Raw genomic sequence first — 59,712 nt, forward strand, 5'->3', positions numbered from 1 at the left:
TTGCGTGTGCACATGCTCAAGCACACTTCGGCACGGGGTAACGGGACGCTTTGATTGAGACCTCTGTCCTGTATTGGTTGAAATTAGGGCTGCAACAACGAATCGATAAAATCGATAAAAAATCGATTACTAAATGCATTGGCAACGAATTTGGTCGTCGATTCGTTGAGTCGCGCGATTAATAAGTTACTCGTAGGCGCGGCACCGTGAACCAACCTGTCGGCCAGCCGCCGACAGGTTGGTTCACGGTTCATGCACGCCCACAGCGAGCTTTAGTGTGAGCGACCACAGCTTGTATTTTGGTCATATCTTAACACTGGACTGTAGGCCTACATAGAAGTGTTGTACCTACACTGTCTTTGGGTTAAAAAAACTCCTTCAACTCAGTATCCGTCTAGTCCTACCGAAAACTGTCAGCTGCTGCTGCTGCAGACGTTGTGCAGACGGGCTCGGAGTCGGCACCGAGTGCATCAACAGTCATTCAAAGCAGCGTTAGTAATCACACAACCGGACGGTGTAGAAAGTCCCGTCAGTTAAAAATAGTAATGCAGTTTTTAAATCCATTTTAAAATCGGCAGGATATAGAGCTAGTTAGCTTAAAAAAAAAAAAAAAGACCAATGGTCACAAACAGTGTAAAATGTGATGTGTTCAGGTCGGCTCAGTAATATGATTGATGCGTTCAAATGCAACAGAAAAAAATGAGATTTTGGTGAAAACTTGTTTTCCCAAATTCCCAGTAATATAAAATAGATAGTAAAGATAGAATTATGACCTGTTTAATGTCCTATCTTGAACTATCATCATCTTATCAGCAATTAAAGCAATATTACAAGTTCTATTTCAAGGAGTCTCGAAATTGCTATCAATAGATTTGACCGGTTAACCATGGACATCCCTTGTATGCATATAAAAGTATATCATACATTGTATGTTTTATTTGTGTTATCCCAGTTATGTTTTTTTAATTGTTTTATTATTTAATATTACTTTTAATAGTTCTGGGACGTTGGAGCAATAACCTGGTGTTTTTACACTTCAGTCTGCACTGTGAATTTGAAGTGATGTTCGGTTTTTGAATAAAGATGCAGCAATTAAAAATCCGATTTTTATCCGATTTTATCCGATTCATCGATTAATCGAAAAGATAATCGACAGATTAATCGATTATTCAAATAATCGTTAGTTGCAGCCCTAGTTGAAATTAGTGCTTTTTGTTTTTCTTTTCATTACGATTAAACGCTTTCCAATTTTGATTCGCTTTCTGTTTTTATTAATAATTGATGTCTGTGTTGAATAACTTATTACTAGGACAAAGATGATTGAAGATGATCCATTTTAAAAGGTCTCTGGTTAAATGTCTAGATCTCAGTGATGCTCAGTTTAGGCCGGTCGTCCCTCTAGAATGCAGCATTATTCTAACGGGACAAAGTCAGAAGATTCCTAGCATTGGTCCCCCTTCACTCCCTGTTTGCAGCGGCGGCTGGTAATCCAATTCGTGGGTGGGGTGCAGTAATGGACGGGGGTCCTCCCCAAGAAAATATAGAACTGGTTTCTGGGATGCCAACTAGCCAAAAATGTATTCTGATTCATACTGACTTGTAGGGCCTGGACAAGCTTACTATGCTTTCACTTTCATTCCACTAGCCATTGCTATTTGACTCATGGTTGTAATTCTGATATTGAGGCATATCATGATCAATGTCCTATAGGGTTTTACCCGAGTCTCAAGGTCTATTTCAAATACGACGCTGAAGTTGGCATCCGATTCGCAGCATCCGATTCGGCAGCTGGTCCACTTTAAATCGGTCCTGATTGAAAACCACTACACCTAGACTCTTCAAATCTGGACTAAATTTTCACAGTGAGGCTATACATTATATAAAACATAGTTACAGATTTGTGAAACCTTTACCCTATTTGTGAAAATGCAATAAAGGCACATTTTAATGCTTTTTAGGGGTCCAGACCGCATTAGAACGGGTCCTGATTGAAAACCACTACAGCTAGACTCTTCAAATCTGGACTAAATTATCACAGTGAGACTATACATCATGTAAAACATATTTTCAGATTTGTGAAACCTTTACCCTATTTGTGAAAATGCAATAAAGGTACATGTTATTGCTTTTTAGGGGTCCAGACCGCATTAGAACGGGTCCTGATTGAAAACCACTACAGCTAGACTCATCAAATCTGGACTAAATTATCACAGTGAGGCAGTGGCGGACTCAGACTGTTTGAAGGGCAGGGGCGAAAAAATAAAAAGGGCACATTCTGGACAACATGGGGCCCCACCAGCGGACACAGTGGCTTTTCTAACTTGATGGTGTTTTGTTCCCCCAACGGCGCCTTAAAGGCAGCGCTACCTGGAAGGTCCTATCCCCTAACCTTAGCAAGCGCTGCCTTGAAGGTCCCATTCGGGGCACTTGTTACATCTCCATGTAGCACTTAAAAGAATTGTTGGGCTCATAATTGAAACGGGGGGTCTGGGGTTCCTCCCCCAGAAAAAAAATTGCTTCAAAAACACATGTTTCCCCTTATTCTAGCGACTTAATAAACGCCAAAATGAGTTGTTCAAATCATTGTGCACTTTCACATTTTAGCCAAAGAAAGGAGGATGCATAACTGCTTTCATCTTTACTAACATTTAAGTAAAAATTAGACTGGAGAAACTTCAATTTGCCTCTACCATACAGTCTTTGACCGCTGACAGCCAGCTACGGAAACATTTAAGGAAGTTTTTTCTTCATGTTGAGGTGATAGCTGACCATTATCGTCTCTCTTGCATGAAATGACCTACACTTGAATGATCTTGAACGCTCAAAAAATGTATATACATTTTAAACGGATTATGCAAACTGAAAATATTAAGTTTTTCTAATTTGGCATCTAATTGCGCTTTTCCACTATGGGTACTAACATACTCTTAATCCGCTTTTTGCTTCGTTATCCAGTGGAGATTTAAGTACCACTCGATGTAGCTGTTTGTCATGGCGACGCCACATGAAAGCAACACCTCGCATTCTCCGTTCTTCAGCTACCAAAGAGAGGAACGTCTGCACCTCAATAGCTAACCACAACATGTTTTTTTCGGTTTGCCATATTCTTGCTCCAGAGGGCACATCATCATCATCAGGGGCAGCCTAGGGCACTCATTAATTTTTGTTCACGTGTAAATGGCACCCAATAAGGCACTTTCTCACCACCATAGAGGGCACTTTAGCACACTTTTTCAACCATGGGGGCACCAGACAGACAGAAGGGCACTAGAAGGGCACCAGACGGGCAGAAGAGCACTAGAAGGGCACTATAAGGACCAGACGAGCAGAAGGGCACTATCAGGGCACTAGAAGGGCACTGGAAGGGCACTGGAAGGGCACTGGAAGGGCACTAGAAGGACCAGACGGGCAGAAGGGCACTATCAGGGCTCTAGAAGGACCAGACGGGCAGAAGGGGACTATCAGGGCACTAGAAGGGCACCAGACGGGCAGAAGGACACTATCAGGGTACTAAAGGGGGCACTAAAAGGGCACCAGACGGGCAGAAGGGGACTATAAGGGCACCCATTAAGGCACGCCATTGAATTTTCTTGTTCTAGAGGGCACATCATCATCATTTATTGTATGAAGGAGCACCCTAGAGGGCACCTAATCATGTTTTGCACGTGAAAAGGGCAGCCAATAAGGAATTTCCTCTCGTTTTTGACACTCTTGAAGGGCACTTTAGCACGATTTTTCAACCATTGAGCCACGTGGGGGTGCGGTTGCCCCCCCTGCCCCCCCCCTGAGTCCGCCACTGCAGTGAGGCTATGCATTATGTAAAACATATTTTCAGATTTGTGAAACCTTTACCCTATTTGTGAAAATGCAATACAGGCTCATTTAGGGGTCCAGACCGTTATCATCTCACTGATAATGTAGTCCAGATTTGAAGAGTATACTGTAGGTGTAGTGGTTTTCAATCAGGACCGATTTGAAGATTCTAAGTGGTTTTCAATCCGAATCGGATGCTGCGAATCGGATGCCAACTTCAGCGTCGTATTTCAAATGCAGTTTGGGACCGTTCCTTATGTCGTATGGTCATGTACAGGGGTTGGGTTTGTGTCGGGTGGGTCTCTTCTTTTTCTGTTTACTAATTATTTTGGTGTGTGTGTGTGTCCGGTGTGTGTGTGTGTGTGTGTGTGTGTGTGTGTGTGTGTGTGTGTGTGTGTGTGTGTGTGTGTGTGTGTGTGTGTGTGTGTGTGTGTCCGCGCGTGTGTCCGCGCGCGCGCGCGTGTGTGTGTGTGTGTGTGTGTGTGTGTGTGTGTGTGTGTGTGTGTGTGTGTGTGTGTGTGTCCGCGTGTGTGTGTCCACGTGTGTGTGTCCACGTGTGTGTGTCCGGTGTGTGTGTCCGGTGTGTTTGTGTGTGTGTAGAAAGTTCCTAAACCAGAGAGAAACTTTGAACCAATGCAATAGGCTTAAAATGTACCACTATATCAAACCTAAAAAGAATCTTCAGAAAAAAATAATGAATTGTTATGAGCTGGAGCAGTGAATTTCTGTTTTTCTTTTCTTGTTTGATGGTTTCGGTTAATCTGATCAAATATTGTGTTATTGTTTGGTCCAAAAGCTTTGATTTCTTTTAACAAACGAGCTGAACATCATCATAATAATAAAAAACTGTATAATTTGAACTTAATTATTTATTGCTTAGGATTTTTTCTTGAATTTTTCTGTTTGTATTATTTTTAACCATGTTTAATAAAAAAAAAGGAAATTACGGCGAAAGGTTACCTCCCCTTTCTCGTATTTTGCCCGCCCACATTATTTGTCCCGACCGCCCATGAGAAAATGAGTTACGAACGTGTACACACAGTTCTTTGCTTGAGAGACACCGTGGCTTGCAAACGAGCGAATCATCGCAGTTGCTCAGTGTTTGGATGTACAAAACCTCGAAAAAGTAAGTTAACTAACGCCGTATCATTGTGTTGCTGTACTGTATATGGTTACCTTGTTAGCATTATAATGTTGCTTTAGCATTAGCGCTGCAGCTAACAGCCAAGCTACTGTCGCTAATGTTAAGGTAGATAGCATCAGTTATGTGTGTAAATACCATGGACCTATTAAAGAAAGGACAGCGGACTAATACATTCCGCCCATTCATAACTATAAATACACGAACTGTAACTCGAGTGTGCACCTCAGCAAGCAAGGGGCATCATACGAGAATGGGCACAATTCAACAAAGGGGGTACAGGCACTGATCTCTACTGCTTGGATACCAAGGGAATGCAATGTTTAACAATGTCTGCTCACCATACAACAAACGAATACAACTGTATTTCACCGGCCACTGGACCGCAGTAGTTTTAGCGTTTTACTGATGAGGAGATTGACCTGTTAAACTCATCCTAAATACATATGGTGCGTTCCTAAGAACCCGTGTTTTCGCACCCTTCTACCCTCTTGTACTCCCAGTTATAGCTGGTTATTTACGGGCAAAAAATGTGTACCTGGAACGCACTATTATAGGCATGTTTTCCCCTTCACACCTGATTTAAATCAAAGGGTTATTAGCAGATTTCTCTAGAGCTTGATGTCATGGTATTGGGTTGTTGAGATGAACTATAAAATATGAAAAAAAATCAATGATGTAATATCATTTCATGTAACTAATTTTAAGTATTAGGCTAATGTAATTCACTAAACATGCTTATCTTATATCTTCTTACAACTTGCTGCTGGACTATATACAATATAAAAAACTGAGTACTGATTTTACTTTGTTCTCTAATGCCGCTTTTCCACTGCATGGTACCAGCTCGACACGACTCGACTCAGCTCGCCTTTTTTGCGTTTCCACCGCGAAAACATGGTATCTGGTACCTGAAGTGGCTGCTTTTTCTAGTACCGCCTCGCTCTAGGTTCCAAGCGGCTGAGCCGATGCTAAAAGGTGACGTCGGCAGACGGCCGGCCACTGATTGGCCAGAGAGTGTGACGAAGTCACGAGAGCGACATGGCAACCATGCTGGTAACAGCCATAGCAGCGCCGCAGCCAACATATTCCACTTCTTCAACATGCCAGCTAATAATACGAACACGAATACCATCGCATCGATGTTCTCCATTGTTGTTATGTGGGTTCTGTCCATGTGTGGGTTACGTAGGTGTTGTTTGCGTCGCATACAAAAATACGTCACGGCCCTTTCGCGCAGCCGACCCCGCCCACGTCCAGGAGGTACTATTTGCGGTGGAAAAGGACCCGCGCTGCTACCGTGTCGAGTCGTGTCGAGTCGTGTCGTGTCGAGTCGAGCTACATGTGCGGTGGAAAAGCGGCATAAGCAGGCCAGCCCACCAAGTGCTTGCATTCAGCAGCTTCTCTCAAGGGATGTTGCCTGCCAGACAGAGCACCTGGAAACGCGTATTTGTAGGCACACAGCTATCCTTAAAGACTTTGCAGCCCCATTTTAAAAGTGAAGGTGTGTACTTTCCTCATGGAGTATTTTTGTTCTTTGATATAGTAGATTCTTGGCAGCATAGATTCTAGGCTGATGCTAGATTCTATCTGCGCTAAAAAGCCTGGTCCTCTTTGGAAAAGCATCATGACCAGCGCCCTGCTAAAACATGAGTCAAACTTGGGAGTTGCATTTCATAGATGGAATCAGTCAAGAGCCCAGAAGGGTTTCAAGCCCGATGCCACATGAGTTGGTTTATCATTCTCAAACATCAATGGATTCATAATGTATGAATGTTAGCTGATCAGGTTAGAGGGAAGGACACGTTGTTGCCTTTTAGTGTCCAAATAGAATTATTGCGCTTGCCTCGCTTGTCATGTTGTGATCAGATCACTTTGCGCTGGTGTTCGTCGAGTGTCCTTAACCTGGCCAACCACTTGAGCTTTGAGTCTAGGGAGGAGGGTGCTGGAGGAGACGTCCCTCTCCAAAACTGTGAATCTTTGTCAGCAGTACACATTTTAAACCCTCTGTGTCAATGTTGCATTGACACAGAGGGTTGCGTGCAGTTTCTTTCACGTGTACAAATACACAATGCCTCCCTTTATGCAAATAATGTATCAAAACAATTACTTTTCCTTTTTTTCTCCCTCTGCAGAAGACTACGATGCCTTTGGAGACCGTAGCACTCAGCGTGGCGCCACCTCAGAGATTCTGGGTGTGGACGCCCCTGGCTCCTCCCACTGGTCCAGTCACAGCGAGGAACTGGTGGTTAGCGAAATAAAGAATATTTTGGCATTTTTGCACTTGTAAATAGTTAATCACACTCAGATGTGAACTCATTCTTGCATTCGAGGTTCTTCAATCCACAAAATAAATACACAGGCAAGACATTGAAATTGCAGGACGTGCCAATCAGCGACCGAACCAGCTTGGCAGTGTAAAAACGTCTAATCTGTCAGTAGTGGGGATTGACAACTATTCTGTGAAAATGAAAGAATATGTCTTGTGTTTGTTTCCTTCTTAATGTGTAAAGCAGCAGACGCCAGACATCATTTCAATCAAGGTTGAAGAGGATATTGGTGGAGGCTTGCCCGCCGTAGGTTAGTAATACACATTGCTAGTGATGGGCAAATGAAGCTTTTATGAAGCATCCAACCAGTTGAGCCAAATGTTTCGAAAATGGGTTCATTACTCGAAGCTTCAGTGACAGTGACCTCTGCTGGCGAAGTTCGAGGCTGCAGTGGATTGAACGTATCCCTGCTTTGAAAACGATTTGACGGACAAACACACAAACCCAAATACTTAATAGCATGATCTTTTCACGAATAAAGATTGATCTAAATACAGATGTCTAAATTGTTCTTAAAGGGATATGCCTAGCCTTCTGTCCAGATAGGCTAACTGATGTAGGCTAGGATATAATTGAAACAGCATATAAAAACTTTCCACCCAGGAATGGGATGCGAACCCGGGTCCTCCACTCCACAGTCAGTGTGTTATCCCCTAGTCTACTCTAATCGATACCTTACGTTGATCTATTACATACATATCGTACTATGCACAACTCCCGTAAACGATTGTAGCATCGATTGTGTTTTCTTTTTTCATTAAATAATTAGGCGGTGACCAGCTGGCTTCGGACAAGGTTGGTTGGGTGTACTTGAGTAACTCTAGGGGGTGATTATGTGGGATGGGGTTAGACACTCAAAGATTTGTATTGAGGTAGGCTGCCTTATGGATTGAGTCGGTTTCTTTTTTTTTGCTCAAAGCTTCTCCACCGAGCCGCGGACCAGTCAAGTGATTCATTCAGGCAACGAACCAGTTGCTGCTTCGGACGCCACATGTCACGTGTTTTTTTTTGCTCTGAAGCAAGCTTCGAAGCAGTGCTTCTTGGGAGTTGGTTTGAAGCACGTATCGAAGCTTCAGTGTCACACTGCCATCACTACACATTGCATCTATGCAAAAAAACAACCATGATCAACTGAGAATGTACTTGATTCTACCTGCGCTAAAAAGCCTGGTCCTCTTCGGAAAAGCATCATGACCAGCGCCCTGCTAAAACACGAGTCAAACTTGGGAGTTGCATTTCAAAGATGGAATCAGTCAAGAGCCCAGAAGGGTTTCAAGACAGAGGAGCTGGTTTATCATTCTCAAACATCGCATGTCATGTGGTGCTCAGATCACTTTGCGCTGGTGTTCGTTGAGTGTCCTTAACCTGGCCGACCACTTGAGCTTTGAGTCTAGGGAGGAGGGTGCTGGAGGAGACGTCCCTCTCCAAAACTGTGAATCTTTGTCAGCAGTACACATTTTAAACCCTCTGTCAATGTTGCATACATTTAAAGAGTTTCTTTCACGTGTACAAATACACAATGCTTCCCTTTATGCAAATAATGTATCAAAACAATTAATTTTTCCTTTTTTTCTCTGTCTGCAGAAGACTGCGATGCCTTTGTAGACCGTGGCACTCAGTGTGGCGCCACCTCAGAGATTCTGGGTGTGGTCGCCCCTGGCTCCTCCCACTGGTCCAGTCGCTGCGAGGAATTGGTGGTTAGCAAAATAAAGATTATGTTGCCATTTTTGCACTTGTAAATAGTTAATCGCGTTTTAGCCTACACTCAGATGTGAACTCATTCTTGCATTCTTGAATCAAAAAAATGTATACGCAGGCAAGACATTGAAATTGCAGGGCTTGCCAAGCCACGACCGAACCAGCCTGGCAGTGTGAAAACGCCTATTCTGTCGGTAGTGGGGATTGACAACTATTCTGTGAAAATGAAAGAATATGTCTTGTGTTTGTTTCCTTCTTTATGTGGAAAGCAGCAGACCCCAGACACCATTTCAATCAAGGTTGAAGAGGATATTGGTGGAGGCTTGCCCGCCGTAGGTTAGTAATACACATTGCATCTATGCAAGAAAACAACCTTGATCAACTGAGAATGTACTCTATTATGCCTGCGCTAAAAAGCCTGGTCCTCTTTTGAAAAGCATCATGACAGGCGCCCTGCTAAAACACGAGTCAAACTTCGGAGTTGCATTTCAAAGATGGAATCAGTCAAGAGCCCAGATGGGTTTCAAGACAGATGCCACATGAGCTGGTTTATCATTCTCAAACATCACTAAATTCATGATGTATGAATGTTAGCTGATAAGCTTAGAGGGAAGGACACGTTGTTGCTTTTTAGTGTCAAAATATAATTATTGTGCTTGTCATGTTGTGCTCAGATCACTTTGCGCTGGTGTTCGTTGAGTGTCCTTAACCTGGCCAACCACTTGCGCTTTGAGTCTAGGGAGGAGGGTGCTGGAGGAGACGTCCCTCTCCAAAACTTTCAATCTTTGTCAGCAGTACACATTTTAAACCCCCTGTGTCAATGTTGCATGCATTTAAAAAGTTTCTTTCACGTGTAAAAATACACAATGCCTCCCTTTATGCAAATAATGTATCAAAACAATTACTTTTTTTTCTCCCTCTGCAGAAGATTGCGATGCCTTTGGAGACCGTAGCAATCAGCGCAACGCCACCTCAGAGATTCTGGGTGTGGACGCCCCTGGCTCCTCCCACATGTCCAGTCACAGCGAGGAGCTGAAGATTCTGAGCGTCTACGGAAAAGGGGAGGGCCCACTGGCGGTGGACGGCCATGAGACCCTCTTCACCGCGTCAGAAGTGGAGGCCCTGAACTCGCTGTCTGTGGACCACAGCGTGGCCAAGAGCCTGGAGCGCGGCGCGCGGCTGGTCTGCCTCGAGGAGCTGAGTGTGCAGGTTGGAAATCATCTTATCATTCACCATCCAAAAGAGAGGCTTCCTCTGTTACAATTCTAAAACAAACCCATTGAAAGCCCACACCTTTATGATTCAGTAAATGTTTTTACACCGCCAATTATGCCCGTCTTATGCACAATTTTTCCCCTGTGTGATCCGCACGTTTACACTGACCGAGGTAACTAACCCTCTCTGACCCTACCCATATTGGCGGTTTCATGTTGATGTAAATGCGATAAGACAGCTTTGCGGTTCTAGGGGCGAGGCTTGGGTAGAGGTGTTGCTGCATTGTCTCTACAACAGAGACGATGCAGCGATATCAACATGAATAGTTGTAACTGGAGAGAAGGGGAAATCCGCAAGCTGCTGACAATCATGGGAGAGAAGGTGAGGCAGTCGCATTTAAAGAAGACGAAAAATGGTTGATCTAAGAGAAAGTACCAGAAAAACTTTCCTTACAATGCTTCGTCAGCAAAGTGGTTGGCAAAATAAAGAATATGTTGGGATTATTGCACTTGTAAATAGTTAATTGCGTTTTAGCCTACACTCAGATGTGAACTCATTCTTGCATGCAAGGGTCTTGAATCAAAAAAATTATGTATATATTTTTTTGCAATTCATTGTAAAAAGACCTCCAGTGTGTAGCCCCGCCTTCTCCTGTTAACCAAGAAAGCCAGCTCCGAGACGAAGGGGGATTTTATCAGCTGACAGGGTAAAAACGCCTATTCTGTTGTTAGTGGGGATTGACAACTATTCTGTGAAAATGAAAGAATATGTCTTGTGTTTGTTTCCTTTATTTGGAAAGCAGCAGACACCAGACACCATTTCAATCAAGGTTGAAGAGGATATTGGTGGAGGCTTGCCCGCCGTAGGTTAGTAATACACATTGCATCTATGCAAGAAAACAACCTTGATCAACTGAGAATGTACTCTATTATGCCTGCGCTAAAAAAAAGCCTGGTCCTCTTTTGAAAAGCATCATGACAGGCGCCCTGCTAAAACACGAGTCAAACTTCGGAGTTGCATTTCAAAGATGGAATCAGTCAAGAGTCCAGAAGGGTTTCAAGACAGATGCCACATGAGCTGGTTTATCATTCTCAAACATCACTAAATTCATGATGTATGAATGTTAGCTGATAAGCTTAGAGGGAAGGACACGTTGTTGCTTTTTAGTGTCAAAATATAATTATTGTGCTTGTCATGTTGTGCTCAGATCACTTTGCGCTGGTGTTCGTTGAGTGTCCTTAACCTAGCCAACCACTTGCGCTTTGAGTCTAGGGAGGAGGGTGCTGGAGGAGACGTCCCTCTCCAAAACTTTCAATCTTTGTCAGCAGTACACATTTTAAACCCCCTGTGTCAATGTTGCATGCATTTAAAAAGTTTCTTTCACGTGTAAAAATACACAATGCCTCCCTTTATGCAAATAATGTATCAAAACAATTGCTTTTTTTTCTCCCTCTGCAGAAGATTGCGATGCCTTTGGAGACCGTAGCAATCAGCGCAACGCCACCTCAGAGATTCTGGGTGTGGACGCCCCTGGCTCCTCCCACATGTCCAGTCACAGCGAGGAGCTGAAGATTCTGAGCGTCTACGGAAAAGGGGAGGGCCCACTGGCGGTGGACGGCCATGACACCCTCTTCACCGCGTCAGAAGTGGAGGCCCTGAACTCGCTGTCTGTGGACCACAGCGCGGCCAAGAGCCTGGAGCGCGGCGCGCGGCTGGTCTGCCTCGAGGAGCTGAGTGTGCAGGTTGGAAATCATCTTATCATTCACCATCCAAAAGAGAGGCTTCCTCTGTTACAACTCTAAAACAAACCCATTGAAAGCCCACACCTTTATGATTCAGTAAATGTTTTTACACCGCCAATTATGCCCGTCTTATGCACAATTTTTCCCCTGTGTGATCCGCACGTTTACACTGACCGAGGTAACTAACCCTCTCTGACCCTACCCATATTGGCGGTTTCATGTTGATGTAAATGCGATAAGACAGCTTTGCGGTTCTAGGGGCGAGGCTTGGGTAGAGGTGTTGCTGCATTGTCTCTACAACAGAGACGATGCAGCGATATCAACATGAATAGTTGTAACTGGAGAGACGGCGAAATCCGCAAGCTGCTGACAATCATGGGAGAGAAGGTGAGGCAGTCGCATTTAAAGAAGACGAAAGATGGTCGATCTAAGAGAAAGTACCAGAAAAACTTTCCTTACAATGCTTCGTCAGCAAAGTGGTTGGCAAAATAAAGAATATGTTGGGATTATTGCACTTGTAAATAGTTAATCGCGTTTTAGCCTACACTCAGATGTGAACTCATTCTTGCATGCGAGGGTCTTGAATCAAAAAAATTATGTATATATTTTTTTGCAATTCATTGTAAAAAGACCTCCAGTGTGTAGCCCCGCCTTCTCCTGTTAACCAAGAAAGCCAGCTCCAAGACGAAGGGGGATTTTATCAGCTGGCAGGGTAAAAACGCCTAATCTGTTGTTAGTGGGGATTAACAACTATTCTGTGAAAATGAAAGAATGTCTTGTGTGTGTTTCCTTCTTTATGTGGAAAGCAGCAGACACCAGAAACCATTTCAATCAAGGTTGAAGAGGATATTGGTGGAGGCATGCCCGCCTTAGGTTAGTAATACACATTGCATCTATGCAAGAAAACAACCGTGATAAACTGAGAATGTACTCGATTCTGCCTTCTCAGTATGAGCCTTTAACCCTTGACCATCCAAAGGGGCGACAAGGAAAATGCATAATCAACAAATGGAAGTTGGATAGAATGTCAAAATATAATTCTTCCAACACACAAGTGTGTACAAAGTACATACTGTATACCTTTATGAAAATGATTTATTCAAAACATCACTTTCTCTCTTTCTCTGTTTTCCTCTCTGAAGAAGACAATGACATCAGAGACTGCAGCACGCAGCGTGGCGCCACCTCGGAGAGTCTGCGTGTGGACACCGCTGGCTCCTCCCACATGTCAAGTCACAGCGGGGAGCTGCGCAACCTGAGCGTCTACGGACATGGGGAGGGCCCACTGGCGGTGGACGGCCATGACACCCTCTTTGCCGCGTCAGAACTGGAGGTCTTGAGCTCGCTGTCCGCTGACCACAGCGTGGCCAAGAGCCTGAACTGCAGCGTGCGGCTCGTCCGCCTTGAGGAGCTGACTGGGCATCAGGGCGGCCGCAAGGGCCGGCCCGGTGTCTTGTGTGGAAAGGTTATTCCCAACAATGCCAATATGATCGTCCACATGAGGACTCACTCCGGGGAGAAGCCCTACCAGTGTGACCAATGCACGAAGCGCTTCACTGAGAAAGGCAAGCTGAAGAACCACATGAGGACTCACACCGGCGAGAAGCCCTACAGGTGTGACCAATGCACAAAGCGCTTCTGTAACAGCTCCACCCTGAAGATCCACTTGAGGACTCACACCGGCGAGAAGCCCTACGGGTGCGACCAATGCATCAAGCGCTACAGTCACAAAGGCAACCTGGACATCCACATGAGGATTCACTCTGGGGAGAAGCCCTACAGGTGTGACCAATGCGCAAAGCGCTACAGTCACAGCACCAACCTCAAGATCCACATGAGGACCCACACCGGCGAGAAGCCCTACCGGTGTGACCAATGCAAGAAGCGCTTCAGCGTAAGTGGACACCTGAAGAGCCACATGAGGACCCACACCGGCGAGAAGCCCTACAGGTGTGACCAATGCACGAAGCGCTTCGGCCAGAGCTCGTCCCTGAGGGGCCACATGAAGACTCACACGGGGGAAAAGCCCTACAGTTGCGACCATTGCACAAAGCGCTTCGCTCGGCATGGCAACCTGAACGTCCACATGAAGACTCACACCGGCGAGAAGCTTAATTTCTAACGTTTGTTTTATTTCTAACATTATGAGAATCAGGCCCTTTGTCCAAAATTCCGAACTACCCCTTTAAAGGGATGCTTTGACACCTGTATCCAGGTGCGGCTTTTTTTTTTCATCACGATTAAACGCATTCCAATTTTTGATTCGCCATGTTTTTATTTTTGAGATATGTCTGTGATGAAGAATAACTTAGTTCTAGGACACTTCTGACTGCAAAACATTTGATTTATTTTTAGAGCTTAATCATGGGAAGAAACAGGCAACAAAGTTACCAAGCATTTGTTCAATAAGTTAAATTGCAAATGCAAACTATCTTAACACCTTTCAATCAGAGGGGACGGGAGGTATCTCTAGGGCCAAGGAGAATGTATATAAATTACTTTAAATTGACTAATTATGTAAACAGGGTTCATATCATTTGTATACAATTGTATATTGAAGCTACGCTTGATATTTCCACAACTATGTCATTACCTCTAACTTTGTTATTAGAAAAAGCCTACAAAGTTCACTTGTGAAATAGACTCAGATTGAACCCCACATTATACATGATTGTGTTCATTCCACTTACCTTTCCATTCTGTGCGCTTAATGCTAACTAACTTGGATGGATTGTATCATAATAGGCGATAATGGTTGAAGATGATCCATTTTAAAAGGTCCCTGGTTAAATGTCTAGATCTCAGCGATGCTCAGTTTAGGCCGATCCTCCCTCTTGAAGGCAGCATTATTCTAACGGGACAAAGTCAGAAGATTCCTAGCATTGGTCCCCCTTCACTCCCTGTTTGCAGCGGCGGCTGGTGATCCAATTCGTGGGTGGGGTGCAGTAATGGACGGGGGTCCTCCCCAAGAAAATATAGAATAGGTTTCTGGGATGCCAACTAGCTAAAAATGCATTCTGATTCATAGCCTACATCCTGACTTGCAGGGACTGGACAAGCTTACACTGCTTTCACTTTCATTCCACTAGACATTGCTATTTGACTCATGGTTGTTATTCTGATATTGAGGCATATCCTGATCAATGTCCTATAGTGTTTTACCCGAGCCTCAAGGTCTATTTCAAATGCAGTTTGGGACCGTTGTATCATTTTTTTTTTTAATCCATGCCGAAAGACTTAATTAATATGTAATTTACTTGTTCCTTTTAAGTATAACATTGCATGAGGAGTCCAATTCCTCCACTGAAATGGGTAGAAAGTGCTTTTACGACTCTCTGCTAACTGTCTATCACTTCTCTCAGCATGTGGTCATGTTGGGCAATGCACGAATGCTGCTGAGGGAGGTAGCCTATTAGATTCATTGGCTGAATTGTCCAATCAGCTCCAAATTACCAAGATGAGTTGAAACACAAGACACAGTGTAGTGTCAAGTGTTTCTTTAATACACTTGGTAGGATAACAAACCTACCATGATTAATCGTTCCTTATGTCGTATGGTCATGCACAGGGGTTGGGTTTGTGTCGGGTGGGTCTCTTCTTTTTCTGTTTACTAATATGTGTGTGTCCGGTTTGTGTCTGTGTGTCCGGTGTGTGTGTGTCTGGTGTGTGTCCGGTGTGTCTGTGTGTCCGGTGTGTGTGTGTGTGTGTGTCCGGTGTGTGTAGAAAGTTCCTAAAACAGAGGGAAACTTTGAACCAATGCAATAGGCTTAAAATGTACCACTATATCAAAACTAAAAAGAATCTTCAGAAAAAAATAATGAATTGTTATGAGCTGGAGCAGTGAATTTCTGTTTTTCTTTTCTTGTTTGATGGTTTCGGTTAATCTGTTCAAATAGTGTTATTGTTTGGTCCAAAAGCTTTGATTTCTTTTAACAAACGAGCTGAACATCATAATTATAAAAAACGGTATCATTTGAACTTCATTATTTATTCCTTAGGATTTTTTCTTGCATTTATTCTGTTAGTATTATTTTTAACCATGTTTAATATAAAAAAAAAGGACATTACGGGGAATGGTTACCTCCCCTTTCTATTATTTTGCCCGCCCAGATTATTTGTTCCGACCGCCCATGAGAAAATGAGTTAAGAACGTGTACTGTACACAGTTCTCTCCTTGAGAGTCACCGTGGCTTGCAAACGAGCGAAGCATCGCAGTTGCTCAGTGTTTGGATGTACAAAACCTCGAAAAAGTAAGTTGACTAACGCCATATCATTGTGTTGCTGTACTGTATATGGCTACCTTGTTAGCATTATAATGTTGCTTTAGCATTAGCGCTACAGCTAACAGCCAAGTTACTGTCGCTAATGTAACGGTAGATAGCATCAGTTATGTGTGTAAATACCATAGACCTATTAAAGAAAGGACAGCGGACTATTACATGGCCGCCCATTCATAACTATAAATACACGCACTGTAACTCGAGTGTGCACCTCATCAGGCAAGGGGCATCATACGAGAATTGGCACAATTAAACAAAGGGGCTACAGGCAATGATCTCTACTGCTTGGATACCGAGAGAATGCAATGTTTAACAATGTCTGCTCACCATACAACAAACGAATACAACTGTATTCTACCGGCCACTGGACCGCAGTAGTTGTAGCGTTTTACTGATGAGGAGATTGACCTGTTAAACTCATCCTAAATACATATGGTGCGTTCCAAAGTCACCATCAAAATTCAATGTACGAAATTCAGTGTTAACATCCGGGGATCCAAGAAAGAGCAATCGATCCTAGATGCTAGATCGCGGTCAAACGAGTGGTCGCGTCATTCTCGTTAGATGCCTGACTCTCACGCGGGAAGGCAAAACAGATTTAGCCATGTCCAGAGTGGTAGATATAATATCTCTCTCTCGCTCTGGCCATGTCCAACGGCAACAGCAGCAGTAATGGTACGGAGCCCCGTACCATTACTGCGAGACATCGCAAACCAACTTCCGGGTCAGAGGAAAAAACTAACAACGATGGAGTTTGGGGGATTTATCAATGTTTATTTTGAGCTTGGCCTCAAATATTCGGACATCAAATCAATACTTGCCAGTAGGCACGCCTTCCACTTAAGTGAGAGACATCTGAAGACGATACTGCGGGATAGGGGACACTCTCGCCGCAAGGTGTACTCTGACCTGTCGGTCCTGGTGGATTTTATTAGCGACCAACTGCAGTACTCTGGGCCCCGTTTCCCGATATCGATGGATCTTCGCTCGTAAGATGGTGCGAAAGGTGGACCCTTCGAACCATCGATAATTTCTTTGGAGCGTTTCCCGAAACTCATCTTAACGTGAACGTGCATTCGCTGCACTCAAGAGGAACGTAGGATTGTACCTGTCCACTGACATGGTGCTGAAACGGGCTATGACGCAGGAATGTCGCAAGAAAATGGGGTTAAAAAGGGTTAAAATATCTCCCCATCAAGGCCAACCGCAGAGTAGCCTACGAAAAGAATAGATTGCAATAATATGAATGCTAAAGATATTAAAACACAATTTGTTAAGCCTAGGCCTGACATATATATCAGTCCTAATCCTGAGCGCACGATCGGGAGGTGGAAGTTGCGCTTTAGATGCCTTAACAAGTCCAGCGGAGGGCTCCAGTTTTCGCCGGCCAAGTCATGCGCTGTGATATGTGTGACAGCTATGTTGCACAAAATTGCAGCTAAGGCTGGGGTAGCTTGGGTTGAACCGTAGGACATTGAGGACGATGACGACGAGGAAGATCGGTGTGAGGACGGCCTCCCTCATAACTACGCGGCTGGTTTTCATGCACGTCGAAGAGTGATTGAGACTTTTTTTTAACCCCCTCCACCCTCCCACAAGTCACTAAACATTCCCGTCAACGTGGCCAATCCCCACCATATCCCAGCCGTTTGCCTGCTCCTTTGCATTTTTTTTAAAATATTTTTATAATTAACATTTTTATTTTTATATATTTTTTATTTTTCATTTTTTTTTACATTATTTTATGCTACGTTTTATGAGTAGCCTATGTCAGTCTGCACAAATCCCCCCAACTTTCTCTCACACATTTTAAGTGCCCTGCCTGCTCAAACATTTCCTGGACTGTCTCTCTCAAACTAAGAACATGGTGGCCCACATTAGGCTCAGACGCACGTGATACACCATTACCAATGTGTTATAATAAAACGCATTCAATACTAGGAATGTCCGCTGGCTACGCCACTGAGGCTATAGTAGGCTAACGAGGCTCTTAGCGTCCTACGAGTACCCTGGAGCACTCGTTAGCTACTCGTGAGCGTTTTTAAGAGGTTCGTTACCAAAGATGCTTTCGGGAAACGGTGTGAAAACTGTACGATGCTCGTACGACCCACTCTGCGATCCCCTTAGGCTAAAGATGCTTTCGGTAAACGGGGCCCTGGACAGCTTCACGGGTACCGATGGACAGTGTTGGGAAAGTTCACTTTCTACATGAACTAGTTCAAAGTTCAGTTCACAAATTTTAAAATGAACTAGTTCAGTTCAACGTTCATAATTCAACATTTTGAACTAAGTTCACAGTTCCAAAAAATGAACTAGTTCATAGTTCTTTTTTTCAATATGTTGCTGTGAGCTATTCGTTTTTTCCGGTATTTTGAACATTGAGCCCGCTTTTTGGTTTGTCTAGGATGAAAGAGTGGTTGAATCAAGTATCGTAGCGAAATACAGTTTCTATCGTGTTTTATTGCACATTGCAATACTTTCAACATAAAGTGTACATATTTATAATTGGAAATTCGTCCCAGCCTTTATACGACAGATACTATAGGGTCTAGGGATGGGCACGAGTAGTAAATTCCAAACTCGAGTGATCGAAGGAATTCCTCGAGGATCAATCGAGTACTCGTTAAATCAAATCTATTTTTAGAATGCAACGCATCTGCAGCAGGAATAGGCCTGATGATGAACGGCAATATTACCAACCAAACATGTAATGCTTATTCTCCATCAAAACAGTCAGAGTTATCAGAGTATTCATTATTTATTTTTGCAAACGTTCAAAACACATTTTCCTTAAAAAATAAATATGCGTCTCACAATTTAAATCACGCCGAACCAAGGCCTGCAACAGTTTAAAAAAAACGAAACAAGTAGCCTAACCATTGCAAATAATTTGAAGCTGCAAATAAAACGGCAGCAAATGGACTACGGAAATACTCAGCGTTGTGATCTTCTCTACACGCCCGGGATTACAGCTGCGTCTTGCGGCGGTGAAAATAGCCGACACACTTTCACTTTCACCGTTGCTGCGGGTCTGCTTTCCCGAACTCACCGTTGTGTTTCAGGAGCATATTGCCGCATAGTACTTTCTGGTAGCTCGATTTCGCTTGGCATATTTTACATTTCACCTTATGATCTTCTATTTCTTTAAAGTATTTCAATTCCTCGCTGCGGTTTGCTTTAACCGCCATCTCTTAACTTTTTGAATTCTGGCGTGCCTGCACACGGCACGGAACGCGCCATGGAAATGGATGCATTTAATTTTCTTTGCGCCCACGTCATGCGTTAGTGGCGCCGACAGAAAATTGATACATTTGCTTCAGAAAACTTTGTGTGTATATGCAAACTCGAGTTTGCCTGTCCACCAACCGAGTTCATTTGTAACGAGTAGTACTCGAGTAATCGATTCCTCACGCCCATCCCTAATAGGGTCTATAGCATATAACCGCATTTTCTGATTACAGTTTAATGTAACAGTAAACTGAACTCACCGCAACTTCAAATTAACCACACGGAGATGGCATGGCAACCGGTCAAACAACACGGCGTTCTGCGCGCGCATCCGCCGCGTTGATAAACAAATAACCCCCATATTGAACGAAGTTAAACTAAGCTAGCGTCCCGTTCACAGGCACCAGAATGAACGAGTTCACAGTAACGTTCATCAGGCAGCAATACAGTACGTTCAGTTCACGTTCGCCCAAAATATGAACGAGTTCATGAACTACCGTTCAATGAACGCGTTCGGGCACAACACTGCCGATGGATGTACGCTAAATGCAGGGAGCATGGACTGCGTGTGAGGAAAGAGGATGTGCGGTTGTTGTTGAAAGAGCTCGATCCCAGAGGAGTGTCACGAAGGGCGAGACGTCTCAGACGACGAAACAAACTACTAGTGTAGATAATAATAGATAGTGCATAATATACAACTAGTATTACTTTTCATACCCTGACATGTTTTGATTGTTAATGTTCCTGCAGTCTTCTTCTAAATGTCACATGATGTTGCTGTGGTGTCAAGACAGCTGATTTTATACAGGTTTCAGGTCATCCTACTTGAACCGGCAGGACGACCGCACCCCCTGCTGTATACAATCAGCTGTCTTGACACCACAGCAACATCATGTGACATTAAGAAGACTGCAGGCACTTTTCATGGTATGAAAAGTAATACTAGTCTGATTACAAGAATAATTAAGTAAATTGTTCTTGAACAAGTACAATTATTAATTCATTAAGTTTTTCATCTAGCTAATGTGGCCAGTGAAAAATATGGAATAAAAATATCAGGAAACAGCACCAAACTTGTTTGTCAATTTTTTGTTTATTCAGAGTTCCACATACGGGATAGCAATATAGTTACAGTAATAAAAAATCGTCCATTCTCAACAAAAACATGAATAGCGTGTGTTGTCGTTTTTTAACCCCTCTCTCAGTAATTGAAACCACAGGTTGTAAATGCACAGATAATTTCAAAATGCTTTTCTGTCGGTAACATGTCAATATTTGTACTGATTGGCCATCAGAAATTCAGAGTTCGATAGATACATACATTTTTTTGGTCCCATCATTTGAAACCCAATGATATTCTATCATGAAAGACTCAGTATAAGTATTCACATTTAGTTACTGAAGCCAGTTACCTTTTTTGTTAAATACAATTCAAACTGAAAAAAGTGATACATTTGTTAAAGTAAAGTTCTGAAATTGATACACATTTCATTTACTTTTTACAGGCTTTGTCTATAAAGCCCCCCCCTCATTTCTGTGTTTCTAAACTATCGTTTAAAGGAATATAACATTTGCCAAAAGCTAGAGATGTTGAGCTATGACTTTAAAGGAAACTTATAAAGGAAAAGGACAGCAAGGTGAATTACTTATGTGACCAAAGATTCCTGCCACTTCGAAGCTCAACACAAGACACAACTAAATACGTCTGACCTACACACATGCCCTGATGGCCTCTGAGGTGCATGTACAAATTCACTGCATGATATGGATCTGTTGCTAGAGTGAGATTGGACTCAGCCATAGAGATGTTGCATAGTTCATATAGATCTGGATAACACGGTTTGGTCTGGCGAAAGATAAATTAATTTTTGCACAGTTGAAAATCATAAGCTTCAATTGGGGAAAGGAAGTCTCTTGTCCCATAGAGTTCAGGTAATGCAAACATCACGTTCGGCCGACCGCTGGGGACGTTAAGGTTTTTCGATGGCCTGATGGTGTGTGTGTTACAGGCCTGTGCAGTGTCATCCAACTCATCCTGTTAAAAGCAAGAACATAAAAACAGTAAATACATTAAGGAAGAACTATAAATGCATATCCAGGGCTGTTCGCTTATTTTTTTTAAGTGGTAGCACTGCACAAAAATTCAGTAGCATAAAAATAAATTTTGTAGCAGTGTGACTTGCATCACCATAACCCTTGCATTTCACTCTAATTACCTTTGAGCATGTCATCTTGGTCCATTGGCCCATAGAACAATAATATTAATATCTATATCTCTATATTGTTTATCTATACACATAATTATCATAATAATGATAAACATTTTTAGAACATTTCCTTTTAATTAAAACCAAACTTTATACATTGAACACAGCCTATTCAATTAATTAGTATACATATTTCTACAATCTAGGATCAATTAAATAGGTTGTTGTGAATGTTTTTGGAGTAGTTCTTCCATGGCTTATTTCAAAATGTGTCTATATAGGCTACTGTTGACTGCTCTCAGCTCTCTGCAGCTGAAGGACAAGATGTGTCCAGCCAAAGTGGCGGGTGGACTCAATAACTTAAGACTACTTTACCCAGTTTGGCGAGTGTTAATTTTGAGCCCTCTAAGCAGTCACTGCTTAGAGGGCTCAAAATTTACACTTATGGTAGTAAATCTGTGCCATCAGATTTTGAAAATAAAAACCCATTGAATTCTAAGCACTGAATATTTATGCATTGAAATAACGTAACTCAAAATAAAATGTTTGTATTATCGGATATTTTGAATAATTATTAGCTATTGCATATATAAACCCACACATGAATAATCCCATTCACAAATATATACAACTTTTAACAATACTTGCTACACTTTTGTAGTTGATGTTATTTATTTAGTTTAATTGATTATTTATGTTTTTTCTTGAAGTGCTATTTTTTTTACATTACATACATTGCACATACTGCACCCCTGAAATCTTCAATATATACGTTATAAAACAATGTACATGGGGTGAGTAGAGGTGTAAAATAACGTGATTCTGCAGTGGGAGCATTATTTGATAGAGCCAATCGGTCTATCCAGTGGCGTTTCTACATTCGGGGCAGGTGGGGTGTGCCCCACCAGACCCACGAGATGGCGCTGTTGAGCAGAAGGCTCAATCCATTCCTACTTCGTGGCAAACTATATATATATTTTTATATGCAAAGTAGCGTACATATTTGTGTGAATAAACTTGACTCACAAGCATTATAGCCTTGTTTTTGAGTAATTTGATTCGTGTGTTCTACTGCCTGTGTGCTTGCTTGAATTAACGTTATGTCTATATTTCCGTTTCCTGTTTCCGGAGGGGCAAAGACCCACGCTGCCCCACCGTTACCATAGAAACACCAATGAGCGCGAACCACACCGGCCAAAGTTAACATTGAGGCTAGGGGCAATTTCAAATTTGCCCCTAGACGTTAACTGCGTAATCTACGTATTCTACGTAATGTAGACTGGGATAATGCGAAACCCGCGAGAAGTCTACCCCGAGACTAAGCAAAAAAAACATACAGTGAGAGTGAGATCAGGAGTTACAGGAGAATTACAGAAGAGTTCGCTATTGGTAGATTTTACACAATTTTGAAAGAGTTTTTTAATCAATGAATAACAATTTAATTAATGAATAACAATAGAAATAAAACGTTTGGGACCACACAGACCAGAGGACTTCATTCTGAACCAGCCTGGTGAGAAAACGAACCGAAATTTCAAGATGGAGTGGTTTGAAAGACATGGCTAACTGCGAGCACAACAAAAAGAGCACTGTTTTGCTTTCCATGCCTTCTTTTTGGAAATACCACTAACGCAGACTCAGTTTGGACCACTGTTGGCTTTAAAGACCTGAAGCATCTGGCGGAAAGAACGGTAAAGCATGAAAGTAGCAGGTAGGGATGGGCGTGAGGAATCGATTACTCGAGTACTCCTCGTTACAAATGAACTCGGTTGGTGGACAGGCAAACTCGAGTTTGCATATACACACACAAACAAAGTTTTCTGAAGCGAATGTATCAATTTTCTGTGCGGCGCCACTAACGCATGCCGTGGCGTGGGCACAAAGCAAATGAAATGTATCAAATTTCTGTGTGGCGCGTTCCGTGCCGTGTGCAGGCACGCCAAAAAAGCAGTTGAAGCAAAGCGCAGCGAAGAATTGAAATACTTTAAAGAAATAGCAGATCATAAGGTGAAATGTAAAATATGCCAAGCGAAATCGAGCTACCAGAGTATTACAAGTACTATGCGGCAACATATGCTCCTGAAACACAACGGTGAGTTCGGGAAAGCAGACCCGCAGCAACCAAGTGTGTCGGCTATTTTCACCGCCGCAAGATGCAGCTGTAATTCCGGCCGTGTAGAGAAGATCACAACGCTGAGTATTTCCATAGTCCATTTGCTGCCGTTTAATTTGCAGCTTTAAATAATTTGCAATGGTTAGGCTACTTGTTTCGTTTTTTGTTTTTTTTTAACTGTTACAGGCTTGGTTCGACGTGATTTAAATTGTGAGACGCATATTTATTTTTGTAAGGAAAATGTGTTTTGAATGTTTGCAAAAATAAATAACGAATACTCTGATAACTCTGACTGTTTTGATGGAGAATAAGCATTACATGTTGGTTGGTAATATTGCCGTTCATCATCAGGCCTATTCCTGCTGCAGATGCGTTGCATTCTAAAAATAGATTCGATTAAACGAGTACTCGATTGATCCGCGAGGAATTCCTTCGATCACTCGAGTTTGGAATTTACTACTCGTGCCCATCCCTAGTAGCAGGAGATGGAGCTGAAGGAGATCTTCTCACATACTGTGTAACGTGCGATGGTACAGTAGGTCAGGGTTAGCATGAAGGAGGCAACATGCGAGATTCTCCTCACGGTACTTTTAGTATACTATAAGCTTTTGACCATACAACGCCAGGTCTCCACGGCACTATATATTTAACACACAGGTGGAAAGTCCGGGATTCCTGCCTACAACAAATCAGTAACTAAATAACTCATGTTAAAAAGGGAGACTTCGATCGCATACTGCTGTTTATTCTAGCCGAGCGAAAGAGCACGCACTTCTTCACTCCACGTTATCTCGTATAACCAAACAAAAGAGGGAGGCGCTGTCACGTTAAAATTGTACCGGGGGCGAAAATTGTACCGGCCTACGTCATCGTTTGTTTACATCCTGACAACCTGACAACCTGCCCGGCAACAGACGACGCGATGCAGAAAACATGTTTCCAAACGACGAAATAACATAATACAGATAGCGGATCGCTATCTGTATTATGATAGATGGCGATAACACTTGTTTTTACTTTATATTTGTATTGTATTTAATTGTTTAATCGAAACAATAAAAAAATTTGCCCGCAAAACGGGCGATCGCGTCAAATCACGCGTCAAATCACGTAGGAAGGTTCTTGAACATTCTAGACTATGAAACCTGCTTAAAACACTCAGTTTACTAGCTAAATTCGATTAAACAATTCAATACAATACAAATATAAAGTAAAAACAAGTGTTATCTAGCGATCCGTTATCTGTATTATGTTTCAAGAACCCTCCTACGTCATTTGACGCGATCGCCCGTTTCGCGGGCAAAACATTTGTCATTTGACGCGATCGCCCGTTTCGTGGGCAAATTTTTTTTATTGTTTCGATTAAACAATTAAATACAATACAAATATAAAGTAAAAACAAGTGTTATCGCTATCTATCATAATACAGATAGCGATCCGCTATCTGTATTATGTTATTTCATCGTTTGGAAACATGTTTTCTGCATCGCGTCGTCTGTGGCCGGGCAGGTTGTCAGGATGTAAACAAACGATGACGTAGGCCGGTACAATTTTCGCCCCCGGTACAATTTTAACGTGACAGCGCCACCTAGTGGCGCTACATATTATACACCTGACTGTTAGAACTGTACCCCTGAAATCTTCAATAAAGACGTTATAAACCAGCATCAAAATATGCCCGTTGACTTGCACTAGCCTAGTCTCCAATGATAAAGAACACCAAGGCTAACTTGGGAATCAGGCCCTATGTCCAAAATTCCGAACTACCCCTATTTTTCAATTCGACGTCCTTCTTATGTACAAGTGTCCGTTAGTATTGTCCATTGCTGAATCTTACAGAAACACCCCATACGAATGGCATATATATATATAGAAAAATGTACTCGCCGAAGCACTATTACTGCTTCTGTTGCCGTTCGACACGGCTAAATCTGTTTTGCCTTCCCGCGTGAGAGAGTCAGGTATCCAACGACGCGCACACTCGTTTGACCGCGATCTAGCATCTAGGATCGATTGCTCTTTCTTGGGTCCCTGGATGTTAACACTGAATTTCGTACACTGAATTTTGATGGTGACTTTGGCGGACTGAATTTTTGGACGTTGAAAATATTAGAGTTGAATATTTTAACGTTGAATTTTTTTAACATTGAAAAATAAAGGTGAATATGATATATTGAAAATGTAAAGAGTTAAATTCAGAGGCAAAAAATTCAGTTATTTCAACGCATCAATATTCCGTGCTTATAATTCAATGTGTTTTTATATTCAAAACCCGATGGCACAGATTTACTTCCATATGTGTGTGAATGGCAGTGTGCCTATGTGTGTGTGAATGGCAGTGTGCCTATGTGTTTGTGTGAATGGCAGTGTGCCTGTGTTTGTGTGAATGGCAGTGTGCCTATGTGTGTGTGTGAATGGCAGTGTGCCTATGTGTGTGTGAGTGACGTCAGCGAGTGAGTGGACGAGCGAGGAGAGCGAGCGGTAGCGTGTGTGTCTAGTGAAGAAACAAACGAGTCCGGTAGAAAAAAGTACCCATCCTGTCAATAATCGGTGGCCGCTTCATTCCGACCTATAAGCAGACCAACTGCCGTTCTAAGCACACAAAACAATAGAGACAGGATCACACAGGCTATTTTTTCGCATTTGTCTCACTCTGGATAAATGTCATTCCTAACGCATATGAGGACTTTGCAGGCTGTGGAGAAATGCAATCCTCCGTAGCCACGGAGAGCTGTCATCACAGAGAGGCCATCTCGTCGCAGACTTACGGCATTGATAAGAGGGGGCGGTGTCAGCAGACTATTATTTAGACAGGTTATTAGCAAATTTCCATCTGACAATTTGACCGGAGAGTTAGAAAGGGCGTATCGCGTTTCTGCCTTCTCACACCGCGAGACAGGTTTCTGGCTTTGAGTGTCGTGATTCCGGTTTCGATATGCATATCGTTACAGCCCTAATAAACATACATTTAAATAGTTTATTTCATGTGTACAAATACACACTCCCTCCTTTTATGCAAACAGTGTATCAAAACAATTGCTTGGTCTTTTTTTCCTCCCTCTGCAGAAGACTGCGATGCCTTTGGAATCCGTAGCACGCAGCGCGGCGCCACCTCGGAGAGTCTGGGTGTGGACGCCCCTGGCTCCTCCCACATGTCCAGTCAGTGCGGGGAGCTGAAGATCCTGAGCGTCTACGGTAAAGGGGAGGGCCCACTGGCGGTGGACGGCCATGACACCCTCTTCACCGCGTCAGAAATGGAGGCCCTGAACTCGCTGTCTGCGGACCACAGCGTGGCCAAGAGCCTGAACTGCAGCGTACGCCTCGTCCGCCTTAAGGAGCTGACTGGGCATCAGGGCGGGCGCAAGGGCCGGCCCGGTGTTTTGTGTGGCATGGTTATTCCCAACAATGCCAATATGATCGTCCACATGAGGACTCACTCCGGGGAGAAGCCCTACAAGTGTGACCAATGCACAAAGTGCTTCAGTCGGACAAGCAACCTGAAGATCCACATGATGGCTCACTACGGTGAGAAGCCCTACAAGTGTGACCTATGCAAGAAGTGCTTCAGTCTGAAAGACCACCTGAAGCGCCACATGAGGACTCACTCCAGTGAGAAGCCCTACAAGTGTGACCAATGCAAGAAGTGCTTCAGTCTGAAATGCCACCTGAAGCGCCACATGATGACTCACTCTGGGTAGAAGCCCTGCAAGTGTGACCAATGCACGAAGCGCTACAGTCGGACAAGCAACCTGAAGATCCACCTGAGGACTCACTCCGGTGAGAAGCCCTACAAGTGTGACCAATGCACTAAGTGCTTCAGTCTGAAAGGGCCCCTGAAGATCCACATGAGGAGTCACTCCGGGGAGAAGCCCTACAAGTGTGACCAATGCACGATGCGCTTCAGTCTGAAAGGCACCCTGAAGATCCACATGAGGACTCACTCCGGTTAGAAGCCCTGCCTGTTGGTGCATTGTAACGGCAGCTAGAGCGACCCAAGCAATTTGTGTGCACATGCTCAAGCACACGGGCAATGGGGTGCTTTCACATAGGGTAACGGGGCGCTTTGATTGAGACCTCTGTCCGGAATTTGTCGAAATTACTGCTTGTAGTTTTTCTTTTCATCAGGGTTAAACACTTTCCAGCTTTTTGATTCGCTTTGTTTTGCTTTGTTTTCATTTTAGTAATTTATGTCTGTGTGATAAAGAACTTATTTCTCTGACTCTTCTAACGGCAAAATATTGGTAAATGCTCACATTGTTGGTAAATACAAAGGAAACATGTGAGGGGAGTATACCACGAACCTCGCTGAACATACCTAGGCTTCCTTGGGAAAACTTGGTTCGACAGAGACGCAACTCGCAGTCAGAGTTAAATGGTTCCACGACACTCACTTTAGATTCAATTAGTCAAACCAGGTTTTCCGCTTTTAGGTTCAATGCGCGTTCACATAAAAGGTGTGTTTATCACGTCATTTGACTCCCTCTTATGCAAAGTGAATCGAGTGTGCATGGTGTATTATTATGAATTCCTACGAGGAATTCAAAGTCCAAATCACAGCCAAGGGGAACACGGTTGCCCATAATATGGCTAGGGTAGCGTGCTGGCAAAAAATAGCCGTCCGTGTTAATTCGTAAGTGAAAAGCTTCTGCATATTGTCTAAAAATATCATTTATCATCATGCCTTTTACCCCATAGATGTGGTGCCAGCACGCTCCTACGAACATGGGGCCAAGTCAAAAATAAATATTAAAATAATATTTAATGTGGTAAGTTGTAAGCATCCATTTGAATAATTTCAGGTGAATCTAGCCTATGATTTGCAATGGCCTAGGCTCCAACCTTTAGTCACATGTTGATTACCTGCAGCAAATAAAAATAAAACCAATAATACGACTGGGAGGAGGACCGCTCCACCGCCCTTCACCACTTCGGAGGAGCTGGCTCTCGCCAATAACGAAGTTCGGCCGATGATGGTAGGAGTGGAAGGGGGGGCGTCCTCTGACCCCACTGCCTCGACTTCCAAGGCGTTTGTAATGAGTATGTATTCATGTATTGGCAATGGACTTCAATAATTGTCTTGCTAATCAAATGTGAAATGATTAAGTGTAAATTAATTGTCATTTTTAGTTGAAGGTACAAACATTAGTTTGGAGGAGCTGCCGACAATCACCAATCAGAGGTATATAACTACCAAAGCAAAGTGTCACCTATTCTTCTAAATGTTTAAATCCTGGACAGAATGTCCTATAATAGGTTTCCCTGATTCTTGCAGGAGACTGTCGCCCTGTGGCTCCAGGGCGACTATGGAGGTGATTTTTCTTAACAATTCTCACAGCTATAGTATGAATTTGTAGAATAAAAAAATGCCTAGGCCTAATTGTGTCACAGACATAGCGGTTATGTGTATGAGGCTGATGGTGGATGCTGCTGAAGGTGGATGCTGATGGTGGCTGCTGCTGCTGGTGGCTTGAGCTGGCTGGTGCCGGATAACACTGCTGCTGCAGGTCGCTGCTGCTTGAGGCGATGGCTGCTTGAGCTGGCTGGTGGTGGCGAAGGATAGTGGTGTCGCCTTCTGCTGCTAGTGGTGGCGGCTTGTGCTGGCGACGGCTGTTGGTGGTGGTGGTGGCGGCGGCTGCGATTGTTGTCCTTCCTTTCGACCTGCTGCACTTTACTATCCTTAACCTCAGCCTGATGTTTATGGAGTATTTTCTTTGTTTATTAATAACTTATAATATTCCTCCTGTTCCTTCACTTTGTTCTTGTTTTACAAGTTAGATGTACACGCACACCTGTTTACACATTTGTTGTACTTGTTGCACACATGACTAACATTGTTTTATTTATTGATACCCCCTGGCTCTACTTTGCTGTTCTTGTTCACTTACTGTATGTTTGCTTTGTTGTTCTTAGTCCTTGTTCCCACTTGTTTTTGGTTCCACAAACCTCAGCCTGATATATCTGGCATCTCAAACACTGGGGCCAGGGCCCCGTTTCCCGATAACGATGTAATCGCGAAACGATCTTACGATCGCTCGTAAGGTCATTCTCCCGATCGATAATTTCTTTGGAGCGTTTCCCGAAACTCCTCTTAACGTGAACGCGCATTCGCTGCACTCACGACGATCGTAGGATTGTACCTGTCCGCTGACATGGTTCTGAAACGGGCTATGACGAAGGGGGAGACGCAGGAATGTCACAGGAAAATGGGGTTAAAAACGGTTAAAATATCTCCCCATCAAGGCCCACCGCAGAGTAGCCTACGAAAAGAATAGATTGCAATAATATGAATGTTAAAGATATTAAAACACAATTGATTAAGCCTAGGTCGACATATCAGTCCGAATCCTGAACGCGCTGTGCATACATTTATTCACGGCATTTCCCCCCTGAACTAATTCCATATTACAAAAATCCAAAATAGCTTGTGTGACAACTACATTTATCTTAGGCCCCGTTCACACAAAGCTGATTTCATGGCGAAACCGCAAAGGTCTTGTACGGTTCGACCTTCCGTACGCACGAAGCCGGCGAATCCGCTGACCGAAACCGCAAACTTCTGAAACCACCCTCGGGGGTGGTTTCAAATCTACCCGGTTTCGTTTTGGATTCATGTGTACGCCTGAAACCGCAAACCATGACGTCATCGCCCCACCCCTCGACCTCCTAGCCAATGGCTCTTAAGCCCGCGGAGTCTCATAAATCACATGCGAGCATGCGCATAAGGGCAGCCTTTATGCGCATGGTCGCCTCTTCTTCATATTTCATTTCTTCTGGATTTCTGTACCAGAAGCAGCGCCCCTTATGGGCCTGGAATGTGTACTACAGCGTTTCTACAGATCTACCCGGTTTCGCTTGGCTTCGTCTTTACGGAGATACTCCGAAACCGGATAGATCGAAACCGTAGCGGTTTCGCCCGTTTCGGCTTCGTGTGAAGGGGGCCTTAATGTGCTGAATTTTTAAACATATAGGCCTATTTTGCACAGCAAGAGAGCCGACTTTATCTGATTCCGCATAAGGTTGCATTGATTGGACATTAAAAATGCAACGTTCCATTCATACATTATCATTCAAACGCGGCTATTGTTGACCCGTTTAGGAGAGCTTGGATCCTGCCCATATTGTTGGGCAGGATGAAGTTGGCTATAGGCAGGGTTCAAGTTATGATTCCATCTCTGTGGGGGTCTCTTACGCCCCGTGCCCACTACCTCCGTCCGTTGCGTGATCCCCATTGACTTTAATGGGGACGGACGCGCAATGCATTGTGGATCCGTCCGTTCCGTTGGAGCCTTCGGCTCAGTCAAGAAGTTGAAAAATGTTCAACTTTTTCGGCAGCGACGGATCCGTCATCCAAACAGATCGCGTATGCAAATGTAAGCACTGTGACGCGACTCAGGCTCTGACGATACTGGAAAGCGGGAAAGCGGGTCATCTTGCATCGCAACAAGCAGGAAGTAGCGGGAAGAACCCGGCGAAGCGATTTGATTGGCTGACGGATGCCTCTGCAAAGACTACTCCCCCATCAGTCAGCCACGCCTTCCCACGTCCGTTGACTGAAGGAGGTAGTGGGCACGGGGCGTTAAAATTGTTGACGGTGTGGGGAGACCGTACCGGCCTTGCGCTGAATTTTGACGGGGGGGGGGGGGATATAGGACGTAAATATGGGCTATTATGACACGGCTCTTCTCAATGCCGTGGAACGCTCCGTTCACTTGCATGGGACCTTCACAACAACGCCAGCGTCTTCGGTTGCTAAGCGACGTCAACGTCTTTGGCAAACTATTTCTCTGCTGATCAACTTTATCAACAAATAAATTATAAAAAGACACCTTGTGAAGTCAGGCTATTTTTTCGTTTGGCAAGTAGCTGCTCATAATCGAAAGCTCCCACTACCTCCCACCTAACTCGAACCCTGGCTATAGGTCTTTCTACACTGCCGAGCCGGTTCGGTCGCAGCATATTGGCATGCCCGGCAATTTCACCTTCTTATCTCAAGTTTCCTGTGTTAAACCGAGGGGGTTAAATCCCCCATTCGTCACGGCGCGGGGTTTCTTGGTTCACTGGGAAGGCGGGGCTGTGCACGGAGTCTCTGACCTCTTTAGAATAATTTGTATTATTGCATACTCCCAAATGTTTTATTTTTTTATGAATGAAGACACCCGCATGCAATAATGAGTTCACTCTATAGTAGGCTAACGATGCTCTTAGCGTCCTTCGAGTGCCCTGGAGCACTCGTTAGCTACGAGCGTTTTCAAGACATTCGTTACCAACGATGCTTTCGGGAAACGGTGTGAAAACTGTACGATGCTCGTACGACCCACTCTGCGATACACTTAGGCTAACGATGCTTTCGGGAAACGGGGCCCGGCTTTACTTGGCGCCTACTCTCTTTGCAGCCTGCAGATGTTAGGCAGTGGAATCTGCATTTGCTGCAGGGTTTTATAACCAGTGGTCCATTTTACTTGTATTGCTTTTTTAATTGTCTCCTTTCCTCAGCGCATTCCTCTCTTGTTAACACAATATTCATCCCTGTTCCTTCACTTTGTTGTTGTTTTTCAAGTTGGACACACACACACACACACACACACACACACACACACACACACACACACAGTCTTGTTGTCTGACCCATTGTTTAATAAAAAAATACTTTCATTTGTTATTCTTTGATATATGTGATACTTTTGATTCTGATTTCAGAACAGATATAGTAAGGTTAAGCCACTAAAGTCAGTAGCCTAGTGCAACCCATGCTATTGCTAACACGAACGTGAAGCTTTCCCTCAAACTTAAACGTATCTAAGTAGCTTGCAGTTTTCACCCTACCACTCCAAATGTCAAACTGACGTTTACAAATATGCAACAATGGTCAAAAAAGTACTTGTGTTTTTTAATTTATATTTACCATTCTATATTGCAATCGCTGCTGGCAGTCCCATTGAAGAACACGGCAGCGCGGCCTGTTTTTGAACTATGCAGGCTTACATGAACCACGTGACGACCCTGCCGGCGAGATCAGAGAGTGTCGCAACCATAGACATACTTATTAACTAGATGCCTCGTTCTAAACGCCACCGTAGGGCATCTAGTTAATATATATCTATGGTCGCAACTCTTCTCTCTCTATGGCTCTGGCAGCATCTTTAGACAGATGAGGAAGCCGGAGCCAATACGTCATAGGCCACGCCCACTGGATACGAAGGCAGCGCGGGAGTCAGATGAGGTCAGGAACGTATGGCCGTCCCGTTGCTAGAACACGGCAGCGCCAAACATTTCACTGACTACTGCTTCCTCAACTTGGGCCAATACAGAGCTGGACTTGCTCAACGTCTGAAAATCAAGTCTGGATCAGTACCAACTCTCCTCGGCTCAGCTACAAACCTCGAAAAGGTAAGTTAACTAACGCCATATCATTGTGTTGCTTTACTGTATAAAATGTGTATGGTTACCTTGTTAGCATTATAATGTTGCTTTAGCATTAGCGCTACAGCTAACAGCCAAGTTATTGTCGCTAATGTTAAGGTAGATAGCATCAGTTATGTGTGTAAATACCATGGACCTATTACAGAGAAAGGACAGTGGACTAATACATGGCCGCCCATTCATTCCTATAAATACACACACTGTAAGTCGAGTGTGCATCTCAGCAAGCATGGGGCATCACACGAGAATGGGCACAATTCAACAAAGGGGCTACAGGCACTGATCTCCACTGCTTGGATACCAAGGGAATGCAATGTTTTACAATGTCTGCTCACCATACAACAAACGAATACAACTGTATTCTACCGGCCACTGGACCGCAGTAGTTGTAGCGTTTTACTGATGAGGAGATTGACCTGTTAAACTCATCCTAAATACATATGGTGCGTTCCTGGGAAACACGTGTTTTCGCACCCTTCTACCCTCTTGTACTCCCAGTTATAGCTGGTTATTTTCGGGCAAAAAAGTGTACCTGGAACACACTATTATAGGCATGTTTTCCCCTTAACACCTGATTCAAATCAAAGGGTTATTAGCCGATTTCTGCAGAGCTTGATGTCATGTATTGGGTTGTTAAGATGAACTATAAAATATGTAAACAAATCAAGGATGTAATATCATTTCATAGAACTCATTTTAAGTATTAGGCTAATGTAATTCACTAAACATGCTTCTTATATCTTCAAACAACTTGCACCTGGAATACATACAAGGTAAAAAATGGAGTACTGATTTTTCTTTGTTGTCTCTACGCAGGCCAGCTCATCAAGTGCTTACATTCAGCAGCTTCTCTCAAGGGATGTTGCCTGCCAGACGGAAAACCTGGAAACGCATATTTGTAGGCACAAAGCTATCCTTAAAGTCTATGCAGCCCCATTTTAAAAGTGAAGGTGTGTACATTACTCATTGAGTATTTTTTTTCTTTGATTTGGTAGATTCTAGGCAGCATAAATTCTAGGCTGATGCTAGATTCTTCCTGCGTTAAAAAGCCTGGTCCTCGTTGGAAAAGCATCATGACCAGCGCCCTGCTAAAACACGAGTCAAACTTGGGAGTTGCATTTCAAAGATGGAATCAGTCAAGAGCCCAGAAGGGTTTCAAGACAGAGGAGCTGGTTTATCCTTCTCAAACATCACTGAATTCATAATGTATGAATGTTAGCTGATCAGCTTAGAGGGAAGGACACGTTGTTGCTTTTTAGTGTCAAAATAGAATTATTGCGCTTGCCTCGCATGTCATGTGGTGCTCAGATCACTTTGCGCTGGTATTCGTTGAGTGTCCTTAACCTGGCCAACCACTTGAGCTTTGAGTCTATGGAGGAGGGTGCTGGAGGAGACGTCCTTCCCCAAAACTGTGAATCTTTGTCAGCAGTACACATTTTAAACCCTCTGTGTCAATGTTACATACATTTAAAGAACTTCTTTCACGTGTACAAATACACAATGCCTCCCTTTATGCAAATAATGTATCAAAACAATTACTTTTCCTTTTTTCTCCCTCTGCAGAAGACTGCGATGCCTTTGGAGACCGTAGCACTCAGCGCAACGCCACCTCAGAGAGTCTGGGTGTGGACGCCCCTGGCTCCTCCCACATGTCCAGTCACTGCAAGGAGCTGAAGATTCTGAGCGTCTACGGAAAAGGGGAGGACCCACTGGCGGTGGACGACCATGACACCCTCTTCACCGTGTCAGAAGTGGAGGCCCTGAACTCGCTGTCTGCGGACCACAGCGCGACCAAGAGCCTGGAGCGCGGCGAGCGGCTGGTCTGCCACGAGGAGCTGAGTGTGCAGGTTGGAAATAATCTTCTGATTCACCATCCAAAAGAGAGGCTTCCTCTGTTACAACTCTAAAACAAACCCATAGAAAGCACACACCTTTATGATTCAGTAGATGTTTTTACTGCCAATTATGCCCGTTTTATGCCCAACTAATCTGTCTTTAGTGGGGATCGACATCTATTCTGTGAAAATGAAAGAATATGTCTTGTGTGTGTTTCCTTCTTATGTGGAAAGCAGCAGACCCCAGACACCATTTCAATCAAGGTTGAAGAGGATATTGGTGGAGGCTTGCCCGCCGTAGGTTAGTAATACACATTGCATCTATTCAAGAAAACAACCTTTATCAACTGAGAATGTACTTGATTCTACCTGCGCTAAAAAGCCTGGTCCTCTTTGGAAAAGCATCATGACCAGCGCCCTGCTAAAACACGAGTCAAACTTCAGAGTTGCATTTCAAAGATGGAATCAGTCAAGAGCCCAGATGGGTTTCAAGACAGATGCCACATGAGCTGGTTTATCATTCTCAAACATCAATAAATTCATAATGCATGAATGTTAGCTGATCAGCTTAGAGGGAAGGACACGTTGTTGCTTTTTAGTGTCAAAATATAATTATTGCGCTTGTCTCGCATGTCATATTGTGATCAGATAACTTTGCGCTGGTGTTCGTTGAGTGTCCTTAACCTGGCCAACCATTTCAGCTTTGAGTCTAGGGAGGAGGGTGCTGGAGGTGACGGCCCTCTCCAAAACTGTGAATCTTTGTCAGCAGTACACATTTTAAACCCTCTGTGTCAATGTTGTGTACATTTAAAGAGTTTCTTTAACTTGTACAAATACACAATGCCTCCCTTTATGCAAATAATGTATCAAAACAATGACTTTTTCCTTTTTTTCTCCCTCTGCAGAAGACTGCGATGCCTTTGGAGACCGTAGCACTCAGTGTGGCGCCACCTCAGAGATTCTGGGTGTGGTCGCCCCTGGCTCCTCCCACTGGTCCAGTCGCTGCGAGGAATTGGTGGTTAGCAAAATAAAGATTATTTTTGCACTTGTAAATAGTTAATCGCGTTTTAACCTACACTCAGCTGTGAACTCATTCTTGCATGCGAGGGTCTTGAATCAAAAAAAAAAAAAAGCAGGCAAGACATTGAAATTGCAGGGCGTGCCAAGCCGCGACCGAACCAGCTTGGCATTGTGAAAACGCCTAATCTGTCGGTAGTGGAGATTGACAACTATTCTATGAAAATGAAAGAATGTCTTGTGTTTGTTTCCTTCTTTATGTGGAAAGCAGCAGACCCCAGACACCATTTCAATCAAGGTTGAAGAGGATATTGGTGGAGGCATGCCCGCCGTAGGTTAGTAATACACATTGCATCTACGCAAGAAAACAACTAACTTTGATAAACTGAGAATGTACTCGATTCTTCTACCTGCGCTAAAAAGCCTGGTCCTCTTTTGAAAAGCATCATCACCAGCGCCCTGCTAAAACACGAGTCAAACTTGGGAGTTGCATTTCAAAGATGGAATCAGTCAAGAGTCAAGAAGGGTTTCAAGACAGATGCCACATGAGCTGGTTTATCATTCTCAAACATCAATGAATTCATAATGCATGAATGTTAGCTGATCAGGTTAGAAGGGAAGGACACGTTGTTGCTTTTTAGTCTCAAAATATAATTATTGCGTTTGTCTCGCATGCCATGTTGTGATCAGATCACTTTGCGCTGGTGTTCGTTGAGTGTCCTTAACCTGGCCAACCACTTGAGCTTTGAGTCTAGGGAGGAGGGTGCTGGAGGAGACGGCCCTCTCCAAAACTGTGAATCTTTGTCAGCAGTACACATTTTAAAGCCTCTGTGTCAATGTTACATACATTTCAAGAGTTTCTTTCACGTGTACAAATACACAATGCCTCCATTTATGCAAATAATGTATCAAAACAATTGATTTTTCCTTTTTTTCTCCCTCTGCAGAAGTCTGCGATGCCTTTGGAGACCGTAGCAATCAGCGCAACGCCACCTCAGAGATTCTGGGTGTGGACGCCCCTGGCTCCTCCCACATGTCCAGTCACAGCGAGGACCTGCAGATTCTGAGCGTCTACGGAAAAGGGGAGGGCTCACTGGCGGAGGACGGCTATGACACCCTCTTCAGCGCGTCTGAAGTGGAGGCCCTGAACTCGCTGTCTGCGGACCACAGCGTGGCCAAGAGCCTGGAGCGCGGCGAGCTTTTATTTTAAAGAAATAAAAGCTTATTTAAAATTTCAGATAAGCACAAAAGGCTGGTCTGCAGCGAGGAGCTGAGTGTGCAGGTTGGAAATCATCTTCTCATTCACCATCCAAAAGAGAGGCTTCCACTGTTACAACTCTAAAACAAACCCATTGAAAGCCCACACCTTTATGATTCAGTAAACCAGGGTGTCCACGGAGGTCTTAAAAGTCTTAAAAAGTCTTAAATTCATTTTTCTAAATTGAAGGCCTTAAAAAGTCTTAAATTCGTCAAAAATGTCATATGCTGGTCTTATATTTATAACTCCGAGGTCTTAAATTTGTCGGGGCAGGGCTATTTAATATTTTTTTCTCGCGGGACTTTTCGGGAAGGAGATGTACGAGAGGCTACTTTCTTGCTAGCTGCATATATAAACGGATGTCTGCGCGCTTGCTAGCTAGTCTGCAACAATGGTTAAAAGCAAGTTCAACGTCAGTTGGCTGGAAGACGTCCGTTGCCAACCCAGAACAGGCCAGATGCATTCCGTGCAAAAGTAGCCTACATTCAAGCTCGGCACCATGGGGATTAAGGCTGTCGTCGGCCATATGCAGAGCCAAAAACATAAGACCTCTGCCAGGAGCCACACACAGACCCCAGCCATTTCTACGTTTTGCATCTCTGCCCCGGCGCCACCGCCGCAGACGGTCCGCGCTGCTAGCACTGACCTGAGGGTAGCATTTGGTGCGACACCAACACTGAAAGCAGAGGTGTTGTGGATTCTAAACACAGTGGTCAAGCACCAGTCCTACAACTCGAATGAGGGGATAGGAGATCTCTTCGGTTTGATGTTCCCTGACTCTCAAATCGCGAGCACCTTTACTGCTGGAAGGGACAAAACGGCGTATATAACTCGCTTCGGACTAGCGCCTTTCATCCGAAACGAGCTAATCTGCAGCGTCAACAAGGCTGATTTTGTTTTGATGTTTGAGACGTTGAACCACGCCACTAAAAGCAAGCAACTTGACGTGCACGTCCGATATTGGGTCGGAGATCAAGTGCATTCCCGGTACTTGGGCTCGCAATTCATGGGGCCCCACATATATGGGGGTAAAAGGGATGATGATGCATAATATTTTTTAGACAATATGCAGAATCTTTACACTCACGAATTAACACGGTCGGCTATTTTTGCCAGCACGCCACCCTAGCCATATTATGGGCAACCGTGTTCCCCTTGGCTGTGATTTGAACTTTTAATTCCTCGTAGGAGTTCATAATAATACATTGCTCGCCTTGGATGAAATACACCGCTCTTGCACGATTTATTTTGCATAAGGGTGAGTCAAATGACGCGAGAAACGCCCCTTTTATGTGAACGCGAATTGAACCTAAAGCGGAAAACCTGGTTCAACTAATTGAATCTAAAGTGAGCGTCGTGGTACCATTTTAACTGTGATTGCGAGTTGCGGCTCTGTCGAGCCAGGTTTTCCCAAGAAAGCCTGGGTATGTTCAACGAGGTTCGTGGTATACCCCCCAGGTCTTACTGAAGGCATTTATTTAATGGTGAAAATATTATTAATCAGTGGCGTAAATATCGACGGTCCAACCGGTGCAGCTGCCCGGGGGCCCAGACGCTGTCCCCCCCCCCCCCTCCCTCTCAACAACTCACAACTTGGGTGCACCATAAATACGTGCTGGTGCACCCAAATTAAAAATTTAGGCGCACCAGTGCACCCAAGGAAAAAGTTAGTCTGGAGCCCTGGAATATCACTTTCTGTTCAATAAACAGACAGAAAGTAAACTTGAATGAGTCTCATTGAGTGACACACATGCTATGCTTGGGTTGTAATACAGCGGGATCCCCCCTACCATCGCGGGTTTAAGGTCTTAAATTCCATTGAAGGTGGTATTAAAAAGGTCTTAAAGTCTTAAATTTGACTTGCTAAAACCTGCAGATACCCTGAGTAAACGCTTTACAACGCCAAATATACGCACAATTTTTCCCCTTTGTGATCCGCACGTTTACACTGACCGAGGTAACTAACCCTCTCTGACCCTACCCATATTGGCGGTTTCATGTTGATGTAAATGCGATGAGACAGCTTTGTGGTTCTAGGGGCGAGGCTTGGGTAGAGGTGTTGCCGCATTGTCTCTACAACAGAGACGATGCAGCGATATCAACATGAATAGTTGTAACTGGAGAGAAGGTGAAATCCGCAAGCTGCTGACCATCATGGGAGAGAAGGTGAGGCAGTCGCATTTAAAGAAGACGAAAAATGGTTGATCTAAGAGAAAGTACCAGACAAATTTTCCTTACAATGCTTCGTCAGCAAAGTGGTTAGCAAAATAAAGAATATGTTGGGATTTTTGCACTTGTAAATAGTTCATCGCGTTTTAGCCTACACTCAGCTGTGAATTCATTCTTTCATGTGAGGGTCTTGAATCAAAAAAATTATATATATATTTTTTGCAACTTCAGCTTGGCAGTGTTGCAAATTGCAGGGCGTGCCAAGCCGCGACCGAACCAGATTGGCAGTGTAAAAATGCCTAATCTGTCGTTATTGGGGATTGACATCTATTCTGTGAAAATGAAAGAATATGTATTTTGTGTGTTTCCTTCTTTATGTGGAAAGCAGCAGACATCAGACACCATTTCAATCAAGGTTGAAGAGGATATTGGTGGAGGCATGCCCGCCGTAGGTTAGTACACACAAAAAATGCAAGAAAACAATCTTTATAAACTGAGAATGTACTCGATTCTGCCTTCTCAGCAGGAGCCTTTAACCCTTGACCATCCAAAGGGCGACAAGGAAAATGCATAATCAACAAATAGAAGTTAGAAAGAATGTCAAAATATAATTCTTCCAACACACAAGTGTGTACAAAGTACATACTGTATACCTTTTGTGAAAACGATTAATTAAAAACATCACTTTCTCTCTTTCTCTGTTTTCCTCTCTGAAGAAGACAATGACATCAGAGACTGCAGCACGCAGCGCAGCGCCACCTCGGAGAGTCTGCGTGTGGACGCCCCTGGCTCCTCCCACGTGTCAAGTCACAGCGGGGAGCTGCGCATCCTGAGCGTCTACGGACAAGGGGAGGGCCCTCTGACGGTGGACGGCCATGACACCCTCTTTGTCGCGTCAGAACTAGATACCTTGAGCTCGCTGTCTGCTGACCACAGCGTGGCCAAGAGCCTGAACTGCAGCGTGAGGTTCGTCCGCCTTGAGGAGCTGACTGGGCATCAGGGTGGCCGCAAGGGCCGGCCCGGTGTCTTGTGTGGAAAGGTTATTCCCAACAATGCCAATATGATCGTCCACATGATGACTCACTCCGGGGAGAAGCCCTACAGGTGTGACCAATGCACAAAGCGCTTCAGTTATAGCTCCCACCTGAAGATTCACATGAGAACTCACTCCGGCGAGAAGCCCTGCAAGTGTGACCAATGCAAAAAGCGCTTCATTCGGACAATCGACCTGAATATCCACATGAGGACTCACTCCGGGGAGAAGCCCTACAGGTGTGACCAATGCAAGATGCGCTTCAGACAGAAACGCCACCTGAAATTCCACATGATGATTCACTCCGGCGAGAAGCCCTACAAGTGTGACCAATGCATGATGCGCTTCAGTCAGAATTACATCCTGAAGAACCACATGAGGACTCACTCCGGGGAGAAGCCCTACAGGTGTGACCAATGCACGAAGTGCTTCAGTCAGAAAGGCAGCCTGAATAACCACATGGGGACTCACTCCGGGGAGAAGCCCTACAGGTGTGACCAATGCACGAAGCGCTACCATCGGAAATGCGACCTGGAGATCCACATGAGAACTCACACCGGCGAGAAGCCCTACAGGTGTGACCAATGCACGAAGTGCTTCAGTCTGAAAGGCACCCTGAAGTTCCACAGGTCGACTCACTCTGGGGAGAAGCCCTACAGGTGTGACCAATGCACGAAGTGCTTCAGTCAGAAAGGCAGCCTGAATCTTCACATGAGGACTCACTCCGGGGGGAAGCCCTACAAGTGTGACCGATGCACAAAGGGCTTCAGTCTGAAATGCATCCTGAATATCCACATGAGAACTCACACCGGCGAGAAGCCCTACAAGTGTGACCAATGCACGAAGCACTACGGTCTGAAATCCCACCTGAAGCGCCACATGATGACTCACTCCGGGGAGAAGCCCTACAAGTGTGACCAATGCAAGATGCGCTTCAGTCTGAAAGACCACCTGAAGTACCACATGATGACTCACTCCGGGGAGAAGCCCTACAAGTGTGACCAATGCACGATGCGCTTCAGTCGGACAAGCAACCTGAAGATCCACATGAGGACTCACTCCGGGGAGAAGCCCTACAAGTGTGACCAATGCAAGATGCGCTTCAGTCTGAAAGACCACCTGAAGTACCACATGATGACTCACTCCGGGGAGAAGCCCTACAAGTGTGACCAATGCACGATGCGCTTCAGTCAGAATACCATCCTGAATAACCACATGAGGGCTCACTCCGGGGAGAAGTCCTACAAGTGTGACCATTGCACGAAGTGCTTCAGTCTGAAAGGCCCCCTGAAGCGCCACATGAGGACTCACTCCGAGGAGAAGCCCTACAAGTGTGACCAATGCACAAAGCGCTTCATTCGGACAGACCATCTGAAGATCCACATGAGGACTCACACCGGGGAGAAGCCCTGCGTGTGTCTGCAGTGCAAAGCCAGCTACAGCGACCCAAGCTCTTTGCGAGTGCACATGCTCAAGCACACTTTGGCACGGGGTAACGGGACGCTTTGATTGAGACCTATGTCCTGTATTGGTTGAAATTACTGCTTTTAGTTTTTCTTTTCATCACGATTAAACGCTTTCAACTTTTGATTCGCTTTCAGTTTTTATTGATAATCGATGTCTCTGTTTAACTCATTTCTAGGACACTTCTGACAGCAAAATATTTGATTTAATGTAGAGCTTGATCAGGGGAAGATACAGGCAGCAAAGTTACCAAGCATACAGTCAATGAGACGATGGTACATGATTCTTATAGGAAACGTTGACATCGTGGGTAAATACAAAGGAAACAAAGGTCAGGGGGAGGGGCCTTCGTGGAGTTTAGGATTGGCGAGAGGAGAGACCGAGTTAAATTGCAATTCACAATATGGGTGAAGTGGACATGGCTGCAAGACGGTTAAAGGAATCTACACAACAAAGAATTCTGGATTGGCCTCAGTATCAAACTTGGTGCCCACAGTTTCAAATGCAAACTATCTTAACACCTTTCAATTAGAGAGGGCGGGAGGTATCTAGGTCCATGGAGAATGCATAGAAATTTATTGAAATTGACTTATTCAAACAGGGTTCATATAATTGGTATATTAAAGTTATGCTTGACATTGCCACAACATTGTCATTACCGTTATCTTTGTTATTACAAAAAGCCTGCAAAGTTCACTTGTGAAGTAGACTGAGATTAAACCCCACATTATACATGATTGTGTTCATTCCACTGACCTTTCCACTCCGTGCGCTTAATGCTAACTACCTTGGATGGATTGTCTCATAATAGGTGATAATGGTTGAAGATGATCCATTTTAAAAGGTCCCTGGTTAAATGTCTAGATCTCAGTGATGCTCAGTTTAGGCCGGTCCTCCCTCTAGAATGCAGCATTATTCTAACGGGACAAAGTCAGAAGATTCCTAGCATTGGTCCCCCTTCACTCCCTGTTTGCAGCGGCGGCTGGTGATCCAATTCGTTGGTGGGGTGCAGTAATGGACGGGGGTCCTCCCCAAGAAAATATAGAATAGGTTCCTGGGATGCCCACTAGAAAAATGTATTCTGATTCATTGCCTACATCCTGAATTGCAGGGCCTGGACAAGCTTACACTGCTTTCACTTTCATTCCACTAGCCATTGCTATTTGACCCATGGTTTTTATTCTGATATTGAGGCATATCATGATCAATGTCCTATAGTGTTTTACCGGAGTCTCGAGGTCAATTTCAAATGCTGTTTGGGACCGTTGTATCATTTTTTTTTTATATGCTACAGGCCAAATGACTTAATTAACATGTAATTTACTTGTTCCTTTTAAGTATAACATTGCATGAGGAGTCCAATTCCTCCACTGACATGGGTAGAAAGTGCTTTTACGGCTCTCTGCTAGTTAACTATCTGTCACTTCTCTCTGCTTGTAGTTATGTTGCACAATGCACGAATGCTGCTGAGGGAGGTAGCCTATTTGATTCATTGGCTGAAATGTCCAATCAGCTCCAAATTACTGCAATGAGTTGAAACACAAGACACAGTATAGTGTCAAGTGTTTCTTTAATACTCTTGGTAGGATAACAAACCTACCATGATTTATCGTTCCTTATGTCGTATGGTCATGTACAGGGGTTGGGTTTGTGTCGGGTCTCTTCTTTTTCTGTTTACTAATTATTTGTGTGTGTGTGTGTGTGTGTGTGTGTGTGTGTGTGTGTGTGTGTGTGTGTGTGTGTGTGTGTGTGTGTGTGTGTGTGTGTGTGGGGGGGGGGGGGGGGGGGGGGGGGAGTTCATAAGCCAGAGGGAAACTTTGAACCAATGCAAAAGGCTTAAATTTGTTAAGAGCTGGAGCAGTGAATTTCTGTTTTTCTTTTCTTGTTTGATGGTTTCGGTTCATCTGTTCAAATATTGTGTTATTGTTTGGTCCAAAAGCTTTGATTTCTTTTAACAAACGAGCTGAACATCATCATCATCATAATTAAAAAAAAACGGTATCATTTGAACTTCATTATTTATTGCTCAGGATTTTTTCTTGCATTTATTCTGTTTGTATTATTTTATCCATGTTTAATAAAATCGATATTACGGGGAAAGGTTACCTCACCTTCCTCTTATTTTGCCCGCCCAGATTATTTGTCCCGCCGACCGCCCATGAGAAAATGAGTTAAGAACGTGTTCACATAGTTCTTTCCTTGAGAGACACCGTGGCTTGCAAACGAGCGAATGATCGCAGTTGCTCAGTGTTTGGATGTACAAAACCTCTAAAAAGTAAGTTAACTAACGCCATATCATTGTGTTGCTGTACTGTATATGGTTACCTTGTTAGCATTATAATGTTGCTTTAGCATTAGCGCTACCGCTAACAGCCAAGTTAGTGTCGCTAATGTAACGGTAGATAGCATCAGTTATGTGTGTAAATACCATGGACCTATTAAAGAAAGGACAGCGGACTAATACATTGCCGCCCATTCATAACTATAAATACACGCACTGTAACTCGAGTGTGCACCTCAGCAAGCAAGGGGCATCATACGAGAATGGGCACAATTCAACAAAGAGGGCACTGATCTGCTGCTTGGATATCAAGGGAATGCAATGTTTAACAATGTCTGCTCACCATACAACAAACGAATACAACTGTATTTTACCGGCCACTGGACCGCAGTAGTTCTAGCGTTTTACTGATGAGGAGATTGACCTGTAAAACTCATCCTAAATACATATGTTGCGTTTCTGGGAACCCGTGTTTTCGCACCCTTCTGCCCTCTTGTACTCCCAGTTATAGCTGGTTATTTACGGGCAAAAAAAGTGTACCTGGAACGCACTATTATGGGCATGTTTTCCCCTCCACACCGGATTCAAATCAAAGGGTTATTAGCAGATTTCTGCAGAGCTTGATGTCATGGTATTGAGTTGATGAGATGAACTTTAAAATATGTAAACAAATCAAGGATGTAATATCATTTCATAGAACACATTTTAAGTATTAGGCTAATGTAATTCACTAAACATGCTTCTCTTATATATTCTTACGATGCACCTGGAATGCATACAAGGTAGTAAATTTAGTACTGATTTTTCTTTGTTGTCTCTACGCAGGCCAGCTCATCAAGTGCTTGCATTCAGCAGCTTCTCTCAAGGGATGTTGCCTGCCAGACAGAAAACCTGGAAACGCATATTTGTAGGCACAAAGCTATCCTTAAAGGCCCACTATGCAACTTCGGGCATTTCTTCGCTGTTTTCTTGGTTTTGGCACGCACATTTCTCTACACAGCGCCCCCTAAAGCTTCGTAGTAGATATTTCACAACATTGTCGTAACAACTCGTTGACGACCCTTCCCCATGCACTTCTACGCGAGCCATGTGCATTTGTTTTCAAAGAAGCCGGCCAATGCGTGGAGCCATGTCCGAAGTAGATGTTCATAAAGTGTAGGCAAGGTTATACATTTTTAAAAGGGTGTATTTGTATTGGAATAAACATAAATCCATCCTTTTATAGTTGACGGGGAGAATTTATATCCTAGATTATAATTGTTTTATCTTAGGTTGAACAGAAAAATCAGTGTAAGAGGTTTGGCCAACATAATAATCTAAATAAACAAGAACCTGGATTCAGGGATTCAGTCTGTATCTGGGGGACGAGACAGACGAACAGCAAAACACCCATGGAACCAAAGGTGTTTATATGGTTGCAACCAAGCAAGCTAGAAACATACAGGGCTCACAACAAAACGGTCGAAAAAACAATTTTTACAGGGCTCACAACAAAATGATTGAGCAAACACATTTGTACAGAGACTATCAACATCAAGAATACCACGAAGACAAAGGCCACCCAAGGGTACTTTCAATTACAAAAGCAACACGGCCGAGTCGGCGTCTGATTTGCAGTCTTCTTTTTCTTTCAGTACACGCTATTCCTGAACAGCTTGCCCAACGTTTACTCGTGTCTGGCCTCTCTGCCGGTCAGTCTCCCTTTTCTCTTCTTCTGTTCCTCCGACATTGGGTTTCTCTGTCTCTTTTTAGTCGGCTGATCTATGATGAATATAACAATCCCTTAGTGACTTGTGTTTATATCGAGCCGGTTCCGTGTTTGGGGGTCTGTGCCGTAAAGCAATTCGTTACTTCGCGAGACCCGAGACTCCCGCGAGAGTGGGCGGCGGGTCGCCGGCAGAAACATATTCCTTTTCTCCGCCAAGATGCACAAGGGTGAGTCGAAACAACGAACAATCGAACAAATGTATAATAGAACCATCGCAATGACTCTTAGCCTGTTATATTAAGGTAAATCAAGCCAAAAAAGTTGCATAGTTCCCCTTTCACTCGTGTCTGATCTCTTTTCTGGTCCATTCTTCTTTTGTTCCACCGACGGTCGCCTTTTGGGTCCCTTATCAGTCGATTGATCCATGATGAATGCAACAATTGCCTCGCAACTGGCTGTTTATATCTAGCCGGTGTCATGTTTGGGTTGTGTGTCTGTGCCGTAAAGCATTTTCGAAACTACAATCTGACTACATTTTCGAGGATACTTCCGCTGCGTCACATCCGGAATGTCCCGGTCCGAGCAGATCAAGTTGCATATGCGCTTTTTCACTGAAGAGGCGACATGGGAAAATGACATACCCACCAATCGACCCAGAAATGGATGCAGAACCATCAGCATAACTCTCAACCTGCATACTTAATGTGATTTTGGCTAAAAAAAGTTGCATACTGGGCCTTTAAAGTCTATGCAGCCCCATTTTAAAAGTGAAGGTGTGTACATTACTCATTGAGTATTTTTTTTATTTGATTTGGTAGATTCTAGGCAGCATAGATTCTAGGCTGATGCTAAATTCTGACTGCGCTAAAAAGCCTGGTCCTCGTTGGAAAAGCATCATGACCAGTGCCCTGCTAAAACACGAGTCAAACTTGGGAGTTGCATTTCATAGATGGAATCAGTCAAGAGCCCAGAAGGGTTTCAAGACAGATGCCACATGAGCTGGTTTATCATTCTCAAACATCACTGAATTCATAATGTATGAATGTTAGCTGATCAGCTTAGAGGGAAGGACACGTTGTTGCTTTTTTGCGTCAAAATAGAATTATTGCGCTTGTCTCTCATGTCATGTTGTGATCAGATCACTTTGCGCTGGTGTTCGTTGAGTGTCCTTAACCTGGCCAACCACTTGAGCTTTGAGTCTAGGGAGGAGGGTGCTGGAGGAGACGTCCTTCCCCAAAACTGTGAATCTTTGTCAGCAGTACACATTTTAAACCCTCTGTCAATGTTGCATACATTTAAAGAGTTTCTTTCACATGTACAAATACACAATGCCTCCCTTTATGCAAATAATGTATCAAAACAATGACTTTTTCCTTTTTTTCTCCCTCTGCAGTAGACTGCGATGCCTTTGGAGACCGTAGCACTCAGCGCAACGCCACCTCAGAGAGTCTGGGTGTGGACGCCCCTGGCTCCTCCCACATGTCCAGCCACAGCGAGGAACTGAAGATTCTGAGCGTCTGCGGAAAAGGGGAGGGCCCTTTGGCGACGGACGGCTATGACACCCTCTTCACCGCGTCAGAAGTGGAGTTCCTGAACTCGCTGTCTGCGGACCAAAGCGTGGCCAAGACCCTGGAGCGCGGCGAGCGGCTGGTCTCCCACGAGGAGCTGAGTGTGAAGGTTGAAAATCATCTTCTTATTCACCCTCCAAAAGAGAGGCTTCCTCTGTTACAACTCTAAAACAAACCCATAGAAAGCTCACACCTTTATGATTCAGTGAACGTTTTTACACCGCCAAATATGCCCGTCTTATGCACAATTTTTCCCGTGTGATCCGCACGTTTACACTGACCGAGGTAACTAACCCTCTCTGACCCTACCCATATTGGCGGTTTCATGTTGATGTAAATGCGATAAGACAGCTTTGTGGTTCTAGGGGCGAGGCTTGGGTAGAGGTGTTGCTGCATTGTCTCTACAACAGAGACGATGCAGCGATATCAACATGAATAGTTGTAACTGGAGAAAAGGTGAAATCCGCAAGCTGCTGACCATCATGGGAGAGAAGGTGAGGCAGTCGCATTTAAAGAAGACGAAAAATGGTTGATCTCAGAGAAAGTACCAGACAAACTTTCCTTACAATGCTTCGTCAGCAAAGTGGTTAGCAAAATAAAAGAATATGTTGGGATTTTTGCACTTGTAAATAGTTAATCGCGTTTTAGCCTACACTCGGATGTGAACTCCTTCTTGCATGCGAGGGTCTTGAATCAAATTTCTTTTTTTGCAATTCATTGTAAAGTCCTCCAGTGTGTAGCCCCGCCTTCTCCTGTTAACCAAGAAAGCCAGCTCCGAGATGAAGGGGGATTTTATCAGATGGCAGGGTAAAAATGCCTAATCTGTCTTTAGTGGGGATTGACAATGATTCTGTGAAAATGAAAGAATATGTATTTTGTGTGTTTCCTTCTTTATGTGGAAAGCAGCAGACCCCAGACACCATTTCAATCAAGTTTGAAGAAGATATTGGTGGAGGCATGCCCGCCGTAGGTTAGTAATACACATTGCATCTATGCAAGAAAACAACCTGGATCAACTGAGAATGTACTCGAATCTGCCTTCTCAGCAGGAGCCTTTAACCCTTGACCATCCAAAGGGCGACAAGGAAAATGCATAATCAACAAATAGAAGTTAGAAAGAATGTCAAAATATAATTCTTGCAATACACAAGTGTGTACAAAGTACATACTGAATACCTTTTGTGAAAATGATTAATTAAAAACATCACTTTCTCTCTTTCTCTGTTTTCCTCTCTGAAGAAGACAATGACATCAGAGACTGCAGCACGCAGCGCGGCGCCACCTCGGAGAGTCTGCGTGTGGACGCCCCTGGCTCCTCCCACATGTCAAGTCACAGCGGGGAGCTGCGCATCCTGAGCGTTTACGGACAAGGGGAGGGCCCACTGGCGGTGGACGGCCATGACACCCTCTTTGCCGCGTCAGAACTGGAGGCCTTGAGCTCGCTGTCTGCGGACCGCAGCGTGGCTAAGAGCCTGAACTGCAGCGTGAGGCTCGTCCGCCTTGAGGAGCTGACTGGGCATCAGGGCGGCCGCAAGGGCTTGTGTGGAAAGGTTATTCCCAACAATGCCAATATGATCGTCAACATGAGGACCCACAACGACGAGTAGCCCTACAAGTGTGACCAATGCACAAAGCGCTTCAGTCTGAAAGGCCACCTGAATAGACACATGATGAATCACTCTGGGGGGAAGCCCTACAGGTGTGACCAATGCAAGATGGGCTTCAGTGATAGCTACGCCCTGAAGATCCACATGAGAACTCACTCCGGGGAGAAGCCCTACAAGTGTGACCAATGCATGAAGGGCTTCAGTCCTAAAGGCAGCCTGAATAGACACATGATGAATCGCTCTGGGGAGAAGCCCTACAAGTGTGACCAATGCGCAAAGCACTACAGTCATAGCTACACCCTCACGATGCACATGAGGACCCACACCGGCGAGAAACCCTACAGCTGTGACCATTGCAAAAAGCGCTTCGCTCGGCATGGCAACCTGAACGTCCACATGAGGACTCACTCCGGCGAGAAGCCCTACAAGTGTGACCAATGCACGAAGCGCTTCAGTCAGACAAGCCACCTGAAGAGCCACATGATGACTCACTCCGGCGAGATGCCCTACAAGTGTGACCAATGCACGAAGCGCTTCAGTCGGACAAGCCACCTGAAGATCCACCTGAGGACTCACTCCGGGGAGAAGCCCTACAGGTGTGACCAATGCACAAAGTGCTTCAGTCGGAAAAGCCACCTGAAGATCCACATGAGGACTCACTACGGGGAGAAGCCCTACAAGTGTGACCAATGCACGAAGTGCTTCAGTCAGAATGGCACCCTGAAGATCCACATGAGGACTCACTCCGGCGAGAAGCCCTACAGGTGTGACCAATGCCCGAAGCGCTTCAGTCGAGGCCGCGCCCTGAGGTTCCACATGTCGACTCACTTTGGGGAGATGCCCTACAGGTGTGACCAATGCACGAAGAGCTTCCAACGGAAATGCGACCTGGAGATCCACCTGAGGACTCACTCCGGTTAGAAGCCCTGCCTGTTAGTGCATTGCAACGCCAGCTACAGCGACCCAAGCAATTTGAGTGTGCACATGCTCAAGCACACGGGCAATGGGGTGCTTTCACACAGGGTAACGGGGCGCTTTGATTGAGAGCTCTGTCCGGTATTGGTCGAAATTACTGCTTTTAGTTTTTCTTTTTATCATGATTAAACACTTTCCTGCTTTTGATTCGCTTTGTTTTGTCATTTTAGTAATTTATGTGTGTGATAAAGAACTTATTTCTCTGATTCTTCTGGCAGCAAAATATTATGAAACGTTCACATCATTGGTAAATACAAAGGAAACATGTGAGGGGAGTATACCACGAACCTCGCTGAACATACCCAGGCTTTCTTGGGAAAACCTGGTTCGACAGAGACGCAACTCGCAGTCAGAGTTAAATGGTTCCACGACACTCACTTTAGATTAAATTAGTCGAACCAGGTTTTCCGCTTTAGGTTCAATGCGCATTCACATAAAAGGTGTGTTTATCACGTCATTTGACTCCCCCTTATGAAAAGTGAATGGGCGTGCGTGGTGTATTATTATGAATTCCTACGAGGAATTCGAAGTCCACATCACAGCCAAGGGGAACACCTTTGCCCATAATATGGCTAGGGTAGCGTGCTGGCAAAAGATAGCTGTCCGTGTTAATTCGTAAGTGAAAAGATTCTGCATATTGTCTAAAAATATCATGCATCATCATGCCTTTTAGCCCCATAGATGTGCTGCACGCAAGCTCCTACGAACATGGGGCCAAGTCAAGAATAAATAAATATTAAAATAATATTTAATGTGGTAAGTTGTAAGCATCCATTTGAATAATTTCAGGTGAATCTAGCCTGTATGATTTGCAATGGCCTAGGCTCCAACCTTAAGTCACATGTTGATTACCTGTAGCAAAGAAAACCAAATTTAATACGACTGGGAGGAGGACCGCTCCGCCGCCCTTCACCACTTCGGAGGAGCTGGCTCTCGCCAATAACGAAGGTCGGCCGATGATGGTAGGAGTGGAAGGGGGGGCGTCCTCTGACCCCACTGCCTCGACTTCCAAGGCCTTTGTAATGAGTATGTATTCATGTATTGGCAATGGACATCAATAATTGTCTTGCTAATCAAATTGTTGTGAAATTGTTGTAAATTAATTGTCATTTTTAGTTGAAGGTATAAACATTAGTTTGGAGGAGCTGCCGGCAATCAATCTCCAATCAGAGGTATATAACTATCAAAGCAAAGTGTCACGTACTCTTCTAAATGTTTAATTTCTGGACAGAATGTCCTATAATAGGTTTCCCTGATTCTTGCAGGAGACTGTCGCCCTGTGACTCCAGGGCGACTATGGAGGTGATTTTTTTTTTTTTTTTCTGAACAATTCTCACATCTATAGTATGAATTTGTAGAATAAAAAATGCCTGGGCCTAATTGTGTCACAGACATAGCGGTTATGTGTATGCGGCTGATGGTGGATGCTGCTGAAGGTGAATGCTGCTGATGGTGGATGCTGCTGAAGGTGAATGCTGCTGCTGGTGGCTGCTCCTGCTGGTGGCTTGAGCTGGCTGGGGCCGGATAACACTGCTGCTGCAGGTCGCTGCTGCTTGAGGCGATGGCTGCTTGAGCTGGCTGGTGGTGGCGAAGGATGGTGGTGTCGCCTTCTGCTGCTAGTGGTGGCGGCTTGTGCTGGCGACGGCTGTTGGTGGTGGTGGCGGCGGCAGCGATTGTTGTCCTTCCTTTCGACCTGATGCACTTTATGTTTGTGGAGTATTTTCTTTGTTTATTAATAACTTATAATATTCCTCCCTGTTCCTTCACTTTGTTCTTGTTTTACAAGTTAGATATAGGCCTACACGCACACCTGTTTACACATTTGTTGTTCTTGTAGCACACATGACTAACATTGTTTTATTTATTGATACCCCCTGGCTCTACTTTGCTGTTCTTGTTCACTTACTGTATGTTTGCTCTGTCGTTCTTAGTCCTTGTTCCCACTTGTTTTTGGTTCCACAAACCTCAGCCTGATATATCTGGCATCTCAAACACTGGGGCCAGGGCCCCGTTTCCCGATAACGATGGATCTTCGCTCGTAAGATCATTCTCCCGATCGATCATTTCTTTGGAGCGTTTCCCGAAACTCCTGTTAACGTGAACGTGCATTCGCTGCACTCACGACGATCGTAGGATTGTACCTGTCCGCTGACATGGTTCTTAAACGGGCTATGACGCAGGTGGAGACGCAGGAATGTCGCAGGAAAATGGGGTTAAAAAGGGTTAAAATATCTCCCCATCAAGGCCAACCGCAGAGTAGCCTACGAAAAGAATAGATTGCAATAATATGAATGCTAAAGATATTAAAACACAATTGATTAAGCCTAGGTCGACATATCAGTCCGAATCCTGAACGCACTGTGCATACATTTATTCACGGCATTTCCCCCCCTGAACTAATTCCATATTACAAAAATCCAAAATAGCTTGTGTGACAACTACATTTATCTTAGGCCCCGTTCACACGAAGCCGATTTCATGGCGAAACCGCAAAGGTCTTGTACGGTTCGGCCTTCCGTACGCACGAAGCCGGCGAATCCGGCTTCGGAGACACAGGAGTCTAGGAGTTGTCCACAGCATTTCCTCTCTATATCCGTAGGCATCTCCTTGCATTTGGTGCAAATGCACCAGGCTGACTGCTGTGGGTCACTTGGACCAGGCTGTTGTGGGTCAGATGTGGGATGAGGGATGGACATGGCCAGGAGGTCAAAGATGAGGGATGGTTCCCGTTCCAAACACAGCTCCAGCAGATGGTGGGAAGCTTCTAGGTTCAGGTTTCTGATTCGAACCTGGCCAGGAAATGTACAATTACTTATTACACATTTATACAGAAAATTGGCTCGCCTGATTTTTTTTTGTTAAAAGTATGACATGAAATAAACATACCTGCTCATTTGTGATTCGTTGAATCCTGATTGTTTCCACACGGGCCATGTCCTCTTGCCCTATCGTGTCAAGACCTCTCCGACCGCGACCTCGTCCCCTTCCTCTGCCCCTGCCTCTGCCCCTAGGCTGCCTGCCTCTAGCAGCAGGACGACCGCTGACCCTACATATCCCACGTCCTGTGCTGCTAGGACCTGGGACATAATCGTCCCCAGAGCCAGCTTGGCTCTCTTCTTGGACACTCTTATAATGCAAAAAAATAGCGTTATTGTAGTACAATTCATGACTTCAAAACGTCAGTATATAATATATTGATGACCAGGTTACTAGCTCTGGCAGCTTATGCTAACGAACTACAGTTGCAATTAGTCTGCTATCTTGCTTGGCTGATACAGCTACCTTTCTTAGGCCTACCAGCGCAATTGCAATGATTTTAAGATAACATACATGGTATGTCTGTGAGTAAGATGTTGATGCTATATATGTAGGCTACTTATGTAGCTATCAGCACTAATGTTTAATTACCTCGGAATCGGACATGGTGTTTCGTCTTCCTATCAATGTAACTGAATTCACATGAACGCGCATAACTGACGTTCGGTGGGAGGAGCTACAGCAGGTAGCGTGGCAGGGAGAGGCCAGAGAGCACGCGACGGAATCTCAACGGCTGTTTTCTCCAAAATCGCTCACCCTAGCTTTAAGCCCGCGGAGTCTCAGAAATCACATGCGAGCATGCGCATAAGGGCAGCCTTTATGCGCATGCTCGCCTCTTCTTATTTCATTTCTTCTGGATTTCTGTACCAGAAGCAGCGCCCCTTATGGGCCTGGAATGTGTACTACAGCGTTTCTACAGATCTACCCGGTTTCGCTTGGCTTCGTCTTTACGGAGATACTCCGAAACCGGATAGATCGAAACCGTAACGGTTTCGCCCGTTTCGGCTTCGGGGCCTTAGGCCCCGTCCACACGAAGCCGATTTCATGGCGAAACCGCAAAGGTCTTGTACGGTTCGGCCTTCCGTCCACACGAAGCCGGCGAATCCGCTGACCGAAACCGCAAACTTCTGAAACCACCCTCGGAGGTGGTTTCAAATCTATCCGGTTTCGTTTTGGTTTCGTGTGGACGCCTGAAACCGACTGAAACCGCAAACACTGACGTCATCGCCCCACCCCTCAACCTCCTAGCCAAGGGCTCTTAAGCCCGCGGAGATCACAACAAAAAAGATGATGGCGGACCACAAGCTTGTAATCGTTCTGCAGCATATCATGTCCCTTGTTGGGTTGCTAAGCCATTATTTATTGAGAATCTAGTTCGCCATCGTAGAAGAGCTGTTTGTTTGTGTTGTTAGTGGTTCGGGGGGCAGCCTTTATGCGCATGCTCGCCTCTTCTTCTTCTGGATTTGTGTACCAGAAGCAGCGCCCCTTATGGGCCTGGAATGTTTACAGCGTTTCTACAGATCTATCCGGTTTCGCTTGGCTTCGTCTTAACGGAGATACTTCGAAACCTGATAGATCGAAACCGTAACGGTTTCGCCCGTTTCGGCTTCGTGTGGACGGGGCCTTAATGTGCTGAATTTTTAAACATATAGGCCTATTTTGCGCAGCAAGAGAGCCGACTTTATCTGATTCAGCATAAGGTTGCATTGATTGGCTCTCTAGTATAGAATATTTGTAGACATTAAAAATGCAACGTTCCATTCATACATTATCATTCAAACGCGGCTATTGCTGACTCGATTAGGAGAGCTTGTGTGACCCCCAGGGGTACTTGTTTCTATAGTTTAGAGAATGATTAAACAATACTATCAAACTATATCCAGGTGTGTCCAATGAAGGCACAGAAATGGGACTGATGCAATCAATAAACATTTATTATACAATAATCAATGAACATGCTGGTTAGCAACAAGTGCAAATAAAACCCATGCAGTTAGCAGCAAATGAAAATCAAACACTAAAACACTGAAAACAAATACTGTTCCCACAAGAGATGATGTAAAAATGTCCATGGGCCACACAAGAAAGATATAATAAACAAAACAAACAAAAGACAAAACAATTTGGGTTAAAGGGCTACCACTAGCCGGTCTTCCCCCTAGTCTCCCAATTAGCCCACGATACGAGTGGCAGATGGTTATAGCACTCGTAGCAAGGTTACATTCAAATAGATACAAGTAGACGAATTCGGTCCTGGGAAAAACAGTGGCTGGTCGAACAGACGATGGCAATCCTCGTGTTTGGGCCAGCCCAGATGAACTAGACCAACAACTCCAGCACCAATGCGTTCACGTGTGGATGACGCAAAGCAGTGCACTCTCACCCGACGTGAGCTTTCCGTCCCTACACAAATAGCGAACGTGAAATGATCAATGCTAAAAACACTACTCCATACATTTGTATTAGACCAAGGGAGCCAGCACACTTACTGGCTGCTACCCCGTGTGACTCACAAATCGCTGTTATGCGCTCACGTGTCAGTCTCGTGGTTGTGTGTACCATTTACAAACTACTACAAACAGACAGTAGACTGTGTTAGGCGCTGCTTAATAAGAATAAGTTTGCATAAAAGGATAAAACGAACATTTCAAAAAGACTCACGTTCTGTTTACGCAGCTGCTACGGAGGCTTTTACTTCCACCGTCTTTGCACTAATACTGAGTTTGCACCTCTTTTAAGACGTGCCACATGTGCCACCTGATCTAGATTGTTGCCAGTGGGAGGGGCCAAGGTGCATTACCCATCACTACCGTCCTACCTGCTACACTTGGATCCTGCCCATATTGTTGGGCAGGATGAAGTAGGCTATAGGCAGGGTTCAAGTTATGATTCCATCTCTGTGGGGGTCTCTTAAAGTTGTTGACGGTGGGGGGAGACCGTACCGGCCTTGCGCTGAATTTTGACGGGGGGGGGGGGGGGGGGAGATATAGGACGTAAATATGGACTATTATGACACGGCTCTTCTCAATGCCGTGGAACGCTCCGTTCACTTGCATGGGACCTTCACAACAACGCCAGCGTCTTCGGTTGCTAAGCGACGTCAACGTCTTTGGCTAACTATTTCTCTGCTGATCAACTTTATCAACAAATAAATTATAAAAAGACACCTTGTGAAGTCAGGCTTTTTCGTTTGGCAAGTAGCTGCTCATAATCGAAAGCTCCCACTGCCTCCCACCTAACTCGAACCCTGGCTATAGATCTTTCTACACTGCCGAGCCGGTTCGGTCGCAGCTTATTGGCACGCCCGGCAATTTCACCTTCTTATCTCAAGTTTCCTGTGTTAAACCGAGGGGGTTAAATCCCCCATTCGTCACGGCGCGGGGTTTCTTGGTTCACTGGGAAGTCGGGGCTGTGCACGGAGTCTCTGACCTCTTTAGAATAATTTGTATTATTGCATACTCCCGAATGTTTTATTTTTTTTATGAATGGAGACACCCGCATGCAATAATGAGTTCACTCTATAGTAGGCTAACGATGCTCTTAGCGTCCTACGAGTACCCTGGAGCACTCGTTAGCTACGGGCGTTTTCAATACATTCGTTACCAACAATGCTTACGGGAAAAATTTGAAAACTGTACGATGCTCGTACGACCCACTCTGCAATCCACTTAGGCTGACGATGCTTTCGGGAAACGGGGCCCGGCTTTACTTGGTGCCTACTCTCTTTGCAGAGTGCAGATGTTAGGCAGTGGAATCTGCATTTGCTGCAGGGTTTTATAGCCAGTGGTCCATTTTACTTGTATGGCTTTTTTAATTGTCTCCTTTCCTCAGCGCATTCCTCTCTTGTTAACACAATATTCATCCCTGTTCCTTCACTTTGTTGTTGTTTTTCAAGTTGGACACACACACACACACACACACATTCTTGTTGTCTGACCCAGGGCCGGCGATCGGCATAGGCGAGCTAGGCGACTGCCTAGGGCGACAAATGCGTTGGGGGCGCCCTTAATCAGTCAATTAAAATATACGACGCGAACGGAGAAGGGAGGGGGCGCGGGAGCAATCGCCAGGGCGGCCCGAAACCGAAACCGTCACCGTAGCACCCCCCCCGCTCGGAAGACCTCAACTTAAAGACCTGTCCGCCTAGGGCGCCGAAACGGCCAGCGCCGGCCCTGGTCTGACCCATTGTTTAATAAAAAACAAATAAACTTTCATTTGTTATCTTTTAATATATGTGATACTTTTGATTCTGATTTCAGAACAGATGTAGTAAGGTTAAGCCACTAAAGTCAGTAGCCTAGTGCTACCCATGCTAACACGAACGTGAAGCTTTCCCTCAAACTTAAACGTATCTAAGTAGCTTGCAGTTGTCACCCTACCACTCCAAATGTCAAACTGACGTTTACAAATATGCAACAATGGTCAGAAAAGTACTTGTGTTTTTTAATTTATATTTACCATTCTATATTGCAATCGCTGCTGGCAGTCCCATTGAAGAGCGCGGCCTGTTTTTGAACTATACAGGCTTACATGAACCACGTGACCACCCTGCCGGCGACATCAGAGAGTGTCGCAACCATAGATATATATATTACCTAGATGCCTAGTTCTAGACGCCACCGTAGGGCATCTGAAGGGCTGTCAGTTAAACGCGTTATTAACGGCGTTAACGCAAACCAAATTTAACGGCGTTTTTTTTTTTTTTTTAGCGCGATTAACGCAATTATTTTATAAAAAAAAAAAAAAAAAAAAATGTTTTTTTCCTTTGGCTCAAAACAAAGAAGCAGTAGCCTGACTGCTATGTTCAAATGACATTTGTTCAAAGCAGTCGTTTAATTGCACTATAGGCTCTTTTTTTGTATCGTCCTGTTTTGATCAGTGTATATGCCAATGTTGTTATCAATAAAAAATCATTTGCACAAGGCAAGCCGATGCACTTCACCATGTTGATAAGAGAATTAAAATGAGAAGAATTATGGGACAAAAAAATCAAGGGATATTTAGCATAGAAAAATAATTTGTGATTAATCGCGATTAATTAGAGTTAACTATGACATTAATGCGATTAATCACGATTAAATATTTTAATCGCTTGACAGCTATAATATATATATATCTATGGTCGCAACTCTTCTCTCTCTATTATGACTCTGGCACATGGACATAATAAAGCTCTGGCAGCATCTTTAGACACATGAGGAAGCCGGGGCCAATACGTCATAGGCCACGCCTACTGAATACAAACGCAGCGCGGGAGTCAGATGAGGTCAGGAACGTATGGCCGTCCCGTTGCTAGAACACGGCAGCGCCAAACATTTCACTGACTACTGCTTCCTCAACTTGGGCCAATACAGAGCTGGACTTGCTCAACGTCTGAAAATCAAGTCTGGATCAGTACCAACTCTCCTCGGCTCAGCTACAAACCTCGAAAAGGTAAGTTAACTAACGCCATATCATTGTGTTGCTGTACTGTATATGGTTACCTTGTTAGCGTTATAATGTTGCTTTAGCATTAGCGCTACAGCTAACAGCCAAGTTATTGTCACTAAAGTTAAGGTAGATAGCATCAGTTATGTGTGTAAATACCATGGACCTATTATAGAGAAAGGACAGTGGACTAATACATGGCCGCCCATTCATTTCTATAAATACACACACTGTAAGTCCAGTGTTCATCTCAGCAAGCATGGGGCATCACACGAGAATGGGCACAATTCAACAAAGGGGCTACAGGCACTGATCTCTACTGCTTGGATACCAAGGGAATGCAATGTTTAACAATGTCTGCTCATCATACAACAAACGAATACAACTGTATTCTACCGGCCACTGGACCGCAGTAGTTGTAGTGTTTTACTGTTGAGGAGATTGACCTGTTAAACTCATCCTAAATACCTATTGTGCGTTCCTGGGAACCCGTGTTTACGCACCTTTCTACCCTCTTGTAATCCCAGTTGTAGCTGGTTATTTTCGGGCAAAAAAGTGTACCTGGAACACTATTATATTATATTATAGGCATGTTTTCCCCTTCACACCTGATTCAAATCAAAGGGTTATTAGCTGATTTCTGCAGAGCTTGATGTCATGGTATTGGGTTGTTGAGATTAGGCCTAAAAAAAAAAAAAGTTTGGTTCCTGTTGGTTGTCAGTTGAGGTCATGGGTAGGTAGGGAATTTATTTTATTTTTTTATTTTATTTTTTCCAGCGGCAGCGAATGATAGGTAGGTTGTTTTCATTTAAAAACGAGAAAATTCGCTCATCCTTGTACAGAATGAAGAGGTGCTGTACCAAAATGTAATTATAGAGGTGCTGTACCAAAACGTAATTACATAAAAAAAAATATTTATTTATTTTTTTTATTTTTTTTATAAAACTCATAAAATAATTTGGGTCGCACATAAATTGACAGGGTCGGTCGGAAACCGGAACCAAACAAAAATTTTTTTTAGGCCTTAACTATAAAATATGTAAACAAATCAAGGATGTAATATCATTTCATATTACTAATTTTAAGTATTAGGCTAATGTAATTCACTAAATATGCTTCTTATATCTTCTTACAACTTGCACCTGGAATACATAGAAGGTAAAAAATGAAGTACTGATTTTTCTTTGTTGTCTCTACGCAGGCCAGCTCATCAAGTGCTTACAATCAGCAGCTTCTCTCAAGGGATGTTGCCTGCCAGACAGAAAACCTGGAATCGCATATTTGTAGGCACAAAGCTATCCTTAAAGTCTATGCAGCCCCATTTTAAAAGTGAAGGTGTGTACATTACTCATTGAGTATTTTTTTT

General features: G+C 44.2%; 1 protein-coding gene, 2 long non-coding RNA genes and 2 pseudogenes across 5 annotated transcripts in view; all 5 read left to right on the top strand.

Moving 5' to 3' along the window:
• The window catches only part of LOC115542359 (zinc finger protein 239-like), a 1,242-nt gene extending 1,027 nt beyond the window's left edge, over positions 1-215 (top strand). The window contains exon 1 of the mRNA XM_030354611.1: positions 1-215. This exon is cut by the window's left edge and continues 1,027 nt beyond it. Within this exon, the coding sequence (XP_030210471.1) occupies positions 1-54 (54 nt within the window). The 3' untranslated portion in view covers positions 55-215.
• A 4,541-nt stretch (positions 216-4,756) lies between these two features.
• LOC115542407 (uncharacterized) lies at positions 4,757-9,313 on the top strand. Of its 3 annotated transcripts, none has more exons than XR_003976513.1 (5): positions 4,757-4,939; positions 6,325-6,458; positions 7,090-7,534; positions 8,869-8,981; positions 9,255-9,313. It is a non-coding gene; the product is annotated as an uncharacterized LOC115542407 (long non-coding RNA). The 3 variants fall into 3 exon arrangements; XR_003976511.1 differs by having other exon boundaries at positions 4,759-4,939; positions 6,322-6,458; XR_003976512.1 differs by lacking the exon at positions 7,090-7,534 and having other exon boundaries at positions 4,794-4,939; positions 6,322-6,458.
• Positions 9,314-13,104: 3,791 nt separating this feature from the next.
• LOC115541731 (zinc finger protein 271-like) lies at positions 13,105-42,224 on the top strand (annotated as a pseudogene).
• LOC115542430 (uncharacterized) lies at positions 32,934-34,796 on the top strand. Its single transcript, XR_003976542.1, has 3 exons — positions 32,934-33,154; positions 34,004-34,137; positions 34,751-34,796. It is a non-coding gene; the product is annotated as an uncharacterized LOC115542430 (long non-coding RNA).
• Positions 42,225-48,924: 6,700 nt separating the features above from the next.
• Positions 48,925-50,249, top strand: LOC115542366 (zinc finger protein 239-like; annotated as a pseudogene).
• The last annotated feature ends 9,463 nt before the right edge of the window (positions 50,250-59,712 follow it).

Source organism: Gadus morhua, chromosome 4, assembly GCF_902167405.1.
Source record: "Gadus morhua chromosome 4, gadMor3.0, whole genome shotgun sequence".
Taxonomy (NCBI): Eukaryota; Metazoa; Chordata; class Actinopteri; order Gadiformes; family Gadidae; genus Gadus; species Gadus morhua.